We start from the raw sequence: 72,089 nt of genomic DNA on the forward strand, positions 1-72,089 counted from the left end.
CTCACCCAAGAATATAGTAGTAGGTTGTACTTAGCATTCCTCATGTGCCCAAGGTACGCTGGCTTTCTTTTCGTGATTGTACACAGCAACATTCGTTCCTTCCTCGTGCTTCTGAATACGACAACGTTGGAAATGTAGTCATCCCACGAGATCCGGAACATCCTTCGGAAAACCTGTATCTCGAAAGTATTTATTCTCCTAATGGTGTTACATTTCAAAGCCCGTAGTTCAGCTCCGTACACAAGCACTGAATATACATAGCATGTGACGAAGTTGCGATGTGTCTTGAAGCTTCTTGGTAGCATTTCACAAGGATTCTTTATTCAGTCGTCCAATAACGTAGCAAAGCATCATAAGCCATATTGTAAAGATCTTATTGATGCATAGTTTCTAAACATCTAATAATAATTAGCTGTCCGCCTCCGTTGCGTGACGGTTCGCACTATAAGCTGCCATCGTCGGTGTCCCGGGTTCGATTTCTGGTACTGTCAGAAGTTTAAGAACGGCAGGAGGGCTTGTATGTGCTCGAAATGCTACGTGTAGCTCACCTCTATTGGGGGTGTGCCTGAAATGAATTGCACCACATCGGGATGAGGACACGAGTTTTTTTTATACCTTAGCTCTACTTACTGCGATAACTGTTGTGTTAAATGTATCAGTAGGTCTTAACATGACACTCACGAGGTTACATCTCACAGAACTATTTCTGTCCTATAATGGGAGTCGAACTGCGGTCCAGTGAGCTCGCCTCGCAGCCTTATACGGACCACATAAATCATGACACCTTGTGGCTAGTAGCTGGGGCTAGACACTTCTACTTCTTTATGGAGCAGTCAATACAGCACTGCATTTCACTTCACTGCACACAAATTTAAATTTACGTGCATTCTTGTCTGCCATCCAAGCTTAACATTCCGGGGATCCCAGGGCGATGATATCATCCCAGAGGTCGTTTCTTAATCATAGAAATGTACTCATAAACGATGTTGAGTATAAATCTAGGAGGATAATACTTGACAAGTTTGTGAAGTATGTTAATGATAATTTATGGTGTTGAGTATTTTCGCTTCATTTTATAAGTAGCAGTGTCATTTTAGTTCAGTATTTGCTGTTTGGTCCGCCTCTGTGGTGTAGTGGTTAGCGTGATTAGCTGCCACCCCCGGAGGCTCGGGTTCGATTCCCGGCTCTGCCACGAAATTTTAAAAGTGGTATGAGGGCTGGAACGGGGTCCACTCAGCCTCGGGAGGTCAACTGAGTAGAGGTGGGTTCGATTCCCACCTCAGCCATCCTGGAAGTGGTTTTCCGTGGTTTCCCATTTCTCCTCCAGGCGAATGCCGGGATGGTACCTAACATAAGGCCACGGCCGCTTCCTTCCCTCTTCTTTGCCTCTCCCTTCCAATCTTCCCATCCCTCCACAAGGCCCCCTGTTCAGCATAGCAGGTGAGGCCGCCTAGGTGAGGTACTGGGCATTCTCCCCAGTTGTATCCCCGACCAAGAGTCTGAAGCTCCAGGATACTGCCCTTGAGGCGGTAGAGGTGGGATCCCTCGCTGTGTCCGAGGCAAAAGCCGACCCTGGAGGGTAAACAGATGATGATGATGATTTGCTCTTTGTATTTCTGATGAATAATTCTTCTTTATTTCCTGACGAACTCGTCTAATAAATTACACTGAATATGTTTAAATCATTCTTATTCATATATTTCATTAATTCTTATTGGTAATATTTAACAACCATTATCAGCGTGAAAATCTGTATGCATGGAGCATTTATACACGGTTTCTACGTAAATACGAAACTGTTATTCCCGACAGAATTATTTTTTATCTGTTTGTCCAAATCGTTGTCGAAACTATACCAGCACATACTCATGATATCTTCCTATTATAGACTTTCCAAATGGCAACATTTCCCATTGACACTTTTCCGAAGGTAAGAAAAATACTTTCAGATTCAAAGAATTTATATATATTAATTAATCCGAGAGATTAATCCCATCAGTTTCTTGCCTTCTTTGATCATGGAAAGTTACATTCATGTTTACAAGCATCATTGCAATGCTCACAAGCGCTTTTCATGTGCTTCATGCTTAGAACTACATATTGTAAGCACTTACAACGAAATGGCAAAAGTGTTAGCAATACTGAGAGATTTGTTCTGACATTTCATAGAGAGAGGTCCGTTTACTGCCTTCCTGGGAGGGGAGAAGGGATTAGCGGGTATGGTTGCCATGGAAACGACGGCGGACCCACTGCGGTTGCCGTGGAGATAAACCTGCTGGCCGGCTCGTGCTGCTTGGAGTTGCCAAACCTCTCACTTCTGGTTACGTACAACAGAACACGGTGGTCGCAACGAACGAACAAGTGAGCCGAAGCGAAGGGAAGGAGAAAGGAAAGCGGAAATGTGGCAACACCGTGCAATGCTTCTTCCTCCAGCCCTATCTGTAAAAACGCTTCTTTTAACATTACGGGTACAAATTTCCCATAACTTATTCGAATTCTTTCATTTAACTTGTTATTACGTTCGACTCTTTGGCTGAATGGTCAGCGTACTGGCCTTCGCTTCATAGGGTCCCAGGTTCGATTCCCGGCCGGGTCTGGGATTTTAACCTTCATTGGTTAATTCCAATGCCTCGGGGGCTGGGTATTTGTGCTATCCCCAACATCCCTGCAACTCACACACCACACATAACACTATCCTCCACCACAATAACACGCAGTCACCTACACATGGCAGACGCCGCCCACCGTCATCGGAGGGTCTCCCATACAAGGGATGCACTCGGCTAGAAATAGCCACACGAAATTATTATTATTATTATTATTATTAGTTATTACCATAAAGGAGGGGCGGAAGGTAGAGGCTTCCACTATCCGTAACCTCGACACTTGATGGGGTAAGTGGTTAGCTCTACGCCCGGCCGCCTTTGTCCCCAGGAATTAACCTGGTACTCATTTCTGGTGTAGGCTGAGTGAACCTCAGGGCCATATGCACCTCCCGAAATGGAAATCTCATTTCTTAAATTTTTCAACTTCCTGACGGGGATTCGAACCCACGTCGTTCCGGGTGAACCGAGCACGCCTTTACCGCCTCGACCAGGCAGCTCCTAGTTATTACCATATCATTTCGTATTACAATAACATGAACATTTTCGAAAGCAATTATTGAGATATGCTCCGGGAAACTATAATAAATCACGTAGATTCTGCAACCTCTACTGCCCAGTTCTTGACTGAATAGTCAGTTTGGAGGCCTTCGGTTCAGGAGGTGTCGGTTTCTATTCCCGGCTGGGTCAACTATTTTAATTGTCTTGTTGATTCCTCTTAGTCGGGGACTGGGTGTTTTGTGTTTGTCCGAATATGCTCCCCTTCATATAGCCTACACACAACACACCACGCTACTAACCACTACAGAAATACGCACTAGTGAATACATCTGTGCACATGCGATTGCCGGCAAGAAGGGCATCCGGCCGTAAAGTAGGGTAAAATATTTGCAACCTTTAACCTCGCAGTGCTGTATTTTAGAGTTTTTCACATCCTGCTGTGTTTATAGAAGCCTTTTGTCAGTGGCAGGACAGCTCTACTTCGTGTGTGTTACCTGATAGCTTTATTGTACGTGAATGCCGTAGAGCTGTCCCTATTTGAATATCTATTGGTTAGCTGTCTCGCAGCAGGACTAAACCGCACACTGCAGTAAATTACTTGCACATTGTTATATGTTTGAAAAGGAAATGACTCCTCCTCAGCATTATCTCCTTACTTGTATTTGCTCTGTCATCTTTATTCTTTTTTAGAAAGGAAGCCATACTTTTCCATTTCCAATACCATATGAATCACTTCGGTGTGCACCGTACTTGCTTCCATATATAATTGGTTCACGGTCAGTGAGGGAGTAAGGTACGATCCTTGAGGAACCCATTCAATATCATTCGGTGGAACACACGATCTTCTGGTGAGAGGCAGAGATACACTGTCTGTACCACAGGGAATACGCATTGCGCCAGGTTAGAAAGCTCCTGGGTATTATAGGTGTTTGTCCATTTAACCACGACTTCCTACTGCTGCTAACTACACTACAACGTTCCATTTTCCCTTTAAAATATAAGCCGCAAAAGGTGGTATTTATTTCTTCGCATAATGTGACCGCAATGTTAAAATTTACGGCTCGTTTTCAATGTTAATAACACTCACAATCGTTATAAAATGTACTTAAAGAAGAGTACATTTTTGGTCGTATTATTATTACATTACGTGTTCGTTTACCTGGCAGTAGCAAACAGTGACGTCGAGTGAAAATTTGACCAAAATTTTAATTTCCGATGGTTAAATGATGAAAAACCTCCCAGTATTGTAGATAATCTTAAAACCATTTCTTTCTGTTAGTTTTTCGTCGCTCGTCTCAGTCCTGCGGACAGGGAAGGAAATTATCGTTCCTTAATGCACTGCCTATACTAAAAGTAGGAAACTATGGAAAACCATCTTCAGTGATACCGACAGTGGGTTTCGAAAATACCATCTCTCGAATGCAAGCTCACAGCTACATGAGCCAAACCACGCAGCCAATTTGCTCGATGAAACATCATCGAGCTCGATAGCCGCTGTCGCTTAATTGCGGTTAGTATCCAGTATTCGGGAGATAGTGGGTTCGAACCCACTGTCGGCAGCCCTGAAGATGGTTTTTCGTGGTTTCCCATTTTCACACCAGGCAAATGCTGGGGCTGTACCTAATTAAGGCTACGGCCGCTGCCTTCCCACTCCTAGCTCCTTCCTGTTCCATCGTCGCCGTAAGACCTGTCTGTGTCGGTACGACGTAAAGCAACTTGCTATCTATGCGTAGTTCCCCCTCGAACGGTCTGCTCTCAGTTGTATCGAGACACAAACTTCCGGAGGACAATTTCAGGTGAAACTGACGTATGTTGTGTTCCGTATTTTATACAGACGGTGTGTACACGTCTGACATTGACCTGACTTTTGGAGCAGGCTGTGTGCCGGTGGTCTGGTCCCAGCCGGGCAGTCGTAAAGGAAACGCCATAACTAGCTGTACTAATTTCGCTGGCTGGAATTACAGGCAGTGCGATGCTGCACATATATATTTTTAAGATATAAAAGAAGGCAAGTGTTTTCTTTCTTGCTGCTCGGGATATCATTGAGTCCGCAGAAACGAAATCGCACAAGCCTGAAAATAAACATACAACATTAAAATTTAGAGCACTAAAGAGAAATTAGAGGACGACGGTGTTGTTTCCAACTCCTTCAGTCTGATGGGTGATTAGGAACCTGTAGGGAGATTTACCATGTCTGTTCGCGGTTTAATGGTGGGGAGAACATTACACTTTTTATATCCTTGGAGAAACTTCGGTACCTGCCTGGAGCCAAAGTGTCATTCTTAGAATTAACATTTACGTTTATCCAAGGACAAAAGAGCGATTTTCTTAGATCCCAGTTTGAAGGAACTCAGAACACACTGGGGCATAGATGAGAACACTCGAATGAATTTTTCTAACGTGATAAAAATAAACTGAATTGCGTATAGTTTCTTTTGTAGCTAAGGATACGGCGGTATCGTGTACTGTAGTTCTTCAGAAAATCGAAAATCATTTTGTGCAGAAACGAACGATCAATGATTTTCTTCTTTCTTCGTTATGCACAATTAAGGAGAGCGGTTGAACTTATTTAGCTCATATTGTTGCCTTTTTCTTCTCATACAATCTCTTCATCTTATCACTGACCAGATTTTCTTGGCGGTAGTGCTTGGATGATGTTTAATAAAGCGGTGATTGTCGACTAATTTTGTGAGCTTAGATCTGTCTAACACAATGTCATCTATGTTATGTCTATTTTTCTGAAGATCTTTTCCAACTTTGAGCAGCCAATTGCTTTTACTTTCATTGATAGGGTAAGGTTCAGAATTCTTTTGGTCAATCCCTGATTACTCATTCAGAAAATATCTCCATGCAATTTCAAACGTCTTTTCATGATTTTCTCTCTGAGTGTTGGTTACAGGTCATTCTAAATTCCCCCTGTACAGACTGGTCCAAGCATTTTCCTTATTTTATTTTCTACATCCTTAATCAATGATCTGCCCCAGTGATCAGATTCATATAGTGATTCAGGCTTGATTACAGTGTTATAATATCTTAATTTTGCATTTATATCTGTTCCTAGTGAGTCGGTATGGTCTTTACAGTTTAAGGACCCTTTCTTTGTTTGCTTCTCGATTGATTTCTGAAGGTTGGATGACTTGGGATATTTTGCCATATTGGGTTTTCATTGGTTGTACAGCTAGGCACCGAAGAGATCTTTCCATGTACTGAGTTTTCTGATGTCCTGTTCTGGATGCAATGTAATGGAAATTTTCGATGGATGCAATTGCTTTGCCTGTATTATTATTATTATTATTATTATTATTATTATTATTATTATTATTATTATTATTATTTTCGACGAGGCCTTCCTTGTGTTTTTTTCATGCACTATACTTTGATTCTTCTCTCCTCATATCACTTTGGACTGGATTTCCCTTTCATTCTTCCGTGGAATCCTTCCATTCTCAATTTTTTTTTGTAAATATCTCTTTCTGTAGTTTCGTTTTATCATATTTTATTTCATTCTAATCTTTACCTCTTGTAGTACTCAGCTCGATGTGGACTTTTCCTCCCAAAAGTACTTGAATATCTGTTTTGTCAATCTTTTTTCATCCATTCTATAGATATGTCCAAAAATAACAGTCTTCTTTTTTTTTCTTATTGCTTCTGTTACATTTTCTATGTGGACGTAGAGCTAACCACTCTACCCCATCAAGTGCCGAGGTTACGGATAGTGGAAGCTTTTCTTTACCTTCCACCTCTCCATGGACCTATATGACTTTAATGACATTGACGTTTTTCAGTATTTTCTATGTTCTGGCATATTTCCTTATTAGGGCCTACTTATTTTCCATTATTCTGTTGTTTCCATTGGTCCTATGACTTTTCTCATTATTCTACTTTTTATTACTCCCAGTTTAACTAAACTGTAGTTCAAAACTGGACATTCACTTGCGTAAAGACATTCTGGTTTCACCAGTGTATTGTAATGCCTTATTTTAAAATTTTTAGGTAAACATTTCCTGTTGTAAACATCCTTGATGTTATTGGCTTTACGTCCCACTAACTACTTTTCTACTGTTTTCGGAGACGCCGAGGTGCTGAAATTTAGTCCCACAGGAGTTCTTTTACGTGCTAGTAAATCTACCGACACGAGGCTGACGTATTTGAGCAGCTTCAAATGCCACCAGACTGAGCCGGGATCGAACCTGCCAAATAAAAATTCTTAGTGATGCCATACGATATTTCCATCTTTTGTAAACATTCTCTTATAGAGCATTATTATTAATATTATTATACATGCAATCTTGAAGACACAGAGTTCTGATGTGGCTACAATAGGAAAAAACTCCCTCTATTCCATGGCTATGAATGCAAAACCCCTTAACAAGCTTCGAACAGGAGTAAAAAAAAAAATGCAGAGGAAATTTGCAGAAATGAGGCTATCTGGGTGATAATCGCTCTAAAATGCATTGTAAAGTACGTTACTCGCATTTGATATTTAATCCGACTTAATTTTTATTATCATCAGAATATAGTTCCTCTCCCATATAGACACAAACCCCATGGATTCCCACAACGAACATTATATCATGTATGATTCTGAGAAAAGTGTATTAGCGAATTTACTCAGTACCATGCACTCATTATTATTTCTCTCGTTTCTAACATATCCCGTTCTCTTTTCCCTATTTCCCATGTTTCTACTCGGTATGTCAGTAACCCTAGTTGTACGACCTCTTAAAATAATTATCAGCACCACCACTTATTGAATGAATTTGTCAGTCTTTGCCGAAAGTTTGCAGCATTTCTGCACCAATAGTGTTATCAAAATTGACAGCTGTAGACTGTTTAGTATACAATTCTCGGATCTGTTTGCAGAATATTTGAAAAGTATTTAACTAATAGCTGAAGAAAGAGTGGAATATCTTCACAGTATTCCGTGGAATACTCGGCAACATTGTCTACAGTAGAACACTTTGTATGTAATGCCACAGCGACATAAATGTCAAAAAACCTATAAGGAGCCGATAAGTAATTTACATAACTGAGTAGGGGGAGGGTATCGAAACCCGGACACATAGCGTGAGAAGAATGCGGAGGTGGAGATAGGCCAACGCCTGTCCGCTGAGTCGTGTGCTGTACCAGACAGATCTTCATCGCCCAATGTCATGGTCGTTTGCATACGAGCAGGCCAAGGTTCGATACCCCTAGAAGCGACAACCAGCCAATGTCCAATCTCTATACATTTCTCAGTGATGTCTTTTATTTACGTTGTTTAGTTTAAAGACCAGGAGCATATTGGTCATCAACCACATGAACTTTATTGTATATCTGAAAAACTTAGTTCTTTGTTTTTCACCACAATGACTGCGGCTTGTATTTCGGTAATTGAAAGTGAGATTTTTTCGAAGTGGGAAATCAAATATTAATGGTTCGGATCCCACAAAAAATTGTAGCTCCCGTGTTTTATAACGTTATAATGGCACAGTTTACTAGCTGGATGGCTGTCTTGCAAAGTTTAAGATAATCGAAAACTTTCGTCCTTCCTGTGGGGAGATTCGAGATTTTATAGATTTTCACCACGGTCATCACAAGCATTACATTTTACTGTCTAGATTATTGACTCCTTTGTGATTGTTTGAACTCTTTTCCGGCGTAATATCCCTTCACATAGCCGTATCTAAGTAACTAATCAAGTGTTGTGAGTTGTATTTATATGCACTTTTTGTGCATTTTCTGGATAAGGACGAGTTTTGGTGGTTTCAATGCTAGGAATCGGAGCATAATGCCCTTAGAGAAAATCATATGCATCTTTTTGGGGGCCTGAGGTTCCCTGGAAGAGCAGAAGGTAAAGGGCATCCGCAACCACAATATTACGTGAGATAGATTGGTTAGCCCTATACCCAGCTGGCTTTGTCCTCAGGGCACCCATTTATGGCGTGGGCTCGTTGCAGCCAAGGACGATTTGCCTATCTAGAAATAGACGTCTGGTTTCTATTTTCTTCTAATTCCTGACGAGGAATAGAACGGCTGTAAACATGGGCATTCTCATGGTTTTCGATTTCTACAGTTGTTATTAGTAGATTAGCCTGATCTTCTTATCTTTTGTTATGTTTGTTATATTTTATCATGAACTTTTACATTTGTTAATTAGTCTGTTGGCAATAGGCCTACAAGTGAAATTTGCTCAGTGTACCTGCATCTTGTGCTTCGTGAATGAATAAATAAATAAATAAATAAATAAACTTGAGGATCAAGTGCTTCTTAAAAGGTAACAATGTCTCGTTTCTAAATGTTCAGACTTCCTGACAAGGAATCAGACCCACGAGCTCGTTATCTACTGTAGATGGGAAACCTCTAAAGACTAGTCAAGTGAGTAAGTTCAAGTATTTAAGACAAGTAATTAAGCTATCAGACTTGAATCGTGAAGTACATGAGGCCTATAGACTCACCTGGAACAGATATAACAAAATACCTATATGCAGGAATGCAAAATTAAGACATGACAACTCAGTTATCAAACCTGAAACACTATACGCCTCGGAAAACTTGATCACTTATTAAAGACAGAGAAACAGGAGAGGAAGATCTTTGGTCCAGTCTACTCAGAGGCACTCTGGATGAAACGGAAGGCTCAGGAGCTTTATCAGCATTCTGAAAAGATCACCGACGCCATCAGGAGAAGGCGATTAAAGTTCTATGGCCGTGTTCTGAAAATTAACAATGTCAGGCTCGCTAAAATGATTCTCAACCTTGCTTTTACAATGAAAGTCAAGAACAACTGTCTTAGTAAAACAGAAAAAGACCTTCAGGAAAAAAAGGCATTACTCAAGATGGAATACAGTTCAAAAAAGCAGTCACCAACCAGCATTTTTTTTGAAAAAATCAATACCAAGACCAATAAATCATGCCTGAAGAACGGAGGAAAATTTGCAGTGCCCAGATGAAGAGATTTTGAGAGAAGAAAGAAAAATCAGCATTAGCTAAATAAGTCCTGTCGCTCTCCACAAATGGGCATAACGTTGAAAAAATATAATGTTCTCATCTACTTTGCTCAGGCATTTCAGCTTACACCATATGCGTTTCCTGCATGTCAGTTTCGACTGTATCTTCTACTCTAACAGGTGGCAGAGATACGAATCTGCGGCGAGTTTTAATTGATTTTGACGAGTAAACACCAAGTGCGTCTCGAGAGATGTTATATACTGAACGGGCATTTCTCTACCCTGACTATCACTCCTGGGTTTGAACCTATGATCCTGTAATCCGCAGTGGGGTGGATCTTCGCATGAAGTAACAGCTCGACTGTCCTCAGAATAAATTGCGCAGATGCAAGAGATGGGAAGAGTCTTGGATATGAGTAACTAATGTGCCTTACCCCGCACTCTAATTCCGTCATACTTCCCTTGTTGAGTATATCCATGTGAAATGTGTTGTTTAGGACCATAGCTTGGCGGTCATGCTGTGGTGTCTCATAACTGTGTCATTAAGAAGGCTCCCCGGCCGACTGGATGCAATAAAACCCTTCAGCCAAGGTTATTAACATTATTACTAGGAGATTTATTTTTGTTTTCGAAAACTGCTCACAAACACAGAGGCACCCAAATGTATGTTCAGAAGGTAATAATCAGTGAAGAGGAGCACCAATGTGAAGTGGAAAAAGAAAGAATACTGCAGTTAGAGAACTTGTAACTTATATTATTTGAGAGTATGGATGGAACGTGACTGTTGAGTGACATATTATTAAAATATCAAACTGTGTAGTCTGGGTACAAGGTGAGCAGCAAGTTCTGTTCCTCTCCTGCTGCGTTGCTGTGAGCTCTTACCAATAGCTACATCAATCAATTTCCCTCTTTCTCTTTCTCTCTCAGATACTCTACTGAAGATGAAAGCACGTGGTGCATCTTTATAAGCGGTCAAGCTTCTGGAATAAGACGTTAAAATTCCTGGGTAAAAGTATCTAAGCGACGTCTGTAGCTCCATGAGGATGTATACACAGTGTAACTTCTTTAACAATTGTAAAGTTCTTATTTATCTCTGTGACGGTGTAGGGGGAGTCAAGTCTGGAGTTTGTTTCAAAATTCTCATTCCTATATACAGTAGTCTCAATTATCCAAGTCCCAACTAACCGAGGTTCCGTGTTATCCGATCCCCATCAAAGGAAAACAAAATAGCGATCGTGTTTTCCTCAGCCCCAAACAATTCAGTTGTTTCATGGTTGGAGTCTACAGTTGTTTCATGGTTGGAGTCTAGTCGCTCTTTTCTAACCGGTCCGTTTGCGCGACGCCATATTATTATTATTATTATTATTATTATTATTATTATTATTATTATTATTATTATTATTAAAGTATTCCAGGATATATTTCAGTTTTATTATATTTTTGCACAGCAATTAAAGGCAGAGAAAATCAGGGTTGTCCATTAGAGCAGTAAATACACAATCTTTTAATGTCTATATTCAGTCACTGATATATGAGTACTCATCTTACGATTAAAGAGTATTCACAGCTTCTATAAGTTCGAAACCCGAAAGCACGCGCCGCCCGCTGCTTGAAGGCATTTACTTTTACAAGCCCTAGACACAGGTGCTTATCGGGACTGCCAACCTAGGTTGCGTATTGAGCTGAATGCATTATTTCAGATATTTAACTGCAGATATATTTAAACTGCAGTCTCATGGTCCATTATGTTCTTAAATGATGTAACTTGCTGACACTCAAGTTTGAAAACCAAAGACAACTCCAGGGTATCTATTTCCTTTTCAGAAATGTACCTGAAGTTTCCGACGAGATACCTCGGTCGTAGCAGTGTAAAGGTTAAAATTATTCGTTATTGAACATGCACCTCTAGAACGAAATAACGCTGTAGGTCACCAAAATACGTATAGAAAGAGCTTGTTTTTAAAAATCATTGGAGAAAGAGAGAGAGAGAGAGGGAGAGGGAAAGGGAAGCTAAACCTGTCTGTGATCAAAAGTCCGCGCGTTCTTGGTCCTCCGAGATTCCCATTGATAACATCTGTTCATCGCATCATTTCAATCGCTCTAACTGGATCCTGTATGTTTATTTGTCCCAGGGGTTATAACTTACCGGAACGTGTCAACACAACAGCCATAATTGCCATTAAACTAGTAATTTGGTAAGCTCCGTGTGATCTAGGATATGATTGTACCGGCTCACATCTTTGTTAGCGCGTCAAAAGGCCCCACACTCTGTTGATAAACGGAAGTCTAGTGGTCTATAATTTCCTTTCTTTCATGACTACTCTGAGTGCTACTTCACTGGTACCGAGCTTACGAGGAGTGAGATGCTCGAAGAGATCTGCATTCTTGACTGCTAACGTAGAGGTTCACGTAAATCCACTTAAGTAAAGAGCTCTTTTATTGTATCGTATATTGTCCGAGACTTGGACTTCTTGGCCATGGCACCCAGGTTCATATCTCGGGCGATACTTTTGAAATTTGTCCTCTAAACTGAGGAGATGAGAGAGAATTTTTCCGAAGACTCTCCCATTATTCTCTTAACTTTCATCTTGGTAGTTATTCATAATCTGTTCCATTTCTCCAAGGTAAGTAATAAGAAAGTGTTTTCCATAATATCCACTAGAATCTGGGACTGTGGATCGTATAAAGAATGTTCCTATATGGGTGTGAATGATCGATTTTCCCTATTTTAGATAAGATCCTGTGCGAATTCTTTATTACCCAGCAGCATAGTGGTTTCATATTGGAAAATTTCTCAACGACTTAGTGGCATGAAAAGGAAATATCCCTATGACTTCATTTCTCGTCAGATTATGAAGGTATGAACTCATCACCTGCTTAAAAAAGACCCAATTACTGTATAGCCGTCCAAGTAAAAGATCATACGTGACATACGGTTTCAGTCTTATGATATGGACATTTATAATTTTTTGAAAATGGAAACAAATCATTTTAGTTATTGTTTTTTAATTAAGATGTAAGTTAATTATAATCACCTTTATGTTTTGTTGCTAGAGGTTTCACGTCGCAGTAACACATCCTCGGTGACGGGAAGGTAAAAGTAGCATCCTTGGCCTTAAATTAAGATACAGCCACAGCATTTTTCTGGCGTTAAAAATGGGAAACCACGGAAAACCGTGGTTCAGGCTGCCGGCGGTGAGATTCGAACCCACTATGTCCGGAATGCAAGCTCAGAGAAACGCGACTCTACCGCATGGCCATCTCTGTCGGCAGTCACCTGTAACAAGCATCATAGGAGAAAGAAAAAGAGATATCGTAGAATGTTTCGGCAAAGAGAAGGACTCTAAAAGGTGTGAAATTTAAGGTCTCATTTGATCAGAGAATGAAAGTCTTACATCCGTCTACAACCGAGAGAATTCGGAACCTAAGAGCGTCATTCGTTTCCGATTAGGCCTATCTATCATTCTAACGAGTGCTATCCTCTAATGCTACTTTCTACTTTAATAGTTCTTCACACTCTAGCTCATTGACATCCTTTTAAGGAACATAGCATTCTTGATATCAGTGACATTGATTCAGAATTCTTGATTGAAGTTGCCTCTCAACAGTTTTCTAAAGTCTAGAATCAAACTATTGATCTTTTAAATGGTGGGCATTGGCCTTAAACGACCTCCTCAGTCCTAGGACCGGAACCAAACCAGTTGGTGCGCTGTGCAATAACAATTAATGAAATGAGGATCATGAGAGAGAAATAATAGGCACACAGCTTGCCTTGTAGCTAGTGAGGACGGTGGAAATGTATTGAATGATGCAGTTATGTAGCTCAAAGTGGCTAACGCATATAGAGAGGTAATATTGAATAGAAGAGAATGCTGGTGAGTTCAAAGAGGGAACACACAAATGAATAAATCAATTAATAAATTTAGTAATTATTTTAGAAGTGAAACAGTTCTAGTACCTCGGACAAATATTGACTGAAATTAGGAGTTGCGTAGCTATTTCTAAACACGCATTTCGTGAAAAGCAGTCTCTGATACGTCGGCACACGCTTTCTTTCACTTAAGGAAGAACTTGTAAAGACGTAAGTGTGGCCAGTTACGATAGGCCTATACAGTAGCCAAACTTGGACTATTAACAAAAGTGGCATTAAGAAATTAGAAGCCTTTGAGATGTTGTGCTGGCGCCGTTTGCAGGAAAAATAAATTCGGTTCAGAAAATGACCAATACAGGTGGGTTAGATCTAGATGATGAGGAATAGCAGTAGATCGGCTAGGTCTGGAGGAGGAGATCGTCGTGGTATGGAAGGCCAATAAACATGTTAATGAAGACGTTTTTCACTGGCACATGCCTGAAGAGCTACGAAGATGCTAAAAGTACAGCTTGAGGTAAATTCATTCGTAGTAGGGATAAACCAGTCTTAAGGCTAAATACACATAATTATGATGATGATGATGATGATGATGACGGAGAGGAAGCAGTTTTCCCTATGCCGATGACTTGGTCTTAATGAGAAACTGTGCTGAAATCCTGCTATCAATAAATCTTGAAGATTGAAAAGAAATGCAGCTAGTCTAATATGAGCATCAGCGTTTCCAGAACTAGAGTGATGTCTCTGTAGGAAAGAAACCTAAGAGAATTGAAATTCGGGTAGAAAATACAGAACTGGAAAGGGTAGATAATTTCAGGTACTTGGGATAGTTGTACAGTGAGTGAAATCGAGCCAAAGTATAGCAAAGCAAAAGTCGTGAGGTCGCAGTTATGATCAAGGATATTATGTTAGGAAAAAATGAGCAGTCGAGAGTGGAAGCTGGGTGGACTCAGGATGTCTTGCACATAATCTGGAAGGAACAGACATGAAGGTAGAGAGAAGGAACGCTGGTACAATCAAGTGGGAACAATGGCAGATCGGTACGCCGAAAGAAGATATAAACAAAATTCGGAATGAACTCGATGAATGGATGTGTAAGGATAAATCGGCTTGGGTGGTAGGGTCATGTGAGGCGAATGGAGGAGAATAGGTTACTAGTAGAATAGTGTGCTCAGCTATTTAGGGTAAGAGAAGCAGAAGGAGACCAAGGCGATGATGGTTAGACTCGATGGTTAAGGATTTAAAAATGAGAAATGTGAAATTAAACGAAACTTCATTGCTAGTTGTAAACTGCGAATTTTGTTAGTGCATAGAAACTTCACAGAAGCTTGCAGACTGAACTCCGCAAGGCACGAGTGTGTAATAAAGATGTATAAATAAATAAATAAATAAATAAATAAATAAATAAATAAATAAATAAATAAATAAACAAATAAATAAATAAATGGACGAATTTGACGTCCGCCTTCATGGTGTAGTGTTTAGCATGATTAGTTGCCACCTCCGGAGGTCCGGGTTCGATTCCAGGCTCTGCCACGAAATTTGAAAAGTGGTAAGAGGGCTGGAATGGGGTCCACTCAGCCTCGTGAGATCAACTGGGTAGAGGTCGGTTCGATTCCCACCTCTGGCATCTTCAGTGTGGTTTTTCGTAGTTTTCCGTGGTTTCCCACTTCTCCTCCAGGGTAATGCCGGGATGCTACCTAACTTAAGGCCACGGCCGCTTCCTTCCCTCTTCTTTGTCTATCCCGTCAAATGTTCCCATTCCTCACAAGGCCCCCGTTCATCATAGCAGGTGAGGCCGCCTGTGCGAGGTACTGGTCCTCCTCCCCAGATGTATCCCCGACAGTAAGTCTCGCGCTTCAGGACACTGCCCTTGAGGCGGTAGAGGTGTGATCCCTTGCTGAGTCCGAGGGAAAAACCAACCCTGGATGATAAACGGATTAAGAAAGAGAAAAGAAAGAAACATGAACTTTACACATACCGACGTGGCTATACCACATGCTACCGAAAGTATTTTCACCTAAACTATATAATATTTGATTGATTTGTGTGCCATTTTTTCGGCGAAGTTGCTAAGTTGTTTAGTTGTTGTCTTTCTGATCGCAAGTTTGCGGGTTCAAATCCCACTTAGGTCGAGCTTTTAAAAGGTATTTTGATGATAACAACACCGCGTCATTGGCTCACGGCACATTTAAAGAAACCCTGTGGGACAAAATTGTTTGGTCGAGACTTAAATGTTTTATAATGTTTATTAAACAACGGCGCCTCGCCAATAATTTTGAACGTTGAGAATAAGGAGCTCTCCCCAGCCTGATGTATGAAGTGATCACACTAAGTAGATGTGGCTGAAGGACGGACGCCTGCGGCAAGTAATCCAGCAAGCAGCTTAGCGAACACCCTGTACCACTAACCGAGTTCACGATTGCTCTCTTGCTCGGTCCAATGCGGAGTCAAAGGCCTCATGTTGTTATGTTTAAAGATCGAAATTAATTGAAAACGTGAGTTATGTCTATCCACGCCCAACGGGCTTGCAATCCTCAACACTCGCACACACTTGTACATACATACCAACAGGAGATGTAGCAGGAAGTGCCCTCGACTTACATCCGAAATGAAGTGTATTCTTCTTTAAAGGGAGATGATCCAGGCAGTTCTGAAAATAAAATGTATTCAAATATGCTTGTGCGAGAGATCTATGCTTTGTGAAGATATTCCTTAAATTTCATGCCTGAAATAACAATGTGGGTGGGTTAATTAATAGCCTATAAAATTCGTGGTCATGAAGGAATCACAGCCCCTGTTCTGTGAAATATTATTTACTTTCATTAGTTTTGTAAAATAATTTTGAGCGAGCAAGTGGCCACGAGATTTGGGTCACGTAGCTGTCAGCATGCATTGGGTTCGAACTCCACTGTCGGCCATGACTGACTCCACTATTCTACTTAGTAACCTATTCTCCTCCATTCGCCTCACATGACCCCACCACCTAAGCCGATTTAGCCTATACGTATACATCCACTCATCGAGTTAATTCCTGATTTTCTTTATATTATCTTTTTTCGGCGTACCTTTCCTATCCCATCGTCACCATAAGACATATTTGAGTCGGCACGACGTAAAGCAGACCGTAAAAATAAAAATAAACTTATAATTAAAATATACAGAAACTATTCCAGCAAATGTACTGTCATGTAAAAAAGTATAGATACCCGAATTAATTCGTTAATACATAGTTTATTCTTTGCTGCACATAAAAACAAGCTACACCAACATTAAGTTTATTTTATTCTACGTTTAATTATGTGGAGTAATTTTTTTATTGTACCCAGTTAAATTTTTAACGCATTGCCCGGCTGCATGGCTAAATGGTTAGTATGCTGGCCTTTGGTCAGAGGGGTCCCGGGTTCGAATCGCGTCAGGGTTCGGGAATTTTAACCATCATTGGTTATTTTTTCTGGCAAGGGGGCTGGGTGTATGTGTCGTCTCCATCATAATTTCATTCTCATCATGACGCTCAGGTCGCGTAAGGGAGTCAACTCGAAAGACCTGCAGCTGGCGAGCCGAACATGTCCTCGGACACTCCCGGCACTAAAATCCATACGACATTTAATTTTTTAAACTCATTTTGAACAAAAAAGTGCCGGTATTTTTTCCATTTCCAAAAGAGCGCTCACTATGAACATCCATAACTTTGAAAGTATCGATTTGATCGTTACCACACTTTAATACGTCTTAAACTAACCTATTGTTGATCGATATACCAAGTTTTTATATCATCTGATATTTGTAAAAAAAAAAATTATTGTAAATTTTCTGAAACATTTTCTCATTACTGGGAGATCATAACCGTAAAAATTCGGCTTCTTACTAAGCTCATGAGAATGTCAGGCTAAAATCAAACTGTTTTTTGCCAGCATGCAATTGTTGATTTTATCATCATCATCATCATCATCACCACCTGTTTACCCTCCAGGTTCGGCTCTTCCCTCGGACACAGCGAGGGATCCCACCTCTACCGCCTCAAGAGCAGTGTCCTGGAGCTTCAGACTCTTGGTCGGGGATACAACTGGGGAGAATGACCAGTACCTCGCCCAGGCGGCCTCACCTGCTATGCTGAACAGGGGGCCTTGTGGAGGGATGGGAAGATTGGAAGGGATAGGCAAGGAAGAGGGAAGGAAGCGGCCGTGGCCTTATGTTAGGTACCATCCCGGCATTCGCCTGGAGGAGAAGTGGGAAACCACGGAAAACCACTTCCAGGATGGCTGAGGTGGGAATCGAACCCACCTCTACTCAGTTGACCTCCCGAGGCTGAGTGGACCCCTTTCCAGCCCTCGTACCACTTTTCAAATTTTCGTGGCAGAGCCGGGAATTGAACCCGGACCTCCGGGGGTGGCAGCTAATCACGCTAACCACTACACCACAGAGGCGGACTGTTGATTTTATATTGAATTATATTTAATTGGATGGTTGTGTTAGAAGGTACTGATTCCACAAACCATGTATGCAAATATTCTAATTGATATCGTTCTGCCGGGCTGAGTGGCTCAGACGATTAAGGCCCTGGCCTTCTGACCCCAGCTTGGCAGTTTCCATCCTGCCTCAGTCCGGTGGTATTTGAAGATGCTCAAATACGACAGCCTCGTGTCGGTGGATTTACTGGCACGTAAAGCAAATAACATCATTATTATTATTATTATTATTATTATTATTATTATTATTATTATTATTATTATTATTATTATTATATCGTTCTGAGTTTTGTAATGTGTTGTGATAAGTAAAACACTGAGTTTTTCTAGAAAGTTACAGTGCCTGTAAAAAATATCACTAAGTACCACAGAGAGTGTTTAACCTTTTGCGAATGTATGTGTCCTCCTCTGTGGTGTAGTGGTTAGCGTGATTAGCTGCCACCCCCGGAGGTCCGGGTTCGATTCCCGGCTCTTCCACGAAATTTGAAAAGTGGTACAAGGGCTGGAACGGGGTCCACTCAGCCTCGGGAGGTCAACTGAGTAGAGGTGGGTTCGATTCCCTCCTCAGCCATCCTGGAAGTGGTTTTCCGTGGTTTCCCACTTCTCCTCCAGGCAAATGCCGGGATGGTACCTAACTTAAGACCACGGCCGCTTCCTTCCCTCTTCCTTGCCTATCCCATCCAATCTTCCCATCCCTGTACAAGGCCCCTGTTCAGCATAGCAGGTCAGGCCGCCTGGGCGGGGTACTGGTCATTCTCCCCAGTTGTATCCCCGACCCAAAGTCTGAAGCTCCAGGACATTGCCCTGGCGGCGGTAGAGGTGGGATCCCTCGCGGAGTCCGAGGGAAAAACCGAACCTGGAGGATAAACAGATTAAGAAGAAGAAGAATGTATGTACAAAGTTTAATTCGTCTGACTGTAATATTACAAAAGCGAAGACAATTCAAACATCGTTTCCCCTAAGTTCCTCAGCAAGGCGAAGGCGAGCCTTCCAAGTCGCTGATGACTTAGTTTACTCTGATGAAACACTCTTACTAAATTTCTTTCACGATTAAACCATTAAAATAATTACGGAGCGCGCTACTTCACATCATGGGAAGAAAGTATGAGTGGAGGTTGCACGAATTTCATAACAGACTCACTTTTATCCACGATCGATCTGATACATGATAGCTGGGCTTTGTTTTCACTCCTGGAAGTCGGTCGTGGGCAAGGTCAATGTGGACAGAAGATACGGTCGTCTGCGCCAACATCATCTTCTACAATACGTTGTAGCTTAGGAGTCACTTGCGAGCGCTCCTTTAAGAGGTGTTGGGTTACGTGAAGAAAGAGGAGCATGTATAAGGAATTTTTGGTACTTTCTTGCGCCGGCCCTGCGGTGTAGAGGTGGCATGTCAGCCTCTTACCCGGAGGCCCCGGGCTCAATTCATGGCCAGGTCAGCGATTTTTACCTGGATCTGAGAGCTGGTTCGAGGTCCACTCAGCCTTCCTGATTGCAATAATTTAGGAGCTATCCGGCGATGATATGTAGGCCCAGGTTTAAAAAGCCAAGAATAACGGCCGAGAGGATTCGTCGTGCTGACCAAATGACACCTCGTAAACAGCAGCAGCGGTCGCTTGGTAGGACATGGCCCTTCAGGGCTGTTTTCTTAGAAGCTTCTTAAAATATGTTAAGTAGAAATGCTGCGAAAATGTTGGGTACACTAGTTGATATTAGCTATAGCAGCTGCTTCATTAACCACTTACTGCAGCAGATGAATCGCCATCCATTTCGTATTCTGCATTCGGAACATAGTGGGTTCGAACACCACTACCCACAGCCCTGAAGATGATTGTCCGTGGTTTCCTATTTTCACACCAGACGCTGTACCTTAGTTAAGGCCACGGCCGCTTCCTCTCCATTCCTATCCCTTTCCTATCCTACCGTCGCCATAAATATTATCTGTGTCGGTGCGACGCAAAGCCCTAACTCACCACAAATAAGTGAAAACAATAAAGAAATACATTAACAAATAAGTAAATAAATAAATAACCCCAGTACTAATTTATTTTCGGGTAGTTATCGCGCCGATGAATTCTATTTATTTTAGGCCGGTCTGAATGGCTCAGACGTTTGAGGCGCTGGCCTTCTGACCCCAACTCGGTAGGTTCGATCCTGAATCAGTGCGATGGTATTTGAAGGTGCTCAAATACGTCACGTCGTGTCGGTAGATTTACTGGCACGTAAAGAACTTCTGCGGGACGAAATTCCGGAACCACGGCGTCTCCGAAATCCGAAAAAAGTAGTTAGTGGGACGTAAAGCCTGTATTATTATTATTATTATTATTATTATTATTATTATTATTATTACCGGTACCGAGAGAGTTGGCTGTGAGCTTGCATCCGGGAGATAGTGGGTTTGACCCCCCACTGTCGGCAGCCCTAAAGATGGTCTTCCGTGGTTTCCTATTTTCACACCAGGCAAATGCTGTGGCTGTACCTTAATTAAGGTCACGGCCACTTCCTTCCCACTCCTAGGCCTTTCCTATCCCATCGTCGCCATAAGACCTACCTGTGTCGGTGCGACGTAAAGCAAATTGTAAAAATGTATACCTATTATTTATTTATTTATTTATTTATTTATTTATTTATTTATTTATTTATTTATTTATTTATTTATTTATTTATTTTAGTGGAAATTACCTTGTTGTGCAGGTGGTTTTGTACAGTTTGGAGAGAAAATTGGAAGATAGCAATTGATATATCCTTTAAAATATTTGTATATAGTCCATAACGTTGAAATGTTGCTTAAATGGCCGAGGGCCCTATCTTCACTACAAATAAAAACGATATGTAGAGTATCTATGTATCGTTCATGAAAATGATCAAGCCTAATCGGAATAGAAAGGAAAAGTTACACTTCTTCCTTTAGGCAGGCTGTTTAAACCAGACTGTTATCAGTCCGAAAGTGTGGTGTATTCGGTCGAAGCCGGATGCATTTTTCTCCGAATCGGTGTGCGTCTCAAATGATGTGGAATTATGCAGATCATCGCCTGTTTAGTTGATGGCAGAATGAGGCTGCTGCCTGCTTGCTTCTCGCCAGACATGCGTAATGAAAGTTAAATGTAAAACAACGGAGTAGCCAAGCCAGCAACATTGTTCTTGAAAGAGAGAGAGATGGAGACTGATTTTACGGGTACTAAACCTCTATTTTATTGCTCGACATTGAAGAGAAAAATCAAATTGCTCGCCGGCATACTTGCACCATCAAGTTTCTTATAGCAGACTAGGGTTCAGCAGTATTCTCAGAAGCAGTGCCGCTTATTGTTATGTTTCGTGTAGCAGATCTCATAAATTCCTGTATCACAGTTGCAGAACATGGTGTTAGATTGTAACCAAAGCTCTTCTGACAGTGGTTGTGATGACAATTGTTTCGAGACGAAGTACATGTGTGCAACCATCCTCCCTACGTGTCCCAACTCTCAAAACCAGGATAAATCCATCCCTTCATATTCCGTATTGCCACATCTCTCTTGTTCAAAGAACTGGATTTATCCGCATTCCAGTCCTCCTTAACTCTTTCTTCTGACAGGAACTTGGACGTTTTTGTGTTCGTATTCCTCCTCTGATCGATTCTTCATTTACTTAACCTAGCTTATTTTCTTCACATTCCTTTTTTCTCTTCCCCTCTATTGAACTTACTGTAGTATTTATGTATATAAGCTATGTAAGTATAAAATCAATATGATCAACGTAATCATTCATAAAACAAAACTAATTAAATCAATTTTAATACTGTTATTCTATTTTTACTGTACTATATACCATTACTTATGTGTCATATCGGTATTTATCTTACTGTGCCTAGCTATAAATTCTTCTTTTCGTTTTACTTTCAATCTTTAATTTTCCTCGTTCTTTTCTTTTGCCTTTATGTTTTATTGTTAATTGTTGTGTCTCTACAGTAGTATGGCTTTTAGTGCCGGGATATCCCAGGACGGGTTCGGTTCGCCAGGTTCAGGTCTTTCTATTTGACACCCGTAGGCGACCTACGCGTCGTGATGAGGACGAAATGATGGTGAAGACAACACATACACCTAGCCTCCGTGCCGTAGGAATTAACCAATTAAGGTTAAAATCCACGACCCGGTCGGGAATCGAACCCGGGATCCTCTGAACCGAAGGCCAGTACGCTGACCGTTCAGCCAACGAGTCGGACAGTCTCTACAGTTATTTTGTTAAATTTTAATTTTCTTCTGCTACTTTTATCATTAGATGACTTTTCCTCATCGTTCATTCACTCATTTTTTAAAAATATTTGCATTGTGCTACTCCTTTGTAAATATATTTTTCATTGTGAACTCTGTAAATCTGCTTCTCGCTGATTTGGTTTCCCAAATAAATAAATAAATAAATAAATAAATAAATAAATAAATAAATAAATAAATAAATAAATAATGATAATCAGAATAAGAAATAGAGTAGTCTAACACTTCGAAAAATGAAGTTATCGGCAAAAGGGAAAGGAGGTCGAAGTCGGACAGGAGCCTAGCACAAGTAAGTGGAAGCAACGCTACACTCAGCTAGGGGTCCCTTGGTTACTAGCTCTCACTCCTTAGTTGAGAGGCTCTGGGGTTCCCCGTTCAGTTGTATGTTATGACGGGCAGGGGTTGTATTCTGCGATCAACAGGAGATTAATATTGCTAAACAATCTGTCTGTCTTAATTTTTAGCTCGATAGCTCGTTGGTGGAAACCGCAAAAACAGAAGGTGGTACCATAAGGAATCTTACAAAGCATGATGAGGAGTGAGGTAGTTTTCCATTGCTTTCCTCACTGAACCAGAACGTTCGGGCCTTCGTAACATCCAGCCGCACTTAGCACCACCAGTACCCCCAGCAACTCCTGTATTGTTACAGCCAGGGATGAGACTGAGACTTCGGTAGAAGCTACACTTTGTTCTGACTTATACCAAGAGATAGATAGCAAAAATACTGCCTCTAGCAAGAAATAACAAGATGCTACTAAATAGTCTCAATGTAAAATAAAACTCAAACGTTGTGCCACTTTCAGCCCATTAAAAGCCTTGTCGTGCCAAGACGACTGCTGCCCAGCCAGATGACCTGCAGATATTTGAATGCCACAGGTTCAGCGTGACGATTTCCTCAGCCTTGTTCTTTGGTTTTCTAGATCAGATAAGTTGCCTCGCATGTCAGCTTAGTTCATTGCAATGAGTAGGCACTGCTCTGACTTCGAATGAAACCTGGGTGCCTGAATAAGATACAGACAAGCTACTGTTACACCTCGACGCTGGCTAGCGAATAAACCAGCAATGGCTTTTCAATAAATCATGATGTCGTGTTCCAAAACAAAGAAAAAGTATTTTACTTTTTTCTAACGTTATTGTGGAAAATTACGTGAGAAAACTCCTTTTTCAAGTAAAACTCAGTGGCTTAGTCACTGATTTCTCGGTAAAGTAGCCACTGTTCGAATACTGGCCAGTACAAGTGAAAATTTTGACATTAAAGTTCATGTCTCTGTAGTTTGATGCCTAGAATGCATTCTTGAAATAACATGTGTAACTTTTTTTTTCTAGTTGCTTTACGTCGCACCGACACAGATAGGTGTTATGGCGACGATGGGACAAGGAAGAGATAGGAGTGGAAAGGAAGCGGCCGTGGCCTTAATTAAGGTACAGCCCCAGCATTTGCCTGGTGTGAAAATGGGAAACCACGGAAAACCATTTTCAGGGCTGCCGACAGTGGGGTTCGAACCTACTATCTCCCGAAAACATGTGTAACTTGCAATCCATTTCAATTCATGAACATCTTCCAAATTCCACTTTGGACAAGCCGGTCGAAATGTGGAAACAAGGAGTACAACAACAAAAAAAAAAGATTTTCTCTTCATAAGTTTAGATTACTTGTTACAGGAGCAGTAAACATGTCATGAAAGGAAAAAGAAAGCTGAACATAGAAAACACTGTAATCTTAAAGCTGAACATAGAAAACACTGTAATCTTAAAGCTGAACATAGAAAACACTATAATCTTCCGACTGGTTGTCCGACTCGTTGGCTGAACGGTCAGCGTACTGGCCTTCGGTTCAGAGGGTCCCGGGTTCGATTCCCGGCCGGGTCGGGGATTTTAACCTTAATTTGTTAATTCCAATGGCACGGGGGCTGGGTGTGTGTGCTGTCTTCATCCATTTCATCCTCATCACGACGCGCAGGTCACCTACGGGTGTCAAATAGAAAGACCTGCACCTGGCGAGCCGTACGCGTCTGGGATATCCCGGCACTAAAAGCCATACGACATTTCATTATTTCCGACTGGTTCAGGATGGCTTGAAATGCTTGCTTTCCGTAGTATACATCTCAGTTCTGTGCAGTACTGAATGCATGCCGACTGTAAAATTGGCAGGGGGACGCCTTACGTGTTATCAGTTGTAACTTAGCAGGCTGTTGTACGTACATTTCCTAATAAGGTACAAATCATTTTCGTTTCATGTGATAATTTTTGTCCTATTGGTAATATTCCCTGTGAAAGACATAATCATCTTAAATTCCGAACCTTATCTCTTAAATTATAAAGAATTATACTGAGGTATGTTGTGTTAAATCGATGTAGAATTCAGCAGGAGATATGTCTTAAAAACGATGCACATTTAATCATAACCAACGTGTATATTAGCGCTTTTGCTCATGTAATCTCGTCATTGACCATTCTACCAACGCAACACGTTACAAAGTATTGTGCGAGATGGTGACACAAACTAGTGTCCGCAACAAACCTGTCTTATTCTCCTACAAAAGGTCGAGGATATTAAAATTTATATATGAAGGTGTTGATGGATATATGAAAGATGCCCCCTTGGAATTGAACCCGGAGACGTGAGGAAGTGTTGGTACTGAACATTTACCGTCAACAATGGTGTAGTAAGCGTGAACTATTAATACCTTCACGGTGTACGTCTGCTTCTTTCTTCCAAGTTCGTATCTGACATGTGTGATTTTTATCGCGTAAATTCTCTTACTTTACGATCTTGCAGGTTGTGTCAATACGTACTCGTGCATGTCGTATATTATAGCGGTAAAGCAGATATCCCTAGGCGGAAGAATACATTAGCGCCTAGTGCAATATCCTCACGACAACGGAACTGCAGGTGGATCGCTCAGTCGGTATGTTTCTTTTATATAGCGCGATTAGCTCAGTGACTTCGGTTCGAGTCCCGCTCTATCCTGGGTTCAGATTATCATTTCAAAATCACTCGGAGTCAGGTAGGGCATCCAGGTTGGCTACAGAGACCTCGGAAGTAGCTGCAATAAGCTGAAGAATGTTATTTATGTAAAGAGCATTTCTTTTGGAAGCTCCTAGGTCCCTAAGTAGGCGTACAGTTTAGAAGAAAATGTCATCTAACAATAACAGATCGTAATAAAAGTGGCCTTTGTGGTGTAGTGGTTAGCGTGATAGCTGCCACCCCCGGAGGCCCTGGTTCGATTCCCGGCTATACCACGACATTTGAAAAGTGGCACGATGGCTGGAACGAGGTCCACTCAGCTTCGGGAGGTCAGCTGAGTAGAGGGGGTTCGATTCTAACCTCAGCCATCTTCGAAGTGGTTTTGCGTGGTTTCTCACTTCTCCTCCGGGCAAATGCCGGGGTGGTACCTAACTTAAGGCCACGTCCTCTTCCTTGCCTATCCCTTCCAATCCTTCCATCCACCACACGGCTCTTGTTCAGCAAAGCAGGTGAGGCGCCTGGGTGAGGTACTGGTCCTCCGCTTCAGTAATATTCCCAACCGAATGACTCACGCTCCAGGACACTGTCCTTGAGGTGGTAGAGGTGGGATCCCTCGTTGAGTCCGGGGAAAAAAACAACCCTGGAGGGTAGACGGATTAAGTAAATAAATATATAAATATATGAAATGAAAATGTGTACAGTCATTGGACCTGGTCAGGAATGAATGAAGCCCCCATCTAGCAGCGAGGATAGGAATTGTGCTGGCTGCCGAAGCTTGTCGCACTCATCTGGGGCAATCATAAATGACTGACAGATGAATTGGAATGTTAATGGAGAGTATTGCTGGAATGAAATATGACAGGGAAAACCGGAATAAAACCTGTCCCACCTCCGCTTTGTCCAGCACAACTCTCACATGGAGTGACCGGGATTTGAACCATGGTATCGAGCGGTGAGAAGCCGGCACGCTGCCGCCTGAGCCACGGAGGCTACCAAATATATTAATATATAAATAAATAAGATACAGTATAGTAAATTATTACTATCAATACAGTGTTGAAACTGTTTTAAACCTATCATTATACATTAATGACACAGATACACAAGTCAGAATTGATCCATTCACAAATGTCTGATCGGCAGGTAGCCCTTATCCAGTAGCTGGCGACGTCAATAGCATTAGGGTTGGCAAGTACTAAATCATCTATCTTGCATGTTGTTGGACACAATGTGCACTGATAAATGTGTTGAGATCTCTGTAGTTCGGCAGAATCACAGGGGGGTGATAGTCACTCGAAAGCCCCCATTCTTCCAAGTTCAGCTTGTTTCTGCCGATTCTAGTACGTAGTCTGCTGAACGCCTTCCGTGTCTGTCCTGCATGTGGCCAGAAGGGAGGCTTTCTTTTTGGTCCGCCCAGAAAGACGACTGTTCGAATCCCCGTTCAGAAGACGAAGAATTCAAAAGCGAGACTTCCACCTCCCTGGGGTTCTGTTAAACTGCACCAGAAATTGTACCTATTCCATTCCTGAACACAAAGATGATCGGCCATAGAACTAACTATTTTATCCACACCAGTACCGAATTTACCTTCCAGTCCTACGTGGTATGGCCGAGGCTTTTTTCAGATGTGTCACGCCATGTTGTACCACCACATATGGATTTCACCGGCGTAGATCTGATTATATTTTTACCTGATAACATTTTGTTGTGCCGTGCGTTGCTTCCGTATCACAATCTTTGCAGTGTGTTTTCATATTCCTCCTTCTGTTAATTTATTTGAGTTATAGATTGGGGTAAATGTTCTGTTGTCCTTCATGTAATGTCCTTGCGAATGTTCCATTTGGCATGTTGGCGGATACAGATGCCAACATTGAAATGCTCACAGAATTGAAAGTACCGCTGGTGGATGGGGAAATAGCTCGTAGTCATCCTTGCAGCTCAAGTAACATGGATCAAATTCTCTAACACTGAAAAATGTATTCTCAATTTCCTATATGTGTAGACCTTTGGCTGTGTGGCATAGTATACAGAGTAAAAGTGAGAGACTTGTGAAGTAGTAGTTGCTTCAGATGTACGATGCTCAAAGATCCGCACACTTACGCCATCTCAGGTCAGGTCAGGTGATAGTGGTGATTATTGTTTTAAGGGGAAGTAGAACGGGGCAACCATCCTCTATATAACGCTAATCAGAAAAAATGGAAGCGTTCTGACTCTTCAAATATTCAAGGTATCAGCCAAAAGAAGACAAGGGCCACGAAGGGCGTGAAAATGAAAGACTCCCTTGGCCTCGAATGATTTAAAATAGCCGGGATCGGAAAAGAACGAGAGTTGACCAAGGGAGGTCGGACGGGATATATATATATTTCGCATGGAACAAATGATCTACATTATTGAACACATATCTGTACGTAATAAATTAAAAGTGAATATCAAGACACTTCAACCAGGAAAGCGTTGGAGCTGATGCTTTCATGAACTCTTCCCAAACGCCTGTGAAGCTACGCTGTGGACACTCCCGAATGATGTGGTTTGTCGTCTGTTTTTGAGCTCCGCAGTCGCAGGTAGGTGAATCTAGCCACCCCCATTTGTGCAGCGTTGCTTTGCACCTACTATGACCAGTTCTTACGCGGTTTAGTTGGCACCACGTAGCTCTTGGTAGATCAGCTCCTCAAACAGGCTGGGAAGGATCATCTAATTGAATTTGACGAGAAGATGAGAAATCTCTCCACCCTTCCTTCCAGACTTTGCTGATGTTGAAAGGCCCTGGCTGCTTAATAATGTTATCATCCCAAATAGGCTTCCTGGATTTCAGACGCATGGTTGGTGAATTATTCAGTACTGAGAGAATAGGGAGGTGTTTAAAGTCATTACAGATGTAAGTTTTCCAAGTTTGGGCAGCAGCTTGTTGTCTTCTCAGTTCTGGAGGAGGTATACTTGCCAGTACGCTGACCTTTCAGCCAACGAGTCACACATTGCTAAGGTGAAAAGCTATGCCGTCCATTTTTGACGGGTTTGGGCAAAGCCTCCATTGTTTGAAATAGTTTTCTAGTATGGAACAGATGAAAGTGAGGAGCCTGGCAAAAGTAAGTGGAAGCTATGCCAGGACTCAGCTAAGGGTCCCGTCGTTGCCGACCCATGCTCCCAAGTTCGGAGCCCCTGAGGCACTTTTTAGTCTCCTCTTACGACAGGCAGAGGATACCGTGGGTGTTATTCTACCACCGTTAAATAAGAAGAGGAAGGTTATTATTTCACGTTTCACTAACTACTTTTACGTTTTTCTAAGATGCCGAAGTGCCAGAATTTTGACCCGGGAGTTCCTTAACGTGCCAATAAATATACCAACACGAGGCTGCCGTATTTGAGCGCCCTGAAATACCACTCGACTAAGACGGGATCGAACCCGCCAACTTCAGCGTAGAAAGCCAGCTATCTATCTCCTGAGCTATCAATTCTGCCGAGCCATAAATCAATGTTGCCATATTTTACACAGATCACCCCATCGGGGTATGGGAAAAGGGGTGAAAAAGCATTGCTTTTATTTATCTTACTACAAAATAGGTTATGTCTTGATCAATGTTTGTGCTGGACATTAGCTGAAATCCGGTAATAATATGGAGGTGTCCGCCGGTCGTGAGTTATCTACCCGCATGCTGTATCCACTTGTCAGCCTTATGCCAGCCTTCATTGCCGGGTTCCTTCCTGGAACTCCACCCACTGCTGAGTGCCCAAATGTACCTTCTTTGCTCTCCGCCGAGAACTTTTAGCTACTGGTACCAGGCTACTTCCAAATCAATACCCGAAGGCCGTAAAGAGCCGTCTAAATCTCCGCTTAATGAATAACCTCCAGTATGGCAATCTTCTGTGTGTGCTGCTTGATTTACAGTGGATTCTAAATCTCCAGCCCCGCTAAGCGAAGCTGACATAACCTCACCCTTCCCATCTTAAGTGGCCATTATTATGTCACCACGTTCGTGTCGTATATCACAAAACTATTATAGATCGTCTACAGCTCTCTCTCTCTTTCTCTCTCTTCTTGCATTTTGACAACAGAGTTTTCGCATTGGTAAATAATTTTTTTTTTACTCACATGTTAGTGCAGATACAATACATTTTTTACATCACCCATATTAAGCGAAATACAAGTCTTGCGACCCACGATCAGTCATGCTCCACAACAACACATTCCTTGACAATGATATATTTTTGTTTTGTTATTCAGTATTGTTGTTGTGAGTCTAGCTCCGCGGTTGGATAGTCATTGTAGTGGACCGTCGTTCATAAGGTCACGGGTTCGATTCCCATCCTGGTTGGTGATTTTAGGCACGTTCTGTTAAAGCTTCTAGCTCGGGGGCTTGATAGTTTTGACCGTCCTATTATATTTATTCATTAACACATTACCAACCACCACGGAAACTCGCAGTAATTAATAAATCCATTCACATGTAACTGGTGTCAGGAAAGGGATTCATCTGTAAAACTGGGTTTATTCTATACCTAGTGCTGGCCTAAAGTAATAATTGAGACATCATTTGGAAAAAAAAAAAAACAGCAGAAGTAATGACTAACATCAAAGATACACCACCAAAACTTCGGACGAAATAATAGAAATCAGACGAGTAGAAAAATGTAAGTAAGTACCTGAGTGAGATCATCATGAAACATGAACTGGACAAGGAAGCACTTAGGGAACGAATACGCATTCTTGAAACCAAACGTCACAACAAAAATGCCTGTCCCAAAATACTAAGATACGTCACTATGAAATGGTTCTGAAGCCAGTAGTTACGTATGCAGTCGAAACATGCCTAAATGCCAATAAAGGACTCCTTGAAGAACTGGAGAAAAAGGAGCGCAGAATAATTAGGGGAATCATGGGATCAACTACAAGAATGGTATCCACCAAAAACGATCCAGTAAGGAAGTCTGTAACAAAATAGAGAAAATAATCAGGCACGATCCGCAAAAGACGGGTACGATTTTTCGGTCACCTCAAACGAATGGACGGAAACAGGTTAACTAAACAGATCTTTCACCTATTTGATTCGAAACTAAAAGCACGATTCCTAGAAACACAAAATAAGACATACAAGTAATACAGATCAAACCGGAACACTCCTTCCCAGAGGTCTTTTCCGAAAAAAAGATAGTGACGAACGGGCTAAACCGAGACGAACAACACAAAAGAAGACACGGTATCCCTTGGACAGAGGATCGGAAGCAGGCCCACTCAGAAAGAATGAGGGATTTCTGGGCTCAAAAGAAAGCACATTCGCTGCCAAATGTGATCGTCGATGGCCCCTGCGAATAAATAATAATAATAATAATAATAATAATAATAATAATAATAATAATAATAATAATAATAATAATAATAAATCAAAAGTAAGTAAGTTTGTTCGCTACTCAAATCTACACGCCTCTACCAGGGCTCAGGGGGCTCTCCGTCGTGTCGTAGAGCTAGTTATATCAACAAAGATTTAATAAATCAAAACTAGTGAGAATATGTGACTTACGGGTAGAAGGTTTTATGTGTTGACGCCATTTTAGATACCAAAACTCTTAAATCACAGACTGGATAAACAAAGAACATGGAACTTACATTAACAAGGAATATCTATGAAACAATTTAGCTATTTATTATCTGGGGAGGACTGATAATTTAGATGTTAGTCCTCTTTAAACAACAACCAAGCATTCTCTGGAGAATTAACCTCACTTTTATAAATGAATATCAAATGATTGTTTACAGCTGGCGGATTTTGCTCTGAGATACAACATGCAACTTAAAAAGAAAGGAATATTCTATACAATCAAGCTATTTATTTTCTGGAAAATTAACCTAAGTTCCATGAATGAGTACACAATGATTGCTTTCCAGTGGTGGATTTTGCTCTGAGATACAATATGGAACTTAAAAAGCAAGGAATATTCGACACAATCAATCTATTTATACTCTGGAAAATTAACCTAAGTTCCATGAATGAGTACACAGTGATTGCTTTCCAGTGGTGGATTTTGCTCTGAGATACAACATGGAACTTAAAAAACAAGGAATATTCTCTACAAACAAGCTATTTATATTCTGGAAAATTAACCTATGTTCCATGAATGAGTACACAGTGATTGCTTTCAGGTGCAGATGACTTGCTTCATTCGTATGTACCATAGTTTTGCATTCCTATCCGTTTCTTGATTCTTAAACGATGACTTTAATATGTATGTTGTTGACTCTGGTTTTTCTAACTTGTAGAGATTTCTTTTTAGTTGGATTGGAAATTCTGCTCTAGTCTTTGACCTCAACTTCATTATTCAAGGAAATCATAACTACATGTTTCTTAGTAGAAAATATTGCTGGTTTATGAGATTGTAAATTCATCATTGTGTGAAAAACTTAATATTGTTTTCCCAGTTCCAAAAGTTGTACAAACTTAACGAATCTGTATCAGCGATTCGCAATAGGTTCAGAAAGTTACCAAATTGCAATATATATATAGTACAATTTCCATTTTTTGTGATGTATTTTCTTGTGTTCGTTGATATAATATTGCATCATATTACCACGACCGTTCAAGTGTGTTATTTCACTAGCTCGAATCTTTGCAAGTACATCCGTCGGGACATTAATGAACAACACGATGCATCGCCTACGGTGCCCGCGAGTAAGTGCTAGTAATAAAAGAAACCACTTTTACCTTTGCGAAAATTAAATGATCATAAATATTTCTCCAGGTCATGGCCATCCATCAACGGCTGCTAATTTCAGATGGCCACCAGCCATAAGACATAGCCTGAACGGTTGCTATAGCTCATTCCACGTTAAGAAAACAGTATTGTTCCTATGGACCTACAAGGAGTGAACATACCCCCTCGGAAACACTCATAATTCCTCTTTATTAAGAGCTATTATACTGTACTTTGTAAAGTATTATGAAAGATAGATGGAAATGATGAGGCATTATTGCCCGTGAGTTATTTAAAACAACTACATAACGTTTTCTTGTATAAAGAAATTACAGTACATGAAATTCAAATGGAAGTAAGAAAGATGAAGAATGGAAAAACTCCTGGAATAAATGAAATTTCATTGGAGATGATAAAGGCAGCTGGAGCTGTAGGCCGGCAGTGGACATAAACAGCTCTCAGGATTGTCTAGGAGAATGAGGAGGTCCCTGAGGATTGGCAGAAAGGAATAATTACCCCAATTTTTAAGAAAGGCGATAAGAAAGTGTTGAATAACTACAGGGGAATTACTCTGATATCCCATGTTGCTAAGATAATGGAGAGGATACTGGAAAGTAGGATAAGGTTGAGGGTTGAAAATAGAATACAAGAAAATCAGTTTGATTTTAGAAGTGGAAGGTCAACAATAGAGCCTATTTTCACTATGAGGAAACTAATGGAAAAGTAATGGGAGTATGGAAATGATATGATGATGATGATCGTTGACATTGAAAAGGCATATGACATTGTCCCCAGGACAAAAGTTTAGGACAGTCTTGTGCAAAACGGAATTGGAAAGCGATTAATAAAAATGATAATGGCAATGTACAATGTCGTAGTTGCATGCAAACACAAATTGGCAGGACAGGTTGGTTCAAAATCACTATTGGACTGAGACGGGGGAGTGTCCTAGCACCAATCCTGTTTACAAAAGTAATGGATGGCACCATGAGAACAACAAAAACAGCATATCGAGGAAGAGAAATGAACCTGTTGTTATTTGTAGATTATATTGTGATTTGGGGAGAGGAGGAAACGATCAATAACAGTGGGAATTGGTGGATGAGAAGGTCGAAGAATAGCCGATTAAGATGGTTTTGGCACATAAAGCGAATGAGTGATGAAGGAATGCCAAAAAAAGTGATGGAAATGCAAATGCAAAGAAGGAGAGGCCGCGGACGACCACGATTGAGATGGAAGGATACAATCCAACGCAGTATTAGATAAAGTAACCTGGACTGGGACACAGTGTTGGAAGGGGAGTGGTAAAAAGACCGAAGAAAGTGGAGAGGAACCATATTCGCCCCTACCCGGCTACAGCTGGATAATAGCAAAATATGATGATGATGACATAACTTTTCCTTTTTCATAAATGCATTTGTAGGGAGGAAGCACAATGAGGGGAACAGCCATCCCTTCGTTGCCTTCGTTCATTTTCCTTCTTCTGTGTAGCTCTGGTACAAGCCTCGTGTAGTCTCTCACTCTTGAACCGCCGGCAGCTCACTTCTGTAGTGAAGTCATCTACAGTTTTTATTTGTTCCGTGTGTGTTTTTAGGCTTTAAATCAGTGTGTAATAGTCTTGTGTTGAGTGCGAGTTATGCGACAAGCCTACGTGCGTGATTTCTTTCTTTAACGGTAATAATGTAATCTTTTGTAGAGTCATCAACAGTATTTACGGTTGCGCCTGTGTTCTAGCCTTTATTGCCTAGAAAAATTTATTAAATGCAACTAAATGCATCCCTCACCCCTCGAGTTTGCCTTGCACTTCAGTGCTGAACATTCTTATGTGCCGTAGTTTACCTCCGATTCTGTACAAACCAAAAATAGCCCCTGTAAATCCCCGGTTCCCTTTAGTTCATTTATAGCTTTGTTTCTTCCGCTTTTTGTCTTGAACTTGAATACTGAATTTCACAGATATATGTTCCGATGTTTCCCCGTGATGGTGATGAACAGAGCCGTTTGATATGGCAAACTGGTTGTCATAAGAGCAATACTCTTTTCTTAACCTGGAATGAGCTTTAGGTAACATTGTCTGGCCATCCATCCATAGCTCACATCACAACTTCCACGGTTGCTAGGTAACATTGTCTGGCCATCCATCCATAGCTTATATCACTACCTGCACGGTTGCTAGGTAACATTGTCTGGCCATCCATCCATACCTTACATCACTACCTGCACGGTTGCTAGGTAACATTGTCTGGCCATCCATCCATAGCTTACATCACTACCTGCACGGTTGCTAGGTAACATTGTCTGGCCATCCATCCATAGCTTACATCACTACCTGCACGGTTGCTAGGTAATATTGTCTGGCTATCCATCCATAGCTTACATCACCACCTGCACGGTTGCTAGGTAACATTGTCTGGCCATCCATCCATAGCTTATATCACTACCTGCACGGTTGCTAGGTAACATTGTCTGGCCGTCCATCCATAGCTTACATCACTACCTGCACGGTTGCTAGGTAACATTGTCTGGCCATCCATCCATAGCTTATATCACTACCTGCCCGGTTGCTAGGTAACATTGTCTGGCCATCCATTCATAGCTTACATCACTACCTGCACGGTTGCTAGGTAACATTGTCTGGCCATCCATCCATAGCTTACATCACTACCTGTACGGTTGCTAGGTAACATTGTCTGGCTATCCATCCATAGCTTACATCACTACCTGCACGGTTGCTAGGTAACATTGTCTGGCCATCCATCCATACACTTCCCATTGTTACACTTCCGTGACACATTTTATCGCATCACGTTAAACAAATTTTCGGATGACCTCCAGCCACAAGTAGTAGTAGTAGTAGTAGTAGTGGTGGTAGTAGTGGTGGTAGTAGTAGTAGTAGTAGTAGTAGTAGTAGTACACCAGTGGCGCAACAGTATAGACTTCACAACTTCGGTATACTGTCGATTTACTTTGGCCTAAGTATGTCGGGAATAACTACTTTTAAAGCGCCAACAGAATGATCAGCTCACTACTAGTATGGCCTTCTGACCCCAACTTGGCAGGTTCGATCCTGGCGCAGTCCGGTGGTATTTGAAGGTACTCAAATACGTTAGCCTCATCTCGGTAGATTTACTGGCACGTAATAGAACTCCTGCGGAACTAAATTCCGACACCTCGGCATGTCGGAAAAGCAGAAAAAGTTGTTAGTGGGACGTAAAGCAATTATTATTATTATTATTATTATTATTATTATTATTATTATTATTATTATTTCTGTTAGGTCATCAGCCCAGGGGCTGGTTGGTTCCTCAAATAGCACCACCAAAGGCTATGTAGTTACAGGAAACCGCAAAAACCAATGGCAGAGCCCAAACGAGGCGTACTAGGCAAGACGAGGAGTGAGGTAGTTTGCCATTGCTTTCTTCACTGGACCAGAAGGTGCTACTGCAGCACGACTGATCGTATGAGCAGCACTTTTCATAACACTCGACACTAGTTGTGTTCCTAGTGTCATTACTCAGCACCATCCATACCCCCAGCAGCTTCCATATTGTCACAGCCGTGGATGAGACTGAGACTTCGGCAGAAGCTACACTTTGCTTTGGCCTGTGCCAACAAAAATACTGCATCCATCAAGAAATGGCAACAGCTGGATGATGATGATGATGATGATGATTATTATTATTATTATTATTATTATTATTATTATTCTTGCTAGTATACACCCCTCACGCTCTACCTACGTATACCCAGTTTTACATGTAGGCATCTTTGTATTTCCGCCTATGTGGTTTTGTTCTGACCCTTACTACCTGTTTACACCACTATTGATACCCACCAGCACATCTGGCCTGGTAACACGCTGAGCATGGGACAGGCAGATACTCCTGTAGTATCACACTCCCACTCCTCCCTGCTATCTTTTTCTTCTTAGAACTAATATCATGTCGAAGGCAGTGTAGAATAGGACGATTGCCACGAGGGGTGGGGGGGGGGGAAAGCGAGCTACGGGAGGCTCCCACCCGCCCCGAAAAAAATTTCATCCACCTATCTAGTGTATATACAGTATATATAGGATACAGGGGCGTAGCCAAGGGGGCGTTTGCTGGGGTTAGAAACCCCCTCCCTCGACGAAAATTTTATAACAAAGAAAATAAATTGACAATAAACAAAATAAGCATTCAGACACACAATTTGTAGAACCAATAGATCTGTTTATTCTATTTTTTAAGGAGCTTCGAAAGTTTCATTTGATATCGTAAACTGAGTATACCATTTGCTGTAAAATTGTTGACCTTGATCGTACTGTTCTTGTTCTGTACTGTAATTTTCTAGTGTGAATATCGACATAATTCACTTGTCATCATCATCATCATCATCATCATCATCTGTTTACCCTCCATGTTCGGCTTTTCCCTCGAACTCAGCGAGGGATCCCACCTTTACCACTTCAAGGGCAGTGTTCTGGAGCTTCAGACTCTTGGTTGGGGGATACAACTGGGGAGAATGACCAGTACCTCGCCCAGGCGGCCTCACCTGCTATGCTGAACAGGGGCCTTGTGGAGGGATGGGAAGATCGGAAGTGATAGACAAGGAAGAGGGAAGGAAGCGGCCGTGGCCTTAAGTTAGGTACCATCCCGGAATTCGCCTGGAGGAGAAGTGGGAAACCACGGAAAACCACTTTGAGGATGGCTGAGGTGGGAATCGAACCCACCTCTACTCAGTTGACCTCCCGAGGCTGAGTGGACCCCGTTCCAGCCCTCGTACCACTTTTCAAATTTTCGTGGCAGAGCCGGGAATCGAACCCGGACCTCCGGGGGTGGCAGCTAATCACGCTAACCACTGCACCACAGAGGCGGTTAATTCACTTGTCAATCTCCTTATAATGACAAGCCATGCATGCGAGCACCACACACGCACCTTCATTTTACTCTATCATCAACAACGAGAAGCCTCCGTGGCTCAGGCGGCAGCGCGTCGGCCTATCACCGCTGGGTTCCGTGGTTCAAATCCCACTCACTCCATGTGGGATTTGTGCAGTACAAAGTTGAGGTGGGGCAGTTTTTTCTCCGAGTACTCCTGTTTTTCCTGTCATATTTCTTTCCAGCAACAGTCTCCAGTATCATTTCATTGTATCTGTCAGTCATTAATCATTGCCCCAGAGGAGTGCGATAGGCTTCCGCATAATTCCTATCCTCGCTGCAAGATGGGGGCTTTATTAATTCGATCCCTGACCCTGACTGGAGAACAGATTGTAGGATTTCATTCATTCATTTCATAAATTTGTAACTGTGACACCCCCGCCCCGTCGGCAGATCATGGCGCTACTGTTAGGTTATCTACCTTAATTTTCTCAATAGGCTATTTAAATGACGTACTATTGGAACTAAGAACCAGTTATAACGTTGGTTTTTGCGATATCCGCACCACTGCATTATAGGTAAAGTTACATCGGAGATGAAATGATAAATCTCAAGCTCCAGAGACAGAATTCAGCTGAATTACTTTTTCAGCCAGTCGTACGGTGGATGAATGGGTGATGGCAGTGGAGATAATCTTTGTTACATGTGCAGTATGCACAGTAGGTTTTATACTGTACAGCATAAACAAAAGGTTCACGAAACCAGAAGCTGGCCCAATGTTATTGAAGGAAATTGAGAAAGTGCTCGTGATAAGATCGTGGAAGGCCCTGCCACCCCGATATGTTCCAACTTCTCACCTACTACGAGTCACGACCACTCGATTACAAGATCGCTATAGGCGCTTACTATGGCTACCGTTCTCTACAAGCATTATACACAAGGATGAGACATATACACAAACACTTCCCTTGGATATAGGCGGATGCATACGGTCAGATACAAAATACTTTGCAAAGACCCTCAGTTGCAATCTATTTACCGTATGTAGTCCTATTTTTCTTTTACCGCGGTCACATACCAGGCGTAACAGGAAGACAAATGCATACAAATTTTCACGTAAAAACTAGTCCAATAAGCACCTAACCAAGAACGTTAACAATATAACAAACACAAATCAGGCTCTAGGATAACTAAACTGATTCTGCTCTTTCTGAAAGTTCATATAGTGACATTTTTATGGCAGGATAGTTCTAGCATTAAAACAATTAAAGAACTCGTGGAAGTGTGAAGTTGATTTTCTGTTTACTGTTTTTTTACGTTGCACCGGCTTAGACACGTATTTTGACAGCGATGGGCTAGGACTGGGAAGCTACAGCACTTGTCTGGTGTGAAAATGGGTATCCATCTTCAGGGCTGCCAACAGTGGCGTTGCAACCCACCATCTTCAGAATGCATGCATCTACACGAACTGCGCAGCCTACTCGCTTGTTCATGAGATATTTGTCAGAAATTAAAGCAGCCTTGCAAAGTTAAAAAGTGATTATCGTTACGACTATAATTTAAATATTTTGATCACATTCCGTTGGTGGCTAATTCAGGAACTGGAAATTTTCTTTTGTGCATTATAGCAATTTCGGGAAGTATCAGTGCTAGAAACCCATTTGCCAAGTAGGCAAAATTATTTTGATTTTTGAATAGAACATCATCTAAAATAGAGCCCATCATTTTGTCTGCATTGCAGTTACATAACTAATTTAAATCTGTCGTTTTAAATATAACTTAGCGTCTGATGGCTCAATATTGATTTTTCATAGTAAAGGTCAGGAAAGTTATGAGATAGATTGTAGAATGTATTTCCTTGCACTTCAGTTGCCACTAGTGAGGCCGTATGGAAAGATGCAATATTGCGCCATTAAACTTGAGACAGGATACGTCTTTATGTGATCATACTGGCTGTCCAAGTATTTTATGATTAAATGTTTCTCTATTTTATAGACCGCATAAAATAGCAACAATCCTTTCAATAAATTCCATACTTTATACACCACCTTGATGCTTTTGAGAGACGAAGGTTAAAATTCAAGGACTCGCAATCATCTTGTTAACATATGTTTCTTTGAATGAAGTTCTCATCCTTTTCGCAAACTGAGAAAAGGAATGAGGTGCTTAACACTTCGTTGGTTAGGTACTGGATGGCGTTGTGCTATCTATCACTATTTTTAATGCTTAGATCTTCATAGTAGGAAATTTATTAAATGCCAGTTCCTATTACTAGAGCTCCGGAGAACAACTAAAAGGTGGAAAATTGTTTGGGGAATTCGAAATTTGAATAACCACTTTTACCACGACTGTATTATTCAAGCCGAGAATTTTTACCGAGAGATTAAAATGAGCATAATTGCAAGCCTGTTTAATTTTAATTTTAAGGAAACAGCTTCAATAAATTTCAAAGACCTGATTTTTAATTAATCTTATTTTCTGATCCGTTTAAAGAGGGGTTAGCAGCAAGTTTGACTTTCAGTTGACAAACTCTTCTTCGTTTCCAGCAATCCATTCTTCAGGGGTGTTATAAGAACTTTCATTTTTTCAAGAAGATTTTTTATTTCATTATTCTCACTGGCCCTGTTCTTCACAGTTCTTACGTGTCCACATCATTTTCACGGGCGGATATTTATTCGCTTTAAGTTATCCGAGAGTTGCGAGGATTAATGTGCAGTAGGATGTAGGATGTATATAGTATAGATTAGTTGAACAATTGGCAATTGTATAATATTCTACCTTAGTGATGTAAACTTTGTGCGCCATGCACAGTGTAACCACCTCTGCTCTCTACGGGACATCAGAAGCCTTACGACGTCCGTTCGCCAATTATTACCGACCGGTGTCATGTTTGATATTAATTGTGGTTTCTACTATCCGTCGCTTGCCAAGTGCTGGAGGCCCATTGACGCTGCAGGGTGAATTGCGTGCTGGATGCAACCCCTTTTACGCATCACGAGGACGCCTTCCATCTGTGCCATGCTGACTAAGAAGACTTTCAACTAACTCTTCTGTATTCACCTGCTGTCATCGAAAGTTATGCAGCCATTCCCTTTCCTTCACCTCAGGTATTTTATTCCATTCTTATAAATCAATAGGATTAAGGTCTCTTTGTATTTTCAGTTCAGTTTGAGGGAAATGTTTGAAAGACGGTATTTGTGTTGGACTGAGAATTTGTATTCATGGCGATACCTAGGTGAAGAAATTATTAACTTAAACATGAACATAACTCGGTTATTTTTTTAAATCTGTATGTAAATTTTAGGGGTTAAGAATATTACTACTACTTTTTCCGTGTACTTATCTGCTGTAGGCGTCTTGCCTGGTAGAATGTGCTGCTGTGAATTGTACGAATGATGTGATGATATTTTACAATCGTAGACTGTCCGGATTTGAAATATGACAAGCAAGCAATGAAGATTGTAATATTTACACGACATAAACCTACCAGATTTGCAGATTTGTTTGTTGTCCGAATCGCTGAGAGCGATTCCACATTCTGAAAATATATCGTGCATTATTCAAGGACTGCATGGTCACATGATACTTTGGTCCCTGAATTCCGTTCTTCTACCACAATAAACCCTAGCCAGATATGTCTGATTAGATACCACGAAAAGTAACCCTGTTGATATTGTGGTTGCATAATGAATTCTTGCTGATCCTCACCACCCTTATTTTAGCCTGATCGTTTGTTTAGACCTATTGTGGTCTCTCGCGCACCTTCGACTTCCGGGGACACTAATTTGCTGTCGTCTTCTCCGGAAGTTTGTTTTCCTAAATTAATTTTATTTCTATGAATGTCAGAAGTGATTGATAGTTTCCTTTCATCGAAAGAATATATACTAGTGCTTAGAATAGGACATACAGCAAAGGAAACATACTTTGTATTCGTCTCTTGATGTCAAATGTTGCGTGCTCTCATAATTTAGTCACTGACATCATTCGAGGAACGGTTCTTGAAGTATCTATATTTGAATGATAAGGAACGTGTAAGTCTTACAAAATCATTTTCTTGTGTCTTATTGTACAAGTATGTACAGCACTTGCCATGGAGCTCGTGTCATCGCCGCACGTGCTCGGGAACCGCCCATTCCTGGGTTGTGAGCCATGCGTCCTTATATCTTCTTCTAATGTACTAAACAGTTTAGGATTTTATACTGCCAGAAACAAGGTGTACGGAACATGCTAAATGATAGATGTTGTGTTTGGAAAATGAGGAACTGCTCCGGAAAACCTGTAGTCCCTATCAGATAACTGTGGCAAGCAGTTCAGAATAATAAAACTGAAAAGATGGATGTAGTTGATAGTAGATATCGTGAACTCAGTTATTAAAGGCTACGAAATCTTTCAAAAGGTCTGAATTAGTCTAATTTATTGAAGGTGTGACCAAGAAGGATTTATGTGATAAATATAAGTAAATTATGGATCTACCTTTTTGAACATTTTGAGTTGTAACATGTTTAGTATTTGCTGTTATGAACAACTAACTCCATGTGTTATGCAATGATTATAGTAAATTAATACTCGCTCCACACTTGCTGGTCCTCGCTGAACTGGGCATGTTGATCGACATTGGGGACTGGATACCAAATAGTGAACTGTACAAAGACACCGGAGGAATTGTAGACTCAATGAAAAAGTTATGTTTTTTGATATCTCCTTAGTATGAACGAAGAGAGGCTCGCGCGAAAGATCCTGACCCAGATGGCTCATTGAAATTTGTTTAGATATGGAGAAAATGGGCATCAGACTGGAAGATATCCCGGATAGAAACCACTTTAGACAAATAATAGCAAGTTCATTGCTTACCGAAATGAAGTAGTGATTCATTGTTCGTTTCATATGAGACTTCTGAAAGGCATTTCGTGATTAGAAGGTCTCTATTTATTGCAAATAATCAATGATGTCATTATACCGTGTGGAGTAGCCACGCGTGCCAATGCACTACGGCTTTGGAACCAAGCTCTGCATTTGGGAGAGGCGTGCGTTCGAACCCGACCGTCGGCTGGTCTTGTCTGGTTCCTCATTTTCACTACAACAGATTTCTTCCACCTCCTTATCTAATTCCAGTCACGGTCATTCATTTCAACTTTATTAGCTCGTCAATTAACGTTGGTGTCAGGATGGCCGTAAAAATATGCCGTATAAATTCATTTCAACTCATTCCCGACCCCTATCAAGAAGCGGGACTAACAGCCGTTAGGTAATTGTCCGACTCCTTGACTGACAGGTCATCATTGCGGCCTCGGGTTCGATTATCGGATGGGTCTGGATTTTTTAAACTACGTATGATGAATTTCTCTGGCACGGGGACTGAGTTTTTGTTCATTTACATACACGTCTCTTCCTCTACATTTAATACACAAAACTGCACAAACACGCAATAGTAAATAGATACCTTTTCATAGGAAGGGCATCCGGTCGTAAAACATGACCATAACCGCATTAAGTCTTGGAAAGGCAAGGAAGAAGAAGAATCAATTGTGCTTTTCCGGTCGGAAGAGTTTTTGAGATTACCATGTAGACTCGGGAGACGAATGGTCCACCTACAGTATGCGGTCGTTACCTGTGTAGTGTCCGGCTCTGTGGCTAAATGGTTAGCGTGCTGGCCACAGGCGTCCCGGGTTCGATTTCCAGCAGGTCGCGAATTCTAGCCATAATTGGTTATTCCCGCTGGAACGGGGGCTGGGTCTATGAGTCGTCTTCATCATCATTTCATCCTCATCACGACGCGCAGGTCGCCTACGGGAGTCACATCATAAGACCTACATCTGGCGAGCCGAACTTGTCCTCGGACACTCCTGGCACTAAAATCCAGACGCCATTAAAATTATTACTTGTGTAGTATGTACTCTTCACCGTTAGGAATAGGAATTTGTACCTGTTTGAGGTATATAATGTCTGGTACCCATCATCGCCCTCAGCCATTCATCTTGAAGCAGCTGTCCTGTCACCAGACTCGTGTGGACATCAGCGTATCACATGCGCGTGCTCAATGCCCCGCTTCCACTTTCTTAAAAAAAAATATATAATCAACTGAGATAGATGGATGATGCTTTCAACAGCCAGAAGATCCTGTTTTTCATTCTCATATCCTCGCGTAGGAAGGAGGATTTCGTGTGGTCCGTAACTAATTCTACGTGAACATTCCTGACTCTGCTTCATTTCCTGTTGTTACCAACAGTCAGTATGGTGTGCTGTTCTATTATTATTATTATTATTATTATTATTATTATTATTATTATTATTATTATTATTATTAGAATTCAAGCTCGCCTCATATTAACTGTATGCTGCGTTCTTTTTGTTTCATCTCTGTTAAAAGAAGTTCAGCACAATTCTAGCGAGTGGGCGTCTTGAACTTCAGTCTGAGTCAGACAGAGTGAGTTGTGAGCAGACTCATTCCTTCTTTGCCAGCAAACCAGGGTTGTACATGGTTTCCATCTCTCGGCAATCCTGCTGTAAGAAGCTTGTATACCAACGCCCATCAGCTGCTCAATATGATGCGTGCAAATACCGACCCGCAATACAACTCTTAAATACACGACGTAATGGAGTGCTGCGGGTCAGTATTTACAAGCATCACAGATCCCTCAGAACACTCATGTTTATTAAAATGAGAACACCTTCAGAGACTAAAGATAGGAAGCTCATATTCACAAGATACGTTCATTAGTATGTTCCGCAGAAACGATTAGCATTTCAGTCACCTAGGTTCAGCATGTGCCCTGTTGCCTAGTAGGCACTGGGTCCTCCATGGGCGCAAATAACTTGTTCCATGCGTAATGATATTTATTTATTTATTTATTTATTTATTTATTTATTTATTTATTTAGACAGAGTGTGGCATTTTGGCTGCATAGGCTAGATAAAAATGCTGCACATTTACACTACAGAGGATATAAAGTAAGGTCTACTAGATATATAGAATTCTCTCACCATTTTATACACACTTACAAAAGGGATAATCGTGAATATTTTCGAAACACTAGAAATTATAGGCATCAACCAATGGATTTACAATTCATACCCAATGTTAACAAAACATTTTAAAAACAATATTTTGCTTTGGCATCAACTGTTTATTTCTGGAGCGACACACGCATATTGTTGACGTGACATAGAGTGGTTTATGATGTACTCATCTGCACAAAAATTGGACGCCAAATAAGTGTTAAAGTTTATTCATTCTCAAAACGCGAGGATATTCGTAAACTGTGGATAGCCGGTGGCCGAAGAGGTGACACTTGGAATCCTGCCACCTGAAACAAATGCTCATCCTATTTCAAGCAAATATATTTTGAAAGAAAGTCATCTTCTCCGACGGCCATTTTTGTTCTGTTGAGTTTAAATTGCTCATACATAAGTACGCAGTGTCCATGTAACAGTATTTCACTGTTCATACCTCTTAAATGTGAAAAAAAAGTTCTTTGGAAAAAATATATGTGTATAGAACAATAACGCTCACTTCGTATCCATAATCCTGTCACTACTTAACAAGAAAAACAGTTCGTCTGCAATATAGGTATTTTTAGAATATCCTATATAAACCGATCTCAAGTGAAAAAGTCGTTGTTCCTTTAAAACTATACACCCATGTGGAATAGGCTGATACAAGCGAAATAATAACCTATTTCACCACCTGAAAATAAGCAGTCTTCGAAGTGCGGTTTGAATTGTTATTAAAACTTCGAAGTGACTGGTACCGTGTTTTTGTTGTTTCGTGAGACCTGTTTATATATTAAATTCCTCATTTATATATTTGAGTATTTTGAGTATTGCTAGGAAAATACTAATTTTGTATTACGATAAAATACAGTATTTAATAATATTGATAAACACATTGTAACTACTGTAATTATGTAATATTAATTTTAAAATAACGCCTGAGCTTAATGCCTTTGTAGATGTTACGTGGGATAAGTGAGATTGTCCTCTGGTAAGTAAAGTCGGATAGTAAGATATAAATAAAATTTTTCGTTGTTATAAAAATATATTCTTCACATGATACTTTCCTAAAAACTGTCTTATACTTGAGTTTTTATTAATCACGTATTACTTTCAGTTGAGGAGCATTGTGCTCTAAATATATCTTCTCTTTTTTAGACATCACAATCTTCCTTTCCGTCTATATCAATGTTCATGAAAAATTTCCCAGCAGTTTGTTGTTTTATATTTGTTTCTCAAACATTCTTTTTTTAAGAATGGTATGCTCCAGTCAGAATAGTACGGAGCGTATGAGCGCAACACTGCCCTGTACATCGCTTGACCTTCGTTGTTTGAGTTGCGTTATTTACTTTCCTAGTCAAAAAGAAGCAGGGAGTCAAGTTATTCTAACCTGATATAAATTGGAAAACATAAATAAACGATTCACTTAAAACTCCGCTGGGTGAAAACTTAGCAGCTGAGCCAATACCGTAACCATGCCCCCAGAATAGTAAAGCATAATAATGACTAAAATCTTGACATTGTAGGAGTTATCTTATTTTACCACCAGCTTATATTTAAATTCGTTTTCGCCTGAGGGCATGGGTTAGATACATGAACCCTTAATATGGTTCATTGCCTGTCGAGTTGAACAGCCCGTGCGCCGAGCTGGCCGGCATTGGAAGGTCATGTCCCGTGCGAGGTGCGATTGTTCTACGATGACAGCTCATTGGTGGGGCATTGTTGGCGACAAGGACGGATGCGGTCGTGTACCCCAACTCTATGGCCCTCGCCGACCCCACACTAGAATGAGGACAATCACGTGCTACATAGTTTGATTATGGGCTCGCACTTCCACGGCGGTCTAGAAAATAGGTGAACTTCGACTTATTCCTCCGTATTGTCAATTGATTTTAGAGCCCTTATGCTTGTAGCTGTGTACATTGTTGTATTATTGGGGACCTTTAGCCCTGGAACCGTATACCTACGTTTCAGAGACACTAACCGTTCACTGGGGGCACTGATTACCCCATAAAAGTAACTCTTACTTTACACATTTCAGACTTAAGATTTACTGCAAAATCTCATGAAATCAATGAAATGGTTTTTATCAATACGTGAATATATTTGCAAAATACGACAGCACTATAATCGCTGGTAATGAAATAGAATAAAAAGATAATATTTAAAGAATCTATCGTTTGGTTTTTGGTTCTACGAAAAGGTTTGAGTACAATTCCAAGGGGCTGCCTGGCCGAGGCGGTAAAGGCGTGCTCGGTTCGCCCGGAAGGACGTGGGTTCGAGTCCCCGTCAGGAAGCCGTAAAATTTAAGAAAAGAGATTCCCACTTCCAGAGGTGCATATGTCCCTGAGCTTCACTCAGCCTACACCAAAAATGAGTACCAGGTTAATTCCTGGGGGCAAAGGTGGCCGGGCGTAGAGCTAACCACTCTACCCTATCACGTGTCGAGGTTAACAGTGGTGGAAGACTTTACCTTCCACTCCTCCAAGGGCCTTCATGGCCTGTACGGAGGTGACTTTGCTTTGCTTTGCTTGAGTACATTTCCAGCATATAATTGTACATGGGAAATATCTTTCTTTTTCGACAGTCGTACTTATTCCAGACCTCAGACAGATTGGTGTTGGCTGACTGGGTATCGTAAAAACCATTTCTTTACACAGCAGAAGGGAGGATTTCTCTGCGAATTGATGGGATTCCCAGTCCAAGTCATATTCAGGATCTCATTAAAATTCTTCTGCCAACGTGAAAATAAGTTCATCTGAAGCACGAAGGGAAAATATATATTCTTTCACATCATCTTCTTCAACAGCGTTAATTTCCATCGTCGTCTACAGCATCGGCGAAAATATCAAGTATATCGGGATTCTGGTAAATTCTGTTTATCGCCTGCAAGGCAGTCGATTTCAGACACATTCAAATTACAAAGTCGCATGTTTGAAAAGTATGAAAATCCAAACTTGCTATAAAGAAATAAAGTTTTATTAACAGTACACTGGGGAACTGTATGTCCCAAACATATGTGTTGGTATATAAGCAGTCGTCACTCGTTAGAATTACTGCACGAGCTGAGAAAGTACGAAGGTCAAAGAAAAGTCACGGAGGTAGGAGACTATAGGGGTTGTGAATTAAAAATTCCCTGGGGTGCTCAGTGTCCCGGTGCACGGTTTCAGGGTTAAATAGCATCACTTTGTGAATATTTCTTATTGGTCGATTCTTTAAGTCCTCGTGTCTACTTTCTGAAGAGAGTACGAAGAACCGCGTTTACTTTAATACGTGAAAGTTATAGTATCTTGAGATTGAATAATCCCTCATCTTTCACTATATAAAACCTTTTATGGAAGATCTTTCTTTCAGCTATCATAATAAAAATGAACTGGTGCATTCACTTAAAGTATGCGTTCACGTTGGTTGAACCAATCCGTTTGGCAGGAAAATTAACATAATGTAATTACCTACCGTAATTAATAAACGTATAGCTACTTGCCGGGTCGAGTGGATCTGACGGTTAAGTTGCAATTTGCCAGATTCCATCCCGGTTCAACCTGGTGGTGCATGAACGTATTCAAATAAGTCAGTCCCATGTCGGTAGATTTACCGACACGTAAAAACTTTTGGCGCCTCGAGATTTCCGAAAACCGTAACAACGTAATTTTCATTTTATTTACAATTTGTTTTACGTCACACCGACACAGATAGGTCTTTTGGTGACGATGGGATGGGAAAGACAGTGGTAGGAAAGCGGCCGTGGCTTTAATTAAGCTGTGCCTGGTGTGAAAATGGGAAACCACGGAAAACCATCTTCAGGGGTGCCGACAGTGGGGCTAGGGCTAGAACCCACTATCTCCTGGATACAAGCTCACAGCTTCGCGTCCCTAACCGCATTGTCAACTCGCCCGGTAAAAATGTAATTAGTGGACGTAAAAACAATAACATTATTAATAGAAAACAAATTTAAATATATTCCTACAAAGCTTGCATGCCATAACATTTATAGCACCAAGCATCCACCGTTTTACAAGCATTAAAATGAGATACCAGTGAACCCTATACCTCAATATTTAGTGTAAATTTCACTCATTTGAATGCTCAGGTATTGAAAAGAAGACGGAAGAAAAGTATGGAGTGTAATATTGAAATCTGCCACTAACCACACCTCCTTCAGTACTACAGAATAATCAAGATGTCCATTTAAATACAGATTAAGTACAGTTCCAGTTCTCTTACAAGCATAAACCAGTGATTATAACTGTCGCTATTGATTGTAATACTCTTCTTTATTGCCGTGACTCGAACCGACAATCTTTTGCTCCCAGCATACACTCTCTCCTTCTGTACAAAACTATGTAAGGATCGTATGGGTTTGTTGCACATACAGTACATTCATATCCACCCGAAGAATACAAAGCAAGAACCCATTCAACGTGCTGTTACTACTGGGATAATAATGACAGACTGTCCTTGAATTCGGCATGTCCCTTAGCGGGGGATTTTACTTAAATAGTCATTTTAACACCAATAACTACTTTGCACCAACTCTTACTATTCATACGTTAAAGATGTCTCCATTATATGAGACTACAGTTAGGCCCTACTGAGTCTCGATTTTTTTGACACGCTGACATATTTCACATTATGACATTTCACAAAACATAGAGTAATCATTTTATAAATCAGTACTGCGTGTTGTGCGACTGCGAAACGCAAACCTTCTGATGAGTTACTCAGCATTCCAGTGTTTTAGTATTGTAATATAGGGATTATAATTTTACTTCTGGTCGGTGATCCTAGAACACTAATTGAAGCGGGTAATTATTTGTTTGGTAACGCACGCAAAACGGCAGAATATTTGAAACTTAAGTTACATTTTCCGAGACTATTCAACGCTCTGTCTTTCAGAATTTGACGGAGCTACCAGCTATTCCTGTAATTTGAGTCGAGTTGTCTCCTCTATTAGTTGCTATTCATCAGAGATGAACGGCTCTGTCGAGTCATGTTGCCAATTTGACCTGCGGTGACGCTTTTGTATGATCCCGCCTGCTGACCTTAGAGGTCGTACCGACAACACAAGTTATGGAGGTCATTAGTTCGTCGCCAAAAGTGGAAGACAAGTATTTCTCTAATGTATTTTCAGCTAAAACCAAATGCATGTATTTGAATCACCAGCTCCTCGGTCATACTCAGCTGGTGATGATTTGCGAGCTAAACTGGATTGCTCTCAACATTTGGCTGTTAGATGGCTTCCATAAAGTCGCAGTATCTTTACTTTGCTACTCTGTAGCCATATGCCACTTGAGTTTCTTCCATGGCCATACATTCCCTTTAAAGCTGGATTACACGCACACAGCTCATAATGAACGGGTGCGCTATAAAACAACTATAAAAACATATGTGTTTTACGAACATGTGATGCATATGTGTGAGTTAATTATTAAAGTAATTGGTGTCAAAGGAAGACAATAAAAGGTCAGCAGTTTCTTTAAACCAGTAAGCGTGTTAAGTGTGATCAATGAAGGTGTGTTTTGATTGAAAGAATGAAAATCCACAGCCTGTTTCCAGTCTTTTGACTGGGTCAGGAATGGGATGAACGAAGCCTCCATCTAGCGGCGAGGATAGGAACTGTGCCGGCTGCCGAAGCCTGTCGCACTCCTCTGGGTCAATGATTAATAACTGACAGATAAAATTATACTGGAGAGTGTTGCTGGAATCAGTGATGACAGGGAAAACTGGAGTATCCGGAGAAAAACTGTCCCACCTCCGCTTTATCCAGCACAAATCTTACATGGAGTGGCGGGGATTTGAACCACGAAACCGAGCGGTGAGAGGCCGACGCGCGGCCACCTGAGCCATGGAGGCTTTTGCCTTGATTGCCATGTTGTAATTCTGTACTGCACTAGTTACTCTGTATTTTGTAGGGGCCTAATACTGTAGCTTTATTACCCGGCACGTTATCGAGTGTTTACTTTTATGTATTTTATTACCTGTTAATTATGCGTGAAGGGAATTTTTTGTAGATTTCGTTTATTTTGACGTTGACTGATACTTCAGCAACTTTCCACCACAACCCAGAGGGGCACACACATAAATCCATAACCTGGGCCATTTTGGACTTTTTCACCCCTTCTCACCCCGCATGTCGACGGGGCTGAACTTGGACTTAAACGACATGCGGAGTGTCACTGTTCATCTCAAGTGACCCCGAAACCTATGGAGTCAACAATATTTTCGATAATTTTTATATGCCACCCCCTCCCCACCTCCACACATAGGGGTTGCTTACCCCCACAGTGCTGTTTTCCAGACTGTCATATGTGTTGTAGAATCTCTCCTTGGTCTAGCCTACATTCACGCACTTGTCTACTTAGAACCGCAGGCCTGCATTCTACTGTAGAATTCTTGAGCTGACGTTGCCATGGTTACGGCTGGTCATTTCTTCATCCGATTCCTCGAGCGGGATAGTGTGATGGCAGTGGTTATGTAGACGAAAGGTATCGACGAAATGTCACTGTAATATTTGTCCCAAATGAAATATAATAATTCATTTTACTCAAATAAAATGTAAAATCTGCGTTAAATTAAGAAATAGTACGAAATATTTTACTTGCAGGGAATAATATGGATACATACTCCACTGCCTTACAACTATTTTTGCTGCTACGTCGCAGCGCTTCCGTATGTGTTTTGTTTGTCTAACACTTTCGTGTGTGTTGTCTTTGCTCACTGAAGTTGTTTGAATTAATTACGTGTCGTTTTCTTCATGTTGCTTATTCGTTTTGTGTCCTAACTCATTCATTAAATGATATATTTAATGGCCCAGGGATTGTGCTATTTTGCTGTTTGAACTGCCCTCGCTAATCATATGGACAAAGATAATGATAATTCACAGACATAGAACTCCCATTCGTCTTTGCAAGCCCTGGACCTCAAGAAAGAAACAAAAGACGGTACGAGCAGAGGAATACAACATAAAGGAGTCCTGTCTACGGCCCGTAAGTACGTATACATATTTCTCTAGTAACGACGATATTTCTTAATTTACCGCGGATTTTCACTTTATTAGTGTAAAAGCAATTATTATGTTCCATTTGGGACAAATATTACAGTGCCATTTCTTCGATACCTTTGATTTACATAACCGTTGGCAGTATCTCTATTACGGTTGGTTTTAGGCCCTTAAAACATGATTTTCGGGGCTGGTTGGGCCCTACCGAGTTTTGTTCTTCGCGTCGTAAGGCTAAAAATGAGCTTTGTTTCGTGCGTGTGAGACGAATTCGATATTACCTAGGCTCATTTCATACGTTATTTTGTTAAATCGGGACTTTTTAATTAATACTTTTGAAGTTCTTCCACGTTTACGAAACCCGATGAAATAAATTTGTACGGGAGGAACCTCCTAAATTAGAGTTCGAAGTCTGGCGAAGACCACAGAACGTTATTTTTTACTGTCTGAGACTAGAATAGAAAGGAGCCCTATTTTCTACATCCCTTATTATCCCCTAGGCTATATACTGCTTTTCTAATCAACTACTGGTATATAATGTCTTGTTTGAATAATTGCTCGTATCTATTGCGATGCATTCTGAAGGACGGTCGTTCATATATACTTTATTATACGGACATTATTTCATTTCAAATGGTGTAGATATTTCTTATGATTTCTAATTAACATTCAGTTACTGATGATACATCCTTGACTTGTCTGTACTCCATACCAGTGCACTAGATATTCTAAGAACTTGTTTTACAAACACAACAGGGATCACTTGAAAGTTGAGAGTTAAAATGTTTGCATATGCAATTAGTAGTGTTGCAATAAATCATAAGGCTTTCTCTCATTCATGAAATATTGCAGGTTCACCATAAATCTTGGAATCACTGCTGTTCAGCAGTTGAGGCAGAACGCGTGAGTGGAAAGGCTATGGAACGTGGGACGAGTTCTTCTTAATGGCTAGATAACAATGACACGCGCGATATATACGAACATTAGGACACACGAAACATGGACTCTGGCGCGTAGGATTTTAAGCAACACTTGTCCATCCCCACAATAGCAATAGCATCCGATCTGTACAGTGTCGTCCATAAGAAATGTGTAACGTGAACCACGTTTAATCTTCCCAGGTAGACATTTGCTGCCGATTTTATAAACAATTAGTTTTTACCCGCCGGCGTCGACAAGGTTTCCAGAATCCGAGAGATAGTATCCAGTATAGTTAGCAAAATCACCAAATGAAATGGCGTATGGCTTTTAACGCCGGAGTGTTCGGCTCGCGAGGTGCAGGTCTTTTAATTTGACTCCCGTGGGAGACCTGCGCGTCGTGATGAGGATGAAGACGACACATACACCTAGCCCTCGTGCCAGCGAAATTAACCAATGGTGGTTAAAATTCCAGACCCTGCCGGGAATCGTACCCGGTACCCTTGTGACTGAAGGTCAGCACGCTAACCGTTTAGCCATGGAGCCGGACATCACCAAATGAATCGCATTTTGATCCGTTGCGGTGAATACAGATTCCTAGTGCTGAATAATAGTTAATATAAGCAGCTAACATGGATTTGGGTTAAGGGTCAATCTGGAATTCCCGGCGTCAGTTTCCCGAGGACATTTTAACCACGGCAGCCTGCGTTCGTCTATGTATAACTTACTAGGGCAGATACTTCCAGCTCCATGCTAAATGGCTAGCGTGCTGGCCTTTGGTCACAAAGGTCCCGGGTTCGATTCCCGGCCGGGTCGGAGGTTTTAACCTTAAATAGTTAATTCCCTTGGATCGGGGACTGGGCGTTTGTGCTGTCCCAACACCCCCTGCAACTCACACACTGACTCACACACTGCACATAACACTATCCTCTACCAAAATAACATACATGGCTGACCGGAAGGTCTGCCTTACAAGGGCTGCACCCGGCTAGAAATAGCCACACGAAATTATTATTATTATTACTATTATTATTATTATTATTATTATTATTATTATTATTATTAGGGAAGTAATGCCTTTTTCTCACTGTGTACTTCCTTCCTGTAACGAAGAGCTTGAGAAACTCTCGTTTCAAATGAACACTGTTCTACTCCTCAGACCAAAATAAAATCCTTGAAATGCCCGGAAAAATAATGCCGGGCCTTTGATTAAGATAGATATCTGATACCTCAACACCACAAGCCTGGCCAATAATAATAATAATAATAATAATAATAATAATAATAATAATAATAATAGAAAGAGAACTGTATTTATTTCTGCTTCCCCCATTTCGAGGCTGTCTAAAAAACAAAGCTTACATAAAAAAATTAGTGATGGGGTAATCGAATACAACATAATCGCTTATTCTATTATTTCATTTTTTCTATTATTCGGTTATATATATATATATATGAATGAGGCAATCGAATAGTGAATATTTTTTCCATTCGATTATTTTTCGATTAATTTTTGTTTATCCCTCTAAAACTCCATTACAGTAAATGAGGCGACACAACTGAATGATACTTGGAACCCATTCGATTATTAAAAGTATTCGATTTTCCCAACATTAGGAACAACCAAAGAGTCTACACTTCAGATTTGTGGACTTTGTATACTTGTTTCAGTTAATTATCCAGTGATAATGCTAATTCTCTTACGGTATAGTCCCTCCTCACTTGAAACCGGAATCCACACAGACAATGTCATGTTTCCAGTCCATCGTGGAAATCATCTTTGCGTCGCATTTCCTCCCGTGAAGTTTCAAAGTCAGGTTCAGGTAGATAATAAGCGTTGGGATTTCACGAGAATAATCGGAAGTCATGTGTGACTGGGAGTAATAACTGTGCAACTTATATTGGTGATGTGATTAGCAGGTCTAGCCTTCTCCCATCACAGCAAGACCTCGATCAGGAAGTAAGACCGCCCTATTCAATAAAAGTTATTAGTTTAGCAGAATTCGCTTCTTATTCCAGCGAAACCTTCCATGGTAATAACTTCGTACCTTCTGACCAAACTGAAAGTAGCATGAAGCTCCGCCTATTCATTTTAACTTGCTGCTTCTCATTTTACTCATCTGATGGCCCTCAAATTACGAATTATATGGGCAATTGACTCTGTGAAACGTATGAATTCAAAACTCAAAAGCGCCAAGATTTATTTTACCTCGTTTTGCATGATTCAGTGAGTGACTAAAAGTTTATATATTCATATAACAAGAAGAGTTAGTTCGATTATATTCCTATTCGTACTCATAATCTTTGTTCTTCAAGGACTCTGCAATTATGCACTTTCGTTGTGTTGTGTCTATATAGACTGTTTCAAAATGAAAGACTAATCCCAAATTCTTCCTGTTGTTGTTGTTGTTGTTGAAGATGATGATGATGATCATGATTTAGATAGTAACTGATTAATTGAATTCTATACCAGTCTCTTGTACCGCAATATATCTCCAGTTGGGACACAGTACTAAAACTGAAATCAATTTTTTTCTTTAAATTGTAGGGCTTATTAACGCCATATTAGTGGCCAAGTAGAACTTTTAAATGTAGTTCTTAGTTGTATAATCTTTATACATTATGATTTTTATTCGAAATTGTAATTGATATATCATTTCTGTTCTTTTCAGGTAAGGAAATCCGCCAGACATTTCATTGAGAGGACATATATTGTGAAAGTACGAGAGGTAAGACATTTTAAAAAAATGCTGTTCATATCCTAATTACGATTTTATTTTGTTGAACTTCGAGAATTATATAAGAAAAAGAATAGCAATGTGCATGAAAAGTGTCTCTTAAGTAGTTCTTTAGTTTGTTCCCCAGCTATGTTTCACTGAGCATGGTTGATGGTAACAGGAAAGGCTGGCTAGAGAAGACAAGTACGAACAGAAACACAATTTTGAAATTGCTTCACATATAATCAGTCTCTCTATATGTAAGCTTCCGTTGGATGTATTCCCTCCCACCTTTCCAGCTCAGTGATAAGTAACCGGGAAGGGCTGGAGAGAAATCTGAATAATCAGAATTCTTTGAAAACCAGTAGTTCGTTGACGCCTGAACTCTTCATTCAGTACTTGTCAGTTTCTGATATTTCTGATTGTTCATTTCTTTGCCTCGTTCCCGAAGTAGCACTTAGTAGGCCGTACAGCATAGTATGTGTACTTTCATAAGGTTGGTGATACATGCAAGGAATGAAATAATTCTATACTTGTGAATTCTCCCCTCGCCTATATATTTTCCTGGCCACAGACTTGTATAATACTGATGACAGATCCATAGAACTACCCTATACTTCAGTTGTGATTGGTGCTTAAGATAACTTCAATGACAATGGTAATGAGTAGAGACGTGAAAGTTCGACTTTTCTTTTTGTCCGATTTATTTCCTTCCCTCCTCCAGATTAGGACTTGACTTTCCCGAAAGTTTCTACACCATGCAACTTCAAAAGGGGTCACTATTCCATGAAATCTAAACATTGAACTCAGGATTAATCTATAAAGAAGTACGACCTCACACGCTTAAAGCTATAAGCATTGAAAAGAGAAAATGGCGGTATGTTACATGCTCATCAGAACAATCGATTATTATATCGATTGTAATGCTAGGTATTAAAAATAGAACTGCACGGAGATTCCGTCTAGATACTCTAAAACATTTGTAATTATCACAAATCATGTGAAAATGAAATGGCGTATGGATTTTAGTGCCGGGAGTGTCCGAGGACATGTTCGGCTCGCTTGGTGCAGATCTTTCGATTTGACACCCGTAAGCGACCTGCGCGTCGTGATGGTGAAATGATGATGAAGGCAACACATACACTCAGCCCCCGTGCCAGCGAAATAAACCAATGTTGGTTAAAATTACCGACCCTGCTAGGAATCGAACCCGGCACCCCTGTGACCAAAGGCCAACACGCTAACCATTTAGCCATGGAGCCAGACACAAATCAAGTGTTCTATCCAGAATATATATTTGAAAATAATATAGGACATTCGTGTCAAACCACCACCATATTTATTTAATCTACCTTGTATTCAAGAATTTATTTAAGTGTAATAGAAGGCCGAGAGCCTAACTTTACCACTTGAAAGCGCATAATAAAAAATTAAATAATGATGAAAAGGCATATGCCGGGTAATTTCGTATTTTGAGTTTAAATCCACATTTTGTCGAAAAACATGAAATAATGCCTTCACTTCACCTTTCTCTGAAATTCTCAGGTGTCACAAATGCAAAATTTTCAGGTTTCTGGCGAAACCTTCACTTGAACAGAAGTAGATGGCAGGTCTGCAGTATCACCATGCATCTTTAATTGAGAGACTTGATATACTAGTGCCACTAGGACGCGTACAGGTTGACTTATCGGTGAGAGTATTTCAATTAGTTTCAGCCTTGATCGTACGAGCAATATTAGTCTTGTTTGCAAAACAAGACCGGAGTTGCATAACGGGATCCAACTCCGTAATGAAATGGTCTTTTATCATAAAACTTGCTAATTGGTTACCACGTTTCTTCCCAGGTGGTCTCCTGTGCACATCTTACATTATACGCCTGTGAAATAATGCAAATGGCTCTAATTGATGATTCTAGTTTCGCATTTAAATTGTTACATACATATTATTCTACAGATGTAGTTTCATTCTGACCGTAAAGTAACATTACCAGTGTAGAGAATTGATTCGCAGTGGAGAGCTAACAATTGTTACACACTGTATGAAACTAACCATGGTATTAAAAGTCCTGTTTAATACATATTAATCGTCAACCTTTGATACTTTTTATTGGTAATATTTTATTATCATAGTTTCTTTTTAGACGGACGTTTTAAAGAGCCATCGTGCCAATATTTCTGTAGTTAATGGACGGATATTTTAACGTCATGATAATTATACATTTAAAGTGATTAATCAGGCAGAAATGAGATATATGGCCTATAGCAACGCAACCTACTGACTACATAAATGAACTACTAGTTTAGCCACGTTCAAGTTGCCTTTGAATCGACGATGAAATTACTGGAGATACTATAGCAGGGTCATCGTCTAACCTAAAAATAAAAATAATTAGTTTCTACTACATCGTGTGTAAAAAGGAGACGGGGGAATGACAGACCACTTCATTTGAAGGTTAACGCAGAGAATTTAGCGCAAAGAAAATGTTCTCTAGATGTCAAGCAACGTTCATCAAATAATGATAGAATGTTTTGCAAACAATATAGGGCATTCGAGTCGAACCATCACCATATTTATTTAATCCACCTTGTATTCAAGAATTTGTTTAAGTGTAATAGAAGGCCGAGAGCCTAACTTTACCACTTGAAAGGTTTCAAAATTATTTTTCTCAATTTTAGAGCAGAGTAAGTTCTGATTCATGTGTTATTCTCCAGTTAGATCCAAACCTTAAATAATAATAATAATAATAATAATAATAATAATAATAATAATAATAATTTTTTGTTTTACGTCCCACGTCCGACTTTTGACGAGGTGCCGGAATGTTGTCCCGCAGGAGTAAATCTACTGAAACGAGGCTGACGTATTTGAGCACTTTCAAATACCACCGGTCTGAGCCAGGATCGAACGTGCCAAGTTGGGGTCAGAAAGTTCAATCCTCGCTCACTCCGGTGGTATTTGAAAGTGCTCAAATACGTCAGCCTCGTAAAAGCGTCTCGTAAAAGGGACAAAATTCTAGCACCTCGGCGTTTCCAAAATCCGTTAAAAAGTATTTAGTGGTTCGTAAAAACAAAATATTATTATTATTATTATTATTATTATTATTATTATTATTATTATTATTATTATTATTATTATTATTATTATTATTATTTTGTTGTTGCTTCCTAGTAGCTGCAACACTGTTTCAGGGTGTACAGTATTGCAGTAGCCTGTGAAGGTACTCGTTTTTCCCATATCTAAGAATCAAAATTCAATGATGTTGTTCAACATTTAATTTGTGTGTCGAGTGGCATCATTGTGCGTGGAAGTAGATGAGTTCAGCAGACCACGACCACCCATCTTCTCGTATGCATTTCACGCACATTTACCGAAGTGTGAACGCAGTATGAGGTCTCCAGCGAGACCTTGGGATGTGGGTTTCCTCAAAGAGCCACGCCCCATTGTCTAAGGTGTCAACACACCGCTAAATTTAGCCCCCTACTTTCATTTACATCTCATTCATGTGATTTTTGCTGTCTTGTTTAAATATACCAATTAGCGATTATCTGTGTCGGATACTACTGCATAGGTAATTAATTCAATGTTTCTGGATAAAAATAGAATAGAATTTTAGCTGGTGATTGTATTCCAGAGTGGAAAGGGAACATTTGCATATACAGTACATTGAGATGCTATCCATTATGGATGCCCATATAGATTTTCGTATTAAAATGCCTCTCACCCCATTTCATTTCTGTCCTTTTTTATCATCAGCTATTTTGACGTCCTTTTGTGTTGTCAGCGTCACCTCAGCTAAAACCATTTAATTGCAAACTGCCCTCGTCATGCAGATCATTGCTTTTTCTTTAACACTGCATTTGATGAAATAGGCGAAGTAATTACGGGAACGGTGTGTTATTAAACCGTACTAAATGGTCTCATGAAACTCGAGAATACGATTGAACATACCAGTTCCTGAATTAAATTACCATTCATTTGAAACGAACTTTGAACGTTAAGCATTTATTCATGCTTCTGAACTCGGTAACTTTTGGGGAGAATCACATTTCCCTAATTTTATTGAGTGTTGATCTGCTGACATAATTTCAATGGTACATATTTCTTAAAATGATGATCCTTTCTTGAAGAAGTGTGATATTAAATTATTAGGTCATCAGACGAATAAATAAATAAATAAATAAATAAATAAATAAATAAATAAATAAATAAATAAATAAATGCAATCAAAGAATATAAAGTAGAACAGGGTTGTTTCGTTAGTTCAGTGATTTAGTGATTTATTTATGCATTTATTTAATAATAAAGAAGGGCTTACTAGAAAACATTGAAAAGACAGAAAGGAAGATCTTGAGGAAGATACTAGGGCCCAGGAAAGTGGGTCAAGAATTTAGACTGCGACCAAATGAGGAACTATACAAAAGGACCGAAAAAATCACAACATCCTTCAAGAAGAGAAGACTCTGCTTCTACGGACACATTAAAAGAATGCCACCAGAGAGAACAGCCAAGCGAATTCTGGAATACATGGAGAACAGGAAGACACAAACTAGCTGGCTTAAAGGGGTCAAGGAGGATATGGAGGAAAATAATATATCACAGCAGGCAGTATACAACAGACAGGAATACAGAAAAATCATCAACAAAATTAAGGGATTCCAAGATCAAAGTAGCAAAAAACGGACCGGCAACAACTGGTCACGAGAACGTAAAGAAGCCCACTCCGAAAGGATGAAGAAGTACTGGGCCGATCGAAAGAGGAAGAACCGTAAATGAATGATGCTTAACGTGGTCCATAGTAGACCTATTCGAAAACAAGAAGAAAGAGAACTAAGTTAACAATTAACTTAATAGATGAAGGCATATGTACGTGTCTTCTGCCGTAGGTTCATCTGAAGTGAATGGAGGTGGATATGTTACCGATGAAAATAAAGGACTCTGCCATGGGAGATGATGTACAAGTGTTAACGCTCAAAGGAGAAGTGAAGGAGCCTTAGTCTAGTTTTCACACAGTTTATTTTCGAATTCGTAACATGACGCTCATCCCCTTTGAGTTCAGTGTTGATTGGGCTGATTAGGTATTGTAGTATAACACATTTTCAAGGTATTGGTGTTAAATTCAACTTACTTTCTAATCCTTTGAATCACCTACACATTCAGTTTTCTAAAGTTTAAAATACTGACAACACAATTGTTAGGCTAAATGAAATTGTACAAATTGCATCATTTTCCAAGAAAAGTAATGTATATCAAGAAACTTCATATGAACCTCATTTATCAAAAATGTTCAAAGCCAGTTGCAGGAATGAAACTCATACATTGATTCTTAATATCGTTCCTCTTATTTTCCAGTATCCAAACAGAGCTTAAATACACCAAACTATTACTCAAATACTACCCATTACAACTTACTGTATGAGCGTAAACTAACAAGACTATCATCACTGACGACAATTGTCTTTTCTGTTTAGAGAAATGATGCACAAAAGTTGACCAATTTTCTTCTAATTAAAAATAGCACGGACTCTTCTGTGGGCAGTACGTAATGAAAACTAACTCCACCTAGTGTAAATTATAACAACTTGTTGCCAAAATTAGGAGAAAATCACGGAGTTCTAACAATTAAACTTTTTTGAATGGTATCTACGAGATGATGTGCTTGACCATGCATCTCTTTTTATCTTTCCTTCACATTTTGCATGACCTATGCACATAAATTCGCCGGCCCTGAGGTGTAGGGGTAGCGTGCCTGCCTCTTACCCGGAGGCTCCGGGTTCGATTCCCGGCCATGTCAGGAAATTTTACCTGGATCTGAGGGCTGGTTCGAGGTCCACTCAGCCTACGAGATTACAATTGAGGAACTATCTGACGGTGAGATGGCAGTCCTGGTCTAGAAAGCCAAGAATAACGGCCGAGAGGATCTGTCGTGCTGACTACACGACACCTCGTAATCTGCAGGCCTTCGGGCTGAGCAGCGGTAGCTTGGTAGGCAGTAGTCCTTCGAGGCTGTTGTACCATGGGGTTTGATTTGGTTTTAAGCTGATATATTCACAAACAGTGTAATATTGACCTTTTCCCTCTTTTCTTGAGATTCTGAAATTAGTGAGTAAGTTGTAATGGGTAGTATGTGAGTGATGTTTCAGCTCTGTTTGAATATCGGCAAGTAAGAGGAACGGTCTCCAGAATCGTGCTTCTAGGTACTCACCCATGGCCGTAGTAACTGTGCTACCACTGCATTAATCTCCCAATCGAAGACAATTACAAGTTTGTGTTGCACTTTGCATCACGTGGAATGAGGAAGTGCTACGTATGGACGGCCACTTTTTGTACTCAACCTAGAGATGAGCTGACTGAAAGAATGTATACTCTTATCGGGATTAAAAAACAGAGGAAAGAGTAAGAGAGACGAAGAGGCGAGGGAATCGTAAATAAAATTAACTGCTATAAGAGGAGAGAATTTGTGTGGAAAACCTGCTCGAGACGTCAAGCTCTGATGGCAGCTATCATGCTACATGTGCAATTCGTGGTCAAGACTTCCTCGCTTGTTCGTGTTGGGAGGAGCACAGGCTCTACAGGGGTGATCAACACCTTCTAAATTCCCTTCTTATTCTCCTTTTTCAGAAATGTGCAACATATTTCTAGGCTGATACTTCCCAGATCTATAATAGAAGAGCTATGGTGGGCGTGTAATGCTGTGTGAAACCAAAGCATACCAAGACGACTTATAACCTTCCGCTTGCATATTGTACCGGTTAGAGCTGTTACCTGGTGCCCGTTGAGACCTGAGTTCGATTCCCGTTACTGCTAGAAATTTGTACACATATAGAAACTCAAATATAGGATTATGTTAACCAGGACCGTGTATTAAGGAAAAGAAAAAAATGCTGTTTTTACGAAAGAAGTCAGAAGGGGAGAACGGAGTGTATTCGTTTGATTGAAAACATTTTTTGGCAGACAAAGTATAAAATTAAACAATTTCCTCAATTGTGCCGAAAGTTGAAGAGCTAACGGGCGCGGAAAGGTTTTAAATTGTAAGTCAAACAAAACAAAAAACAAATTTTGAAAATCACTTCCGGCCTAAATGCAGTTCCAGAAAAACAGCTTAACATCGCTTGTTTCTTTACTCGTTTTCATTTTTATTGATATCCAAGCCAAATTAACTTATTTACACCATTCGTTCTGTAGTGTGTTCCTTGTTTCAATATCCTCAGGCGTTTATTGATGTTTTAGAAAATGTCCACACCGAATGTAGTTATAAGGGCTTAAGTGAAACAATGCATTGGTTTACATTAGCGCTCCTAGTGGTAGGAAAAGGCAAACTGATAATCTAATCGGCCGAATAACGGTGATGAAAAATATTGCAATTTTTAGGAATAGATAAAGAATATATTCTCACACTTTATTATAAATTATTTACCTAGGACCTAGGGAAAGTTTTCATTCCCCTCCCCTTGGGGAGGGGCGGGCCACCTAGAAGATAACGCCTTCTCTCTGGCCAGGAGATTTGGCGGGTTTGGAGGATTGATAGGGTTGGAGAGAGGGGGATGGAGCTTTGATTCGCTGAAGGAGTGGGGAGGGGGTTTCGACTTCTTGGCTAAGTGTTTATTGATTTTTTCATTTTTTACAGTAAAGTTACAATTTACAAATTTTGTGTTTTTACAATTTGTTTTTACATTGTTACAATTGCTGTTTTGCGTTTTTCCTTCTTTCTTGCTGAGTTGTTGTTGATCTTATACGTTTGTGCCTTTGGTATTATTTGGTTACAATATAGGATTTTTAGAATTTGAAAATATATCCCTGGCCCCCGTTTTTTAACTTTATTGGGGGGCTATTAGTATATTTACAGTTTGTGTTTACAAATTTTTACAATTTTATTTTTGCTGTTGGTTATATTTTGTTTACAGTATTTTATTTACCTAAAATTTGTAGTTCATATCCCTAGGATGTTTTCAACATTGGGTTGCTTGTCTGAAGAGATTTTCATGCACATATTTTGGAACAGTTCAAAACTTTGGAGAGAGAAATATGTTTAAAGGATAATCTTGTTTTAAATCCGGAGCGTAAACTGAAAATGTTACTGTGTAGACCATCGTGCCCTATCCACATAACAATTGTTTCTGATGAATCACACACACATTCCGTCTTACGGTAGGAGTACAAAAAGAGTTGGCAGCTGGGAGTTTGTACACCACTGTATGTCTGTGTTTGAAGCGCACTAATTACAGAGAAGGTAAGCTCCTCGCCGCAGCACACGAGCCAATGCAAATTGAAAGACTGAAGTGAGATGGAGCTACGTCTTTAATTCAACCAAATGGATCTGTGCTGCCTCGTGAGGTAACATTGTTATTTTCGTGAGCGGGTGTGTGAGTCTGTGTTAGTCAGTGAACACTACATGTAATAATGTTTACATTCACTTGTTTGATGGCTCACCTTAACTACCGCCTCCATTCTTCCAGCGGAGAATATTTGTCTCTGTGTTGGACATTTTTATCTTCTTCAACAGGGACGGTTAAACTTAAGCAGTGGATCTTGCATTTCTATGGAAAAATACATTGAAATGCATTCAGTTTCTCTCCGTTTCCCTCTGTGGATCCGTAGTAGAGTGTTAGCCTCCAGATTCCAAGATCCCGGATTCAAACCTAGCCGAGGTAGTAGGATTTTTGAAGGGCGGAAAAAAATTCCATTCGACACCATGTCGTACGATATCGACATGCAAAATGTCGCTTTTGACATATTTTTTGCTTACGCGACAAAAAGTATTGAAAATGGGCCATAGATCACCCAGCAGGGAGAAAATGTGCTCTGTCTTTTGGTAGAATAAAACAGAACGTTGGAATTGCCTAAGTGGCGTTAAATAAAATTTCTTGCTTACTTTAGCCGAGTTCATACGATGTTGATTATTATTATTAGATTTGTAAATGAGGTCTTAAAGAATGTAAATGGATATTATTACTTTGGTAGTAAAATAACTAATAATGGAAGAAGTAAGGAAGACATAAAATCCAGACTAGCACAAACAAGGAACGCCTTTCTTAAGAAATGAAATTTGCTCACTTCGAACACTGATATAGAAATTAATATGTTTTGAAGACTTTTGTCTGGAGCGTGGCATTGCATGTAAGTTGAATATGGACGATAACTAGCTCAGAAAGAAAGAAAATAAGAGTTTTCGAAATGTGGTGTTACAGAAGAATGCAGAAGGTGAGATGGATAGATCGAATCACGAACGAAGAGATACTTAATCGAATTTGTGAGGGGAGACTTCTACGAATGATAGACACGATATTTAGTATAGAAAATATACTGACTGAAGGGGAAAAAATGGTAGGATATATCCGGTCGAAAATTACTCTCGGAATGTAGGAACGAACAGAGTAATTGGTGGACTCTTCTTGCAGAATATCGTGTTTCATGAAATTGTATCCACATCTGTATACAACTCTTCGGCCTTTTTTATTTTATTTTATCCGTTCGCTAATATATACAGATAGCTTGGCTGACGCGTGAACATTAGTTTCTACTGCAAACGACAACAACACCTCCTAAAAGGAATAACAGAGAAGTGGATACGGAATCTTTTATACAGTTGGGTGCATTACTCGCTGAGAGAACTACTCACGTACTCACACTAGTTCACAAATAATAATTCATTTGGACTCGCGCTATCATAACAGCAAGGCAAGCAGTTGTCTTCCCAGCTAACACCGTTATGAATCACAGGTTGCACAGTGGGAGGAGTTCAACTCAGTGTGATTGATCATTCCTTGATGATATCTCCTACATTAGCACATATGCATATTAGCCGTCGTCTTTCGCAACTAGCAAATAAAACCAAGACAGATACACAATTGATGAAAATGAAAAATAATTAATCCGAGCGTAACCTGGTAAGCTGGAGTCTTTTAGCTTCAGCTTGAGAAAAGTATGTAAATTGTCATCTTACATTAGGACATGTCATCTTACTTGTTGGTTTTATATAAACATGTTCAAGTGCTGAGAAGAAAAAGAATGGCGGGGGTTAAGTTACACGAATGTGGTTAGACCTTTCTTTTCTCTCTGTTTTTACTTCGTCTTGCCGTGTACTTGTTTGGTTAGGTGTGTCCCACCATTATAATATTATTTTGGCATAAGATTCTTTACTGTGAAGGTATTGTTGATATGTTGCAGGTTTTTCATTCGGCAACAATGCGTACTCTGACTTATGGCATGGCGGTTCTCTTTATATTGTGTGTCTATGATTCATGTTGCTAGCCAGTCATAACTGCAATAAAGTATATCGAACATTACAACATCCTGAAGCGTGTGGAGCAATATATATTAATTTGTGAAACAAGTTCATGTAACACTGAAGACGGACGTAGGCAGAGGCATATCACATGGACTGTAGATATAAGTTTTTATATCTTCTTATCTTTTCAGTCTGTACAAAAATCACTTTGCAGTGATAAGAATTGACGGCTGTGTCTCCTATTTTCAAAGTTTAAATAGAAGGGGCGGTAAAGGAAATGAAAGAGGAATTTGGAAAGGGAATCAAAACTTTGAGATTTGCCGATGATACTGTTATTTTCACTGAGTGTGCAGAAGATCTGGGAAAATTCCTGAATGGTAAGGGCACAGTTCTAGAAAAAGAGTAAAAAAATAACTTTTTTTTCTAGTGGCTTTACGTCGCACAGACACAGATAGGTTTTATGGCGACAATGGGATAGGTCTGACAGTTGGAAGGAAGCGGCCGTGGCCTTAATTAAGCTACATCCCCAGCATTTACCTGATGCGAAAATAGGAAACCACGGAAAACCATCTTCAGGGCTGACGACAGTGGGATTCGAACCCACTATCTCCCGGATGCAAGGTCACAGCCGCGCGCCCCTAACCGCATGGCCAACTCGCCCGATAACGATGAAACTAAAGTAATGGATTGCAATCAAGTGAAATCAAGTAATCCAGAAAGCGTTAGATTAGTGAATGCATATTAAAGGAAATAGATGAATATTGTTAGTTGGGTAATAGAATAATTCGTTGCTGTTCTGACAAAAGGTCATATCTCACAATGCTCTTCCTATCCATTATTTGCCTTAAGACTGGTCAGGCACTCAACCCAAATGGATATGCAGTCCATCAGAACAATATTTTCGTTGTGTTCATTTTCGCATACTAACGTGTAAAGGAAAATGAACCTTACGTACGTTTTTCTGTAGAAGTGCGTAAATAAGTCACGCAAACATACATTTCTTAGAGTGAGGTACGTAGGCATAGGAGAATGAACACAACGAAAATTGTTCTGATGACTAAATATCCATGAGTGGCTTGGAAGCATGACCAGTCCTATGAAAATAATGGCTACAAAGAGCATTGGGAGATAGAACCTTTTGCCCGAACAGCGACGAATTAATGATGGCAGAAGTAAGGAGGATATAAAATGCAGTCTAGCACAATCAAGGAAGGCCTTTTTTAGTAAAATAAATTTGTTCACTTTGAGCATTGTTATAGGAATTATATGCTTTTGAAGACTTTTGTCTGGAGAATGGTACTGGATGGAAATACAAGAGAAACATGGGCAATAACTAGCTCAGGAATTAATGATGACAGAAGCTGCTGAAATGTGGTGTTATGGAAGAATGCTGAAGGTTAAATGGATACATCGAATGACGAATGAAAAGATACTAAATCGAATTAGTGAGAGGCGAATAATATGGCGAAATATGAAGAAGAAGAAGAAGAAGAAGAAGAAGAAGAAGAAGAAGAAGAAGAAGAGGTAGAATGATAGGACTTCCAGGACTTGTTCCGTTAGTTTTTGAGGGAAGTGCATGAAATCAGTTTAGAATAGATGAGTAGGTAGCTATGTAGAAATGAAAAGTTTAGCATAGGATAGGGTGGCATGGAGAGCAAAATACCCGAATGCTGGGTTTTCTGCTGTGTCATCGTAAAGTATCATAACTCGGCATTAGGACAGCTTAGAAATTAAACATTTCCAAGCCAGTATTCATGTGAGTTAACTTTCTTTGCTACGTATGAGGAGTTTATTCGTTAGATTTCCTCCACGTTTTTGTTGCCCTCAGCAAATCTTGACCTTTGATGAGGTGAAGAAACAAGGTTACAAATGGGGAGAAGACCAAGCACACCAAGACGTAAATAATGCATCCAGTCCGAGAAGTTTCAGAAGAGGCAATGAGATTACACGCAGGTGACGGAGAGTATTTGAACTCCCGACCTGTGGCAATGCACCTCCCACTGATACTTGAGGTTTCGCGAACTGTAACGGTGTCCCGGTGATAAAAGTGATTTATTAATAGGGTGTAGGCTGTAATTCAACGCCTTCGCAAGTACAACTCTCAGTCTTGAAACAGTTTTGTTTATCAGTATGTTAATTATAAGAGTCACATTCCCAGAACAATAAGTAGATATTCGATAACAGAAGGTAAGAGTCGTTTGTTATTTCTCTGTATTTTTTCTTTCACATCGCACAGACTCGAGTAGGTCTGATGTCGGTGATGGCCTAATCAATCAATCAATCAATCAATCAATCAATCAATACTGATCTGCATTTAGGGCAGTCGCCCAGGTGGCAGATTCCCTATCTGTTGCTTTCCTAGCCTTTTCCGAAATGATTTCAAAGAAATTGGAAATTTATTGAACATCTCCCTTGGTAAGTTGTTCCAATCCCTAACTCCCCTTCCTATAAATGAATATTTGCCCCAGTTTGTCCTCTTGAATTCCAACTTTATCTTCATATTGTGATCTTTCCTACTTTTATAAACGCCTTTCAAACTTATTCGTCTACTAATGTCATTCCACGCCATCTCTCCGCTGACAGCTAGGAACATACCACTTAGTCGAGCAGCTCTTCTTCTTTCTCTCAATTCTTCCCAACCCAAACATTGCAACATTTTTGTAACGCTACTCTTTAGTCGGAAATCACTCAGAACAAATCGAGCTGCTTTTCTTTGGATTTTTTCCAGTTCTTGAATCAGGTAATCCTGGTGAGGGTCCCATACACTGGAACCATACTCTAGTTGGGGTCTTACCAGAGAATTATATGCCCTCTCCTTTACATCCTTACTACAACCCCTAAACACAGGGCTAGGAGTGGGAGGAAGCAACCGTGGTCTTCATTGAGGGACAGCTCAAACATTTGCCTAGTGTGAACATGGGAAACCACGGAAAATCATCATCAGGGCTACCGATATTGGGCTATTTGCCGAATGTAAACTAACAAATGCATGCCTCAAAGCGCGAAGCTAATTCTCTCGGTAGCATTACCATCACTTTTGTGTGTATATTTAAAGATAGAAATGTACTCGCAGTTAAAGTACATTAATTCCAAACACATCGAAGCGTCTTTAAGCTGATCAGATGAATGGCCATAAATTTGAGAGGCATGTTTGTCTTAAAGGTAATATCAAACTACTACTACTACTACTACTACTACAACTACACGCCGGGCAGGTTAGATCCTGGCTCAGTCCGGTGGTATTTGAAGGTTCTCAGATACGTCAGTCTCCTGTCAGTAGATTTATTGGCACGTAAAATAACTCCTGCGGAACTAAATTCCGGCACCTCGGCGTCTCGGAAAACCATAAAAGTAGTTCGCGGGATGTAAATCAATTATTATTATTACTATTATTATTATTATTATTACATTATATATAATGTCCGTCTCCATGGATAAATAAATTTAGCTTTTCGACGGTATTACAAGTTATTTCTTCATCTAATTGTCATAAAATAGTATGCATTAAGTTATAGTAAAAAATGGAAATGGCGTGTGGCTTTTAGTGCCGGGAGTGTCGGAGGACATGTTCGGCTCGCCAGGAGCAGGTCTTTCGATCTGACTCCCGTAGGCGACCTGCGCGTCGTGATGAGGATGAAATGACGATGAAGACAACACACACACCCAGCCCCCGTGCCAGCGAAATTAACCAATGATGGTTAAAATTCCCGACCCTGCCGGGAATCGAACCTGGGACCCCTGTGACCAAAGGCCAGCACGCTAACCATTTAGCCATGGAGCCGGAGTAAGTTATAGTAAGGTTATGTAATATAACTGGCCCATATTGATAACAGAACATTTAATGATTTTATTCCTTTTGGATGGAATATGATACTTTGAGTTTTCACCTGTTCAGTACTTTGTCACCGAGCTCGATAGCTGCAGTCGCTTAAGTGCGGCTAGTATCTATTATTCGGGAGATAGTGGGTTCGAACGCCACTGTCGGCAGCCCTGAAAATAGTTTTCTGTGGTTTCCCATTTTACATCAGGCAAATGCTGGGGCTGTACCTCAAGGCCATGGCCGCTTCCTTCCACTCCTAGACCTTTCGTATCCCATCGTCGCCATATGACATATCTGTGTCGGTGCGACGTCAAGCAACTATCAACTTGTAGAATACTTCATTACTGTTTGTGTTAAATAGCTACATATATATTTTACAAGACATGTTTCGTCCCAATTTGTCCATCTTCAGGTAAAAATTAAAATCTTCAAATATATTTACAATTCTTGCCATTAAATGTGGCACATGTCACAGTCCCGTCGATTGGCGGGTCCGCGTTACTGCTCTGGTTGGCTTAAGTGTAAGGTGTAAGTATGTGCATACACAGAAATATTCACTGAGTATTTGTAGAGACGGTATCTAGAGATCGACGCCCATATCCGTAGGAAATTTTGATATAGCATGTGATGAGACTGTTCCGTCACTACCAGTTACTAGGGTCGTCAATTCCTTGTCCTACCCTCGTTGAAATACAACCTCATCGAACTCATTTAAAATACTGTCATGTCGCATCCCACGTGTCTGTGCTACGTGCGTACGAACCCTCCCACTCTCCGAGTCTAGCGGTGCACGTGAGCTGGCAGAAAGGAATGAACAATGCAATACCCGGCGGTATATCCACTGTGCACTCACAAAGAAAGGGAGAAAAACTTTCCGCGATGTGCAAAACATGGACGTGTTTACAGTTTTGAAAACTATATTTTTAACATAGACTTAACGTTCCTCGACAAACGGGTACATGGAAAGAAAAAAATTTAAGACACTTTTTGTGTTTGGGAAGAACGCGTATTTTGCTGAGATTATATTTAGTGTCTCAATTGACAGATAGAAGAAGAGGTTACCTCCTGCAAAGCAAATTAAAAATCTGAAACGTAGCTTTCATTAAATAGTGCTTCAAACTAAGGTAAATATGTGACGTCACACGCATACTCTGTTATGAAATGGCGCTGTATTCACTTGCGCTCTCAGTTGGAGGTTAGCTCTCGTGCATGCATCGTGGTCGGGTAGTAAATGTAATAATGGAAAAGAAAGATTTTATTAGGTTTAGGTAAAAATGTGCAAGAGAAAGAATTGAAACGAAAACTGAATGACGAAGGAATAAAAGAAATGAAACGAAAAAGCGTAATAGGCGCTACTATGAGGAATTGGAACAGCGAAAACAATTTACAATAAGTCATTACTCTGAAGTAAATGAAGGTGCATCTACAATGGGGGTCAAATATAAATTCATTTATTGAAAAGCACAAGGCAAGTACGATTTATTTTTCCACATAGTTTCCTGTTTCGGAAATGTATTTGTCCCAGCGTATGGGCAGCTTCTTGATGCCGTCATCATAAAAAAAACAGGGGCGTCTCACCAGCCAGTTGCGCCCGAGGTCTTCCACACTCTCAAATCGTTGGTTTGAACAAGTCGAAATCGCAGAGTGATAAGTCCGGGATATAAGGAGGATGATAAAGTGTAGTCCAGTGCATTTCCTGTAGCATAGAGACAATTACAGCTGCAGTATGGGGCTGTGAATTGTCGTGCAGGATGATGACCTGTCGGTTGGTCTCGTATTTTGCTGCGATATGCATCCCTCGCCTTGTTCAACAGCTCGCAGTAGTAAGTAGCATTGATTGGGCGTCGCCCATGCAAAAAATCAATCAGAAAAATGCTTCGCCGATCGAAAAAAAATGGTTGCAAGAACCTTGCCAGCTGACAGTCCAGTCTTGGCTTTCACTGGTGTCGTTTCCCCTTTCCTCCGCCACATCTTACTGGCTTGCTTGTATTCAGGAGTGTGGTGGTGGACCCATGCTTCATCGCGGGTGACAATCCGACTCAAAAATGCATCACCTTCTTCCGCAAACCTTGCTGTAAGCCTCTGACAGACTTCCAAATGTCTCAACTTCAGATTTTCGGTCAAAAGGTGAGGGACCCATCTGGAACACACTCTACGGAACTGTAGGTCGTTTGTGATAATTTCTTGACAGCTTCCATAGCTGATTCCGACTTGTTCTGCGCTTTTTGATACCGTACATCAAGTACGACTTTGTTAGAAGACAAGAAAAGTTTACTTTAAATATTATTTCCGAACTCTTTAATTATTTCTCTTATTTCTTTTATCATAGATCGATAATATACTGAGTTATTACCCACATTCCAAGAGTACCATGTTTTATTCAATACAGATCTAATATTAAGTCTACGGATCCCTCAAAACCCTGCAGCCGTTGCTATAGTGACTTCCTAACGCCATTTTTTTAAATCTCAATATATTGTGGTTGCGCCTGAGAAAACCGCCATATGATACTGTTGTGGGAGGAATACTGACCCGCAGTGCATGTATCATTAAGAGCGAGAATTTTCTGAAGCTTCTTGCACAATGACGTAACCTTACCATCCAAGCTGAAATATTTCACTTAGCGGTTGCAGTGCACATTTTGTATGAAGTCCCGAAAAGGATAGGTTGACCAGCTGTTTTATAATATCCGACGGAGAAAACATATACTGCAGAAATGTACTCCATCTGTTCTTATATTCCAGTAAAAAGATTCATGAGAGTGGTTGGGCTAGACGTGTGACGTGGATCGAGGAATCCGGAATACCTAATGCATGTCTGTTTGGGAACGTTGGAAGACAGTGAGGAAGGCATCGGTGCAAAACTAGATGGCTGGAATTATTGGTGAAAGACTTAGGGAATCTGGAGGACTGCAGCATGTGATCAAGTCAAATGCCGGGGATTCGTCATGAACTTTACTGAAGAAGACCACGAAGAATGAATGAAAACCTACAACCTGTTTTCCAGTCAGTGACTGATGGACTGAATGAAGCCCCCATCTTGCGGCGATGATAGGAATTGTGCCTGTCGCACTCCTCTGGGGCAATTATTAATGAAATGCTGGAATGAAAGATGACAGAAAACCGGATTGCCCAGAGAAAAACCTGTCCCGCCTCTGCTTTGTCCAGCACACATTTCACATGAACTGACAGGAATTTGAACAAAGGAAACCAGAGGTGAGAGGCCGACGCTGTGCCACTTGAGCCACGGAAGCTTTTAAGACGACGAAGAATCATATTAAATTTATGTAGGACACTTTAT

Source organism: Anabrus simplex, chromosome 9 (genome assembly GCF_040414725.1).
Source record: "Anabrus simplex isolate iqAnaSimp1 chromosome 9, ASM4041472v1, whole genome shotgun sequence".
NCBI classification, from domain to species: domain Eukaryota; kingdom Metazoa; phylum Arthropoda; class Insecta; order Orthoptera; family Tettigoniidae; genus Anabrus; species Anabrus simplex.